This window comes from Canis lupus, chromosome 14 (assembly GCF_048164855.1).
Source record: "Canis lupus baileyi chromosome 14, mCanLup2.hap1, whole genome shotgun sequence".
Lineage (NCBI taxonomy): Eukaryota > Metazoa > Chordata > Mammalia > Carnivora > Canidae > Canis > Canis lupus.
In genome coordinates this window covers 1,669,928-1,730,875 of record NC_132851.1, presented here as the reverse complement: position 1 = coordinate 1,730,875, position 60,948 = coordinate 1,669,928, and the positions used below count along the sequence as shown (strand labels likewise).

At 40.2% G+C, this 60,948-nt stretch overlaps 1 protein-coding gene and 1 pseudogene across 1 annotated transcript; one reads left to right on the top strand and one right to left on the bottom strand.

The window, feature by feature from the left end:
- Positions 1 to 17,418: 17,418 nt before the first annotated feature.
- LOC140603342 (translocon-associated protein subunit gamma pseudogene) lies at positions 17,419 to 18,138 on the bottom strand (annotated as a pseudogene).
- LOC140604339 (transmembrane protein 229A-like) lies at positions 18,074 to 29,901 on the top strand. Its single transcript, XM_072775691.1, has 3 exons — positions 18,074 to 18,139; positions 27,119 to 27,598; positions 27,680 to 29,901. The coding sequence occupies exons 1-3, from the start codon at positions 18,074 to 18,076 to the stop codon at positions 28,850 to 28,852; spliced, it is 1,719 nt and encodes a 572-aa protein (XP_072631792.1). The 3' UTR covers positions 28,853 to 29,901.
- Positions 29,902 to 60,948: the final 31,047 nt, after the last annotated feature.

Sequence of the window (60,948 nt, the reverse complement as noted above, 5' to 3'; positions counted from 1 at the left end):
CCACTTGTTAATTTCCCAACAGCTCACACCTTTCATCTGAAACTCCTATATTTTTTTAGCTTTTAAAAGTTTCACAATGTATTCACAATGTAGATTTCTGTGACTTAAGTGACTCATACTGAAGTCTAAGAAGCAGTTGCCCAGAAAATAAATTCAGAAACGTGCCCTACCCTGTCTTGCCCCAACCCCTTTCTTTTTTTTTTTTTTTTATATTGCCCCAACCCCTTTCTTAAACCCACTCACAAAACCATGCTCAAGTTAAGTAAAGAATACAAATTAGAAAAGTAATAAAGCCAGCAATTATGTTTTTGTTTTGTGGATTGGTTAGTTGGTTTCTATTTCAGAAATAACCTGGTGTAGAGTTAAGAATATCAGAGCAGGCACCAGTACTGGTTGTCACACTAGCATCTATTGGGCATTACCAGGCACTAGAGAAATAGTCTGTGAGGCTCTGGAGATACATCAGCAAAGAGAACAGTTTTTGCCTTTGAAGAGCTCATTCTCTAGTAGGAGGGAGAGATTTGCATATAACCAACTGAAGCACAAGGTGATAAGCATCATACTGGCAGCATCTGGTGCCATCAAGAGCTGAGAAGGGAGAGCGAAGTTCTGCTAGGTTGGGGGAGGCGAGCTGCTGGTAGAAAGGAAGTGATGTTGGAGCTTTGCTTTGAAGAATAAGCAGCTTTCTTTTTCCAGGCAGGCAAGGGGTGAAGAGCATCTCAGACAGAATTATGAAACAGTAAGTCACTTATGGGCTGTGGCATGGATAAGACCAGGCATATGAAATTCCCAGCATACTAACTATATGTATCTTTCTTTCCCCCACTGAAGAATGGTAATGAAATGAAAGTGAGAAGTTATTATTAGCAGTAATACCCTCTGCCTTACCAAAAACAAACAAATAAATCTGCAAAGCAGTACTTTATTTTTTGAAAGACTTAAGTTGTGACTTTGGTATTTGAAAACACTTCCAACCAGTCTCTAAGATCACTCCATCTCCACCATATTAAGATTCAGATGAGAGAAGAATGTGTTGTTTTGTGTCATTTCAACCTCTTTCCACCCCCACCTCTCACCTCCTACTCCTCTCTTTTTATGTGTCCTGAAGATACAAGGAAAGTGATGGTAAGAATCTCCCTGTTTTTCACCAGGTAACACTAACACTGTGACTTAAGATCTAAAAGAAGTGCTAAGAACTTTGGCAGGTCAATGAATTACCATGATCTCCTCACCAGAGACTAAAGCCTGGTGCTTATGGTACACACAGATCCCCAGGGCTTGACATACCAGAAAGAAGGTAAAATATTCCATCTTGTATGCAAATGGTATTCATTAGCCACAAGCACCTGGCCAAGTGGATCTGTTGTTATAAAATCTCAATAGCAGTATTGTCAAGGAGTGGTCCTGGTAAAAGGCACTTAGCTTCAGCATGGAGAAATGGATTGCTGGCCACAGATTCCCCTAGCCTGATCCAACTTGCTTATATCTCCAAAAGAAATGGAGGGAAAGAATGTAAACAACTCTGAACAGCATATTTTCACACTAGCAAAATGATTCAGAGGTTATACCAACAACTCAATGATTCATTCATAATTTGAATGGGAAAAGAAATTTGTCAATAGGAATGTGTTTGGTGTGGAGTAAAGAATCCTGGCAATGTTAGCCCCAGGATGAAGTTATTATAGTATTGTCTTCTTCTCTTCATGGTCCCAAAGATGAATGTATTTAACAACTTAATTTTAATAATACACTGATGAGAAGGACAAGCAGGAAGGATAGTATAGGAATATGTTACTTCTCATGAAACAGTTTCCTTATTTTCTTTGTTTCTGGAGAATGTATTGTATTTCTTAATAACTGAAACCTAGATGAATCATCGGTCTCCTAAATACCTTGTAAGCTAGTCTACCACTCCGTCTACATGACTACACCTGTTCCCCAGCTCACCCTCATCAACTTCCCAAGGAAATGTACTTGGACATGACATTGAATCAGCATTTCTAAAGTCCTATAGTAGAGAATGACATGACATATCACTTCAAATAAGCAGTAGCTGAAAACAGTCCTATAACCTGGGGCTAAGAGAACCAGGATTATTGTTTTTTTTCCCCATACTCTCACTCATCAGATTCACAGTCTCAGGTATTCAAGTCCAAAGGATTTGTTCTGGGGGGAAATTATACCAAGATAGATTTTTATATATTCATATATCATATAATATGTGTAATTTTATACTATATTATAAAACCATTTCATGTATATAGATAGCTGTATAGAAGAATGAAGACAGTGAATTTTACCAAAAAATAAAGCCTTCCACTTGCATACCAACAACTTGTTAAAGCATGTATACTGATTTTTTAATGGAATTCTTTCTAAAAGAAATTACATCTTGTCCTTATTAAGCAGTAGTTCATGGATATCATTTAAATTTTTCTTGCTGATTTGGAGTCTTAATTAACTATCAATCTCATTAAGAATGTATGCATATGAAATCTGTCTCCTTTTTTATCAACTCTTCTTGCCTTCCTTTGAGTTTGTTGTTCTCAATGTTCTATTCACAGAGAAAATAGATACATTTTTTAATACTTTCACACACACACACAAGATGAAAAGTCGATAAGCTCAGTTTTGTAGAATCAGTAACTGCAAAGGACATGGATTTAGTGCAGAGATTTTGTAAAAATTGTCTAGAGAACTTAAAAGCCTTTATCACCTAATTACAATTCAGAGATCTGGCCCAGAAGGTTTTGGTACTGGCAAGGTGTTGCTGTAATTTTATACTAAATATAAAAGACTTTAAAAAATTTTTGGTACACCTACAAAATAAAATAAAATAAAAGGTAAGTGGCATTTTTTCTTAACTTGGTAAGGCTTCCTTCTCCACATACCAATCAAAGATGCTTTAAATGAAAATGTCACATGAAATATTATAATATTTCTGGCTCCGTAGTGGACTGAAAATATACTACAGAAACTTGAAAATATTTGGTTTCCTATTCAACAAGATTTAAATTTAGGAATTATCAACAGAACCTATATTATTCCATCTGTAGGTTCATAAGCAAAAGATAAGTTCTAAATTATCACTCCCAAGGATCATTCTGATGTAGTCTAATTTTGAATAATATTTGAATAATCTTATTTTTAATATACTTGAATATATGAATTTTTAGGTAAATAAAATAAGCATCAGTTTCAGTAATCATTTGTAGTTTTTCTGATATGAATCCATATCTAATCAGAAATATTACTTGCTTACTTATACTTAACCATGTTTCTAAATTATTTCCCTATTTGCTGTACAAAAATACAGTAACAAGGGTGCCTGGGTGGCATGGTCAGTTGAGCATCTGACTCTTGGTTTCAGCTCAGATCATAGTCTCAAGGTCGTGAGATCTAGCCCTGCTTCCTGCTCTGCACTCAGCGCAGAGTCTGCCTAAGTCTCCCTCTGCCTCTACCCTTCCCACCTCAACCATGCTCTCTCTCAAATAAATACATCTTTAAAAAACTACAGTAACAATATTTAATAAGCAAACATGTGAATGCTTATCAGAAACAAACATTGAACAACCTTAACTAATCATCTTCATTTTAATTTTATCTAGCTCTCTTTGAAGCAATGGTGGTGCTGAAAAATTCACAACTCAGTTCACAGACCCAGTGCCAAATATTTGAGTATTCTAGCTTTGAGAATTCTGAACTTCATTATATTTTGTTTCTTTTTTTTTAAATAATAAATTTATTTTTTATTGGTGTTCACTTTGCCAACATACAGAATAACACCCAGTGCTCATCCCGTCAAGTGCCCCCCTCAGTGCCCATCACCCAGTCACCCCCACCCCCCGCCCTCCTCCCCTTCCACCACCCCTAGTTCATTTCCCAGAGTTAGGAGTCTTTATGTTCTGTCTCCCTTTCTGATATTTCCCACGCATTTCCTCTCCCTTCCCTTATATGCCCTTTCACTATTATTTATATTCCCCAAATGAATGAGAACATACACTATTTGTCCTTCTCCGATTGACTTACTTCACTCAGCATAATACCCTCCAGTTCCATCCACGTTTCATATGCTTACAGATGGTTAAGTTTGATCTGAGAAGATGCTCTCAGGAAGAGACTAAAACCTCATCTTGTTGCATAAATAGAGTGACCGTATATTCCATTTGTCCAGGACAGCCCCTATTTATGCTAGTCATCACAATCTAATTTCAATAGGGCCCCCATGTCCCTCAAAATGTCCCATTTTAAGCTATAAATTACAAGGTCATCCTATCTATTAGGTTAATTCAGAGACAATGGAATGATTTTGCTTCTTCAACTAAAACTTGAGCACCTTGGATTCTTAGGAGAAGGTAGAAGAGTCAAGAAAGACAAGAGAAGACAAGATGTTGGGGAAGATTCTTTGGTTTCCCATTTGTAAAAAGAAAGTGAACATCAAGTTGGAAGACTATATTATCATTCAACATGTCTTATGCCTGCTTCTAACCTGGCAGTTCAGTAATATCTGGTGTATTTTCCAAAAATTGAAATAACATATAGGGTTAGAAGATATTTAGAACTAGGTGACTTTGAGACACACATTTTTGAGGATCTCTGAGTTAAATTCTTTTTTTGTCAAGATTTCATTTATTCATTCATTAGAGACACACACAGAGAGAGAGAGAGGCAGAGACACAGGCAGAGGGAGAAGCAGGCTCCACGCAGGGAGCCCGACGTGGGACTCGATCCCGGGCCTCCAGGATCACGTCCTGGGCCGAAGGCAGCGCTAAACTGCTGAGCCACCCGAGCTGACCTCTGAGTTAAATTCTTGAAGTGATATTCCACACTCATCATTTTGGATAGTGCCATTTCCTTTATAATATGCTGCCTTCTAATCCATGGATATATGAAATAAAAAAAGATAATTACTTAATTTTGTCCTGGGGTTCTTAAAGCTTTAATAACCTACCTGCACTTTTACTGGCAATTTTTGATAACAAGGACCCTGCAAGGGCCAAGCCTTAATGGCTGCTGCCACTGCTAGCGAGCCCAGTGGTCCTATAAAGACTGATTTCCTGTCATACAGCGGGGCAGATAGCCAGACACACATTTGGGGAAAGTGACCAGGAATAACCTCCAGAGACTCGGAGTTAAACTATGCCATTTGCTAGTTTTGTAAACCTGAACAAAATCAAAATCAGATCATAGCAAACTGAGGTTTTCTACAATTTTATTTGTAAACAGAGAGCTAGACCTCTAAGATAAGATCCAGCTCAAACAACTTGGAAATACCTTGAACTTTGTTTTAATGGCTTAAGCAAAATACATATATTCTCTGACTCTGAGGAAGATTAGCAATCAGATCCTCTTCATATCCAGCATGTCAACCTCCAAATTGCAGAGTTTCCTATGGGCCTCTCTCCTAAAAACAATTACACTATGTAGTATTTTCCTACCAGGAGTTGAGTTTTGTTTGATTATTTGTTTTCCACTCGTTCCTTTTTTCTTCATTGAAATTCTAGAGTGAATCCAACTTCTTTGTTTCCAATTGTCTGTTCCATATTATGTCACTAAGGTATCGGTTAGTTATTATCTGTGATATTTTCTTTCCAATCTCCTTCCTGACCTTTGATCTGTCTCCATCTCAAATTTAAATTTTGGTTTTCTGAGGCAGAAACTCTATCTAAAGCTCAGTATTTAGTCAACACTATGCTTTCTCTGAAAATGTAGCTTCCTCTGACATTTTTTTAAAATATAAGATTGATTCCTTTATTTATTTCCAGGTCCACTTCAGTATCATAACTTTTCATAGTGTCTTGTAAGTTATATTAGCTGAACTAATTAATTAATTCTTTTTTAACTTGTGGGTTTTTTTAAAAGTAACATAAAATTTACCTTCTTCGTTGTTTTAAAGTGTGCAGTTTGCAGTATTAAGTATATTTACAGTGTTGTACAACAGATCTCCACAGCCTTTTCATCTTGCAAAACTGAAATTCTGTAACCCATTAAAAAGCAGCTCCCCATCTCTTTCTCCCTAAGGTCCTGGCAGCCACCTTCCTACTTTCTATTCCTATGAATTTGACTACTTTAGATAGCTCATATAAGTGGCATTTTAAACACAATCTGATCTATATTTTTATTACATATACAGTCACAAGAGCCATGGCAATATGATTTTATATGTTAGTATATTAGCACGTTAATTGTTTCAAAGAGCTTGCATTGATATTAAGTCCCCCTTTATTCAGTACTTTCTCTCCTGTCACCCTCTTTCTCAGACTTCCCACTCTTCGAACCCTTTTCATCATGGCCTTCAAAACTCAATCCCACTGTAAGCAAGCATTCTGTACTCTTAGTCTTAACTGAAACCTCAATTTCCCTGGAGAATCTTTTCTCTCTCCAAACCTATAATGAAGGCTCTTTGTTCTCTTATAACTCACACAGTCCAAGGCCATGGTGATGGGGTATAGGAAGGAGTATATAAGTTAATAGCTAATAGTCTTATGGTTAGTAGTAATAGAGACTCAGACTAATATCTAGCATAACCTTAAAAAATTATGGACCTATATAACTGAAGAGAGGTATTCTCAAAGATGCAAACAAATATCAGAAATATTATTATTCCAACTTTCAGCCATTATTTCTACTTGTCTCTGCTCAAAATAATTTTCTCAGGATTCTATGGCCATCTTCTAGGCAGTGGGCAAGATGGCTGCTGATAACAAGGTCACATCATCTTTACCCTCATCTTGAAGAGTACATCTACAATTCAGAAGTACTGTAGTTGAATAGCTTGGGTAATAAAGCTATTCTTTGATCCAGTTACTTTCTGTGCAAACACTTTCCATAACTTTCTATTGGTCCAGCCTGGGACATAAGTCCACTAATTTGTGAGGCTGAACACCAAAATAGATAGCTCCTCCAAAATCACATGAAGTTCATATCTTCAAAGAAAAACATAACAGGCTATCTACTAGAGAAGAAGTGGCATTCTTTAGCACCTCGTGTTAGTTTTAAATCATTTCTTCTTTATCTTCCTCTAATAAAAGCTAACAAACCTCTCCTCCTTTGAGACATGTTACCCAGCTCCTATTCTCAGCCATCTACTGTCATTGGTCAATACTTAACTTAGATGGGTTTGGCACAAGTTTTTCAAAATATTTATCATCATAGTGTACTACTTCCATGTCCATTTGGATGACTTCTCCAATAGCCTAAAGTCTTAAGTTCATAGTTCCTTGGTCCCCTAAAATCTAGTCTTCTTAATTTTCTTTTTTCTAAATCTTATCAACCATGGAAATCTTCTTTTTAAAAAACCTTAAGATTCTAGTGTTAATCTCTCTGACCACAAATTCTGACTTTCTCCCACTGTGTCCACATGGACATCTAACAGAAACAGCAAGCCTGATATGTCTAATTGATAAATCATGGTAGACTGTATTAAGATTGTGCCCCAGGCACTGCTACAGTTCATACACCTTGTCTCTGACCTGCTTGCCCACCTGACAAAGAGCAGCTACCCATCAGCAGTGATTCCAGCTCTGACCAGATCTCCTCCTTTGGGTTTTCTGAGTACCAATCAATCTAGGTGTACATGCAATAACATGTAAAAGGCACCAGCTTTAATCTCAGGTCATCCAGATGTTGTGAGCATCAAACAAGTTCCCTCTGGCCACATGAGTTCCAGTTTGTTTCCTCAGGTTCCACTCTGTCCCTATGGACCTCAGCTTGCATTTTCCTTTCCTATGTGTCCTGCTGACCTACCCTAACTGCAAGCCCACCATCATATGCAGAGGGGACTTAAAGATATTGTTTCTCCAGATTCCCTTCATGATGATTAGCAACTTTTCTCTGATCTTCCAACATCACTGTTAAGATTTCTGTGCCTCCAGGTTCTTGTACACTTTGTACGATCTAATCCCTACAATAAATCTATTTCATATCACTCATAGGGGTACTCCTTCCCTAGTCAAGCTGTAACTGAGACACCTGATTGGAGGTTATTGCACAAAACTGTAACAAGTATCTATAGAAAAATAAAAGTCCTTAAGAAGCAAAAGAATTCACATCAAATGGGAATTTATATTCTTAGATGTGTTTGAAAAGTTCTGTATGATTGGAAATGAGAGGAATAGCAGGACTGAAAAACACTCATAAATTTTATGTCTCAAATCACTTAGGATGCTATTTCTATGTAACCTCATCCCTTTTTCCATTCCACATAAAATCAAGAATCATTAACAATTTTTTACTAACTGGTCCTATGCTTTTCCCCACCAACCTCAACCAAACATTTTATGTTACATTTTAGTACAAAATGGTAGATTCAAAAAAAAAAAAAAAAAAGGTAGATTCAGCCTATTTTCCACTTTTCTTCTTCTGTATACCCCATAAGATTATAATAAGGATTATCTAAAATTATAAAAACACAATAACTAAAATAAAATAGTGGAAGCATACAAAAACAAGTACTTTAACATATTTCTGGAATATGGAAATTGAGAAAGAATACCTCTTGTCCTTTAGCCCAAAATAAGAGAGAAGGAGGCTTCAGCAGATATGGGAAACACCTTGTCCAGCAGAAATCAAGATGCTTCAGAATAGAGACTATAGGTAGAAGAAAGGTCAGGAGAAAGTGGACATGAAAACGAGATTAAATGAAGACCTGTATAAGACATAGACACCTGTCTTCTCACGCAGAATGACTTGTAGTTAGGCATTTCACTGGTGCCAGAAAGCAAAGCCCCTCTCCTTCTAGTATTAGTTAAAAGAAAAGGCAGCTGGCTCACTTCCCTCTAACTATAATGTAAAGCTTCTAGCCACCAAACTTCTTCACATACAGAACACACCATAACCTTTTAATTCCCTCAGTTTGAAATAGAAATGGGCAACAAATGACTACCAGAAAACTGAGAGAAGGTTGCAGTGTAACAGAAAGACCAAGATAAATAACAAAATTTTCCCCTAAACAAAAAGAATATCCAGGAAACAGCAGAAGAAAGCCTTAAGTAAAACTTTAGTGTCCTTACACAGAAAATACTAAAGAAAACAAAATTGAGAATCAATATAAAGTCTAGTTATTAAGAATTCTAAAGAGATGAGAGCAATTTATCAAAGAATTAAAATAAGATAATTCTCCGGAGATGAAAGGAGGACCTGTCTCCAATCTGGTAGGGTCTACTTGCAACCAATGGTATGAATTTAAAAAGAACCACACTTGGGCACATTATTATAAAACTTCAAAACTCCAAAAGTTAAAAGATATTAAAAAGCTTCCACAGAGGGCTGGGAAAGACAATTGTGTACACAGAAATTAGAATCAGAAGCATTGATTCCTGGGATTCCTGGGTGGCTTGGTGGTGGAGTGTCTGCCTTTGGTTCATTCTGAGGCCTGGGATAGAGTCCAGCATCAGGCTCCCCGCAGGGAGCCTGTTTCTCCCTCTGCCTGTGTCTCTGCCTCTCTCTGTGGGCTCTCATGAATAAATAAATAAAATCTTAAAAAAAAAAGCATTGATTCCTTTTTGTTTTATTAGCGACACCACATAGTACAGCAATATTTTTAAGGTTCTGTGGGAAGCTTTTTTCCAACTTAGCATTCTCTATGCAGCCAAACCATTAATCAAGTGGGAGAGAATGAAAAAGAACTTTTTGGTCTGAAAGCACTGATAGATTTGTCTCCATACCCCCTTCCTTGGGAAGTTCCATGAGGAGTGGTGACAGGTATGAGAGTTGTGTGAGGTAAACCCTCATAACTCATAGCAGGATGACACTAGGAAGTGTCAAAGTTGATAAGTCAAGAAATCGCAGTATACATGATTTATTGGAGACATGGAGTTAACCACCAGAATAACAAAACAAAACAAAAAAAAAATGAAGTTGTAAAAGTAGCGACTTCTAAAGAAGGACTTAGGTGGTAGGGTATGTACAACTTTAACCATGTACATATATTAACCTGAAGTAATTTTTAAATGTACTACCAGAGCTCCAATTAAAATTCTTTGTCTAATGTTTTATAATATTAACTACATGGACTGTGGTGAGCAGAATGATGCCCACAACAGGACCACATCTTGTGAATATGTTATCTTATGTAGCAGGAAGGGACTTTGCAGATATGATTAAGGTTCAGGATCCTGAGATGGGGAGATTAGCATAAATTAACTAGGTGGGCCTGACATAATCACAAGGTCCTTAAAAGAGAAGAGGAGGGCAGCCCCGGTGGCTCAGCTGTTTAATACTGCCTTCAGCCTGGGGTGTGATCCTAGAGACCCGGGATCGAGTCCCACATTGGGCTCCCTGCACAGAGCCTGCTTCTCCCTCTGCTTGTCTCTCTCTCTCTCTCTCTCTGTCATGAATAAATAAATAAAGTCTTTAAAAAAAAGTAGATGAGGAAAGCAGAAGGGAGTCAGAGGAGATGTGACTAGGAAGAGTAGGTGGAGAGGTGTAACTTTGCTGGCTTTAGAGATGGAAGAAGATGCCAAAAATGTAGGCAGTCTCTGGAAACTGGAAAGGCAAAGACATTGATTCACCCCCGGAGACTCCAGAAGGGAATACAGTCCTGTTGACCCCTCAATTTTATTTCAGGAAGATCCATGGCATGCTTCTAACCTGCCAAAGTATAAGAAAGATTTTTGTTTTATATTACCATGTTTGTGGTCATTTGTTACAGCAACAATAGAAGACTAATACATGGACTTACATGACTGGAATTAACTCCTTTTGATGTTTTCCCATCTTAGACTATTATTTTCCTTTCAGCTATTACATTATGATCAGGTTTTCCATTTTAAAGGGCAGCAAAACAGACCCTTTGCTTTTCCTATTTTATAGGTACTGGCTTTTTTGATTAGTATTTCAGGCAGTTTACTACCATAGTATCAAATCTTCCTTGGTATCAATTTTGGATCCATTATAATGTGTCTATTTTCAGTGAAGCCATGATGGAACATTTTTTGATGATCTTCTTTCCTAGAAACCTGAATAATTTCATCTGATTGCCCATGTCTTTTTTCAAGAGCTTCAACATCCAGAAACCACACTTCTTTCAGAAACAAAAAAGAAAGCGATTAAGTGAAAGAAAAAATGATTCTGTTTTTTTCTGACACAATTAGTTTTATTTCTCTGTATCAAGTCTTCTAGACATAACTTCAGGTGTCACAGCAAGGTCAGAAGCTTTTGCTAAACACTCCACTTAATAATCATGTATTTTCATTTAATTATACCTTAAAGTAATTTTATGGTTGTCATTATATATGTACTAATCTTCACTTTCTCTAAACTGAAATTCTCTTTGCCTCTTTGTGGGGAAAACATGGACTTTGAGCTAAATATATCTAGATTCCATACCTGGCTCTCTCATTTACAGTCTACATAACCTTGGGCAAGTTATTTAACCTCTCTGAGCTTTCTCCAACCATAAATACAGAGGTTGTAATGCTTTATACTGCCTACCTCACCTCTGCACTACTGACATTTTTTTAAATAATAAATTTATTTTTTATTGGTGTTCAATTTGCCAACATACAGAATAACCCCCAGTGCCCGTCACCCACTCACTCCCACCCCCCGCCCTCCTCCCCTTCCACCACCCCTAGTTCGTTTCCCAGAGTTAGGAGTCTTCATGTTCTGTCTTCCTTTCTGATATTTCCTACCCATTTCTTCTCCTTTCCCTTCTATTCCCTTTCACTATTATTTATATTCCCCAAATGATTGAGACCATATAATGTTTGTCCTTCTCCAATTGACTTATTTCACTCAGCATAATACCCTCCAGTTCCATCCACATCGAAGCAAATGGTGGGTACCTGTCATTTCTAATGGCTGAGGAATATTCCATTGTATACATAAACCACATCTTCTTTCTCCATTCATCTTTCGATGGACGCTGTTTGTTGTAAGGAGCTGTCCTCGTGTTTTTCAGCAGCCCTGGTCTCTCTATTCGTTAGATGTGAGTACATCCCCCACTCCTTGTTACAATCAAAATTTTTTCCAGACATTGTCAAATGCCCCCCTGGGACAACGATTACTTGTTTGTTGAGTGGGTTAAATGAAATTCTGTGAGTCATTTAGCACATTTTGACGCATAATAGGTACACAATAAATGTAATTTTTGTATTATTGGTAGACCTGGGTTCTCAATAATGACAACAACCACATTGTATTGCATAAAAACAAAGAATGAGAAATCAGAGAATGAAAATTTTTAAGTTATTATTATCAGGGTAAGATTGGCTATAATTCAGAAAGGAAATAATTCAGTATTAGTTCGATTAGGATTATAGGAGTTTGGTTGTGCCTATTCTGAGGGAAGGAGAGGAGGGAACCTGAGTAAGTTAAAGCATTTGTGAATTTGACAGATACCAATTTCAACACTAGCTGACATTTTTTTCTTCTTTTAGTCCCCTGAGAAAAACACAGCCATTGGAATTATTTTTTTAATAATAAATTTATTTTTTATTGGTGTTCTATTTGCCAACATACAGAATAACACCCAGTGCTCATCCCGTCAAGTGACCCCCCCAGTGCCCGCCACCCAGTAACCCCCACCCCCCGCCCTCCTCCCCTTCCACCACCCCTAGTTCGTTTCCCAGAGTTAGGAGTCTTTATGTTCTGTCTCCCTTTCTGATATTTCCTACCCATTTCTTCTCCCTTCCCTTATATTCCCTTTCACTATTATTTATATTCCCCAAATGAATGAGACCATATGTTTGTCCTTCTCTGATTGACTTATTTCACTCAGCATAATACCCTCCAGTTCCATCCACGTTGAAGCAAATGGTGGGTATTTGTCATTTCTAATGGCTGAGGAATATTCCATTGTATACATAAACCACATCTTCATTATCCACTCATCTTTCAATGGACACTGAGGCTCCTTCCACAGTTTCAGCCATTGGAATTTCAAATTAAATTCAAGCCTTATTTCCAACTGTCTGATAATGTAGAAAGAGTTCAGCATTGAGAAACAGGCAGGAAAATGTCTAACCATTCTGAGCCTATTTCCCTATCTGCAATATAAGGAGCAATAATATTATTACTTGATAGTGTTTTGTGAATATTCTGTATTTCATCTGGCAACCTACAATAGAAATCAAGGATTAAGCACCTGAGACCCTACCATTTATTGGTACCTCCTATGAACCAGGCATTGTCGAAGAGCTTGGCATATATTAACTCACTTAATCTTTAAAACAAAGACAAGAACTCCAAGAGCAGGACAGCACTAATCTACCCCTTTTTTTTAGAAAGGCACCAAGGTGCTAAGGCACTTGCCAAAGGTCACATGACCAGGGGGTGATGGAGCTAGAATCACAACCTTCCAACTCCAGAGTCTAAACTTATAACAAGTAACATTTCCTAACTCTTATCCTCGCCTAGTTAGATATATATAGCTGGAGTCTGCATAAGGTCCCTTACTTAGGTTGATGGAAATGCCTTTTCACTTTGTTTTAAAGAATCTGGGGTTAATAAAGAAGACAGATGTGATAATTCAGATTCCAAACTCTGGATTCAAAGTCTTGTATAAATTTGGATCACAGTGAAGGACAAGAGCCTGAACATTTAACAAACCAGAAAGGAGAGTGATTAAAGACTTACAGTGACCAAATAGCTAGGGATTAATTGCTTACAAAGCAAGTTTATTTTTATTACAAGAGGTTAATTCATTTATGGATCATGTGCAAATTTTTTACAAAGTATGGGGAGAAGTTGGAGCAGAAGCAGATATCTCTGAAATGTTCTCACCTTCCTGAGAGTCTATAGGTTTTAGAGAGAAGATGTACATGAAGAGAAAATAAATGAAAAGAATATACATGGTTTGGGGTTTTTTGCTTTTTGGGTTTTTTTCTGGGTAACTGTTTTACTTGTTGAGACACATATTAGAGATGCCCCATTAGGAAAAGTCCTTCTGATATTACATTCACTGCAGTATTTAAAACTAAATGCTTATGCAAATTTTTTATCACAATCTTTGTTAAAAAATAAATCCTATATTAAAGAAATATTTTGTTCAAAATTTGCCTAAAACAAGAAAAATACAAATATTTGCTTTTTTTTTTTTAACACAAATTGTGAAAAGCGTGTTGGGTTGAATAATAAATTAGAGTCAGACTAGGAAGGGTCCTCAAAGCCATTCTAAAGAGTTGTGAAGGTAAACTAGTGAATAATGAGGGTAGAAAAAAGAAACTGTATCTGAGGGACATCTCCCAAGGAGAGTGGATAGGTCCGCAAAACTGATTAGATTTAAGGAGCGAAGCAAAAGGCGGAGCAGAGAAAGACTCCAAGGTAGATAAGTGGTGAAGCCATTAGCCAAGACTAGGCAAGGCATCCCCTATCCCCTGAGAGGAGAAACAGCGGAAGAAAGGGAATAACAAGCAATAGAACGACTTCAGTTTTAGAAATGTTGAGATGGTGCTTAATACACAGGTGTAAATAGCTGATGTGATACTGGGTATATGAATCTGAGTTTGCAATGATTACAACCATAAGAATTTTTATTTATTGCTAGACTCTACGCTAAGCATTTCGTACTCTGTAGCAGAAGCTGCTATTTCTAAATATATGTGCTCCCTCAATAACTATATTCACCTTTATTGATATTAAGAGAACCCATGATTTGTGGCTAAGTACATAGCTACTTGGAAAGAGACTGTGTGTCCTAATCTTCCTTGGCTAGGTGTCATCATGCAACTAAATTCTGACCAATGGCCTGGAAGTGGAAGTGTTCTCAAAGAAGCCCTTCCTTATCCTTCTTAATGCAAGAATGCAAACAATGACATGGCTAGGATAGACAGATACTTAGATATGGAAATCATCCATAGTACAGCAACCACACAAACCAGTACCTGCATACCAGGAGCACCACGTCAGAGCCCTAGGCACCTAGTGAGAATTATTTGTAAGACAAAAGTAATTTGTCTCTTGTTTAGACTACTAATATTTGGATGTTCTGCTTTTTAAAACAAAACCAAATCTTAACTAGGTCATGTACATCATCTCATATAATCCTCATAACAACACTATCATTATACCTAATTTAAAAGTGAGGAATGAGGGGTGACTGGGTGGTTCAGTGGTTGCGCATCTGCCTTTGGCTCAGGTCATGATCCTGGGGTCCTGGGATTGAGTCCTAGATGGGGCTCCCAGCAGGGAACCTGGTTCTCCCTTTGCCTATGTCTCTGCCTCTGTGTGTGTGTGTGTGTGTGTGTCTTATAAATAGATGAATAAAATTAAAAAAAAAAAAAAGAAGGGAGGGATGAGCCTAAGAGAAATGAAGAGAGAGATTTGTCCAAGGTCATCCAAACAGGAGAAAGTAGAGCTAGAATTTAATCCAAGAAATCCAATGGCAGAGGCCATACTCATTATCACTAAGCTTTATGAAACCATCTACTCTTTGATTTATAAAGGCATCCCACCCAGATAAAAATCAGTCGTTTCATTTTTTAACTTTTTCTTAAACTATAATATATGTAGAGAAAAGAACACGTCCGTATTTTTTAAATGAAGAGCATATTCAAAGTGTTATCTGGTTTCTAACCTATACTCTTCCTCCTCATTCATGTGCTCATTTTCCCTTGTCCCCAGATGACTATGTAAGCATCATTCTTTCCATGTTTATTTTATGACCCAGAAACACATTATTAAAGGACTCTGGAGACTTCTCTTTTGTAGGCTAGAAAACCACAGGTCCTTATGCTTTTATTTATAGATTTAATTTTCCAACTACTTGAATTATTCCCACTGTAAATCTTTAAGCATTCTTTTTTTTTTTTTTTTTTTTTTTTTATGATAGTCACAGAGTGAGAGAGAGAGAGGCAGAGACACAGGCAGAGGGAGAAGCAGGCTCCATGCACCGGGAGCCCGATGTGGGATTCGATCCCGGGTCTCCAGGATCGCGCCCTGGGCCAAAGGCAGGCGCCAAACCGCTGTGCCACCCAGGGATCCCCCTTTAAGCATTCTTTAATCCCTCTCAATCTTTTACCTAAGTACCCTTCATGGTGGCAAACTGAGCAGCATATATGGCTTGAAAATGGGTTTTTCACAGCACTTCCTTTGTGCCAGGCCAGGATTCATGCATTATCCCACCCATCATATTGAGTAGATTTAAATACTTGGTGAGTTAAGAAGTTCTTTCTGTTTTTTGGAGACAAAGAGGGCTTTGTGTCATTGCTGAAAAGCCACATAAATAACTTGAAAACAAAGAGTTTGTCAATTACAATCTGTTCTTTATATTTTCAGGATTTGAATTTGGCTAGCCATAATCCACTAAAAGTCATCTGTAGACAGGAAGGCATGGGAAAAGTGGTGCAATAGTTTCTTTCTGGGACAGACCCAGGGGGTCAGCAAATAGGGAGAGGTACACCATGCTCGAGAGGTAAATTTAGAGCAGGACAATTTCCATGGGTTAGGACATTGTCATGAGGAGGAATAAGCTCAAGAAATACAACTTGCTGTCACACACTCCCAGAAAAATCCAGGTGCCCAAATAGCTTAGATTCAAAAGAAAGATCTATGCCACTGTGAAATTCTAAAATTTAGAAGTCTAGAAGTTAATTTGTTTCCAGATATTTGGGTAAAAAAATTTAGAAAAGAAACATGCCTTTTGCTAAGAAGGAGTACTCAGAGGTAAGATTAGAATCTCAGAAGGTTCTCTAAAGATGCTCAGAAATATGGAAAATTGAAAGTTGAAATTCATCAACACTGTAAATTAATTACAGAGATGAAATAATCTTACAGGAAAGAAACAAAAGGAGTATCATTACAAGCAAATAGATAAATAATGTGAAAGACTTGCAAGTTCTGGAGATACTATCATTAAAATGATTTTTATTATTTTAGTATAATGATAGGAACATGAAATTTAGATCCAAAAGTCATGTGCATCACACAAAGAATGGATTTCTCTAATATATGAAAACTGCTGTTAATAAATTTTAAAAAGACCTATCACCCCAATGAAAAGGGACATGAAAAGATAGTTTACAGAAGAAAGACAAATAGTTCTTCTATATTTGACATAATGCTCCACTGTACTCATAATATGACAATTAAAAATTAAAACTACCAATGAAATACTTTTCATCTCTCAAACTGGCAAGCATCAAAAAGTGTAATAAAGCATTATTTGCAAGACTGTGTAACATAGACCCTTTCATAATTGCTGGCAGGAGTGAAAATTGATCCAATTTCTTAGGAGAACAATTTGGCAATATCTATCAAAATTACAAAGGTATACATCCTCTCACCCAAAAGCTTTGCACCTACATCCTTAAGTCATCTACTCCCACATCTTGAAATGACTTGTGTTCAAGGCCTTTATATTGTAGCATTTTAAAAACCCGAGTATAGCTGACACACATTGTCACATTAGTTTCAAGTGTACAACATAGTGATTAAAAATGTTTATACATTATGCTATGTTCACCACAAGTACAGCTATTTTTTTCCTTTAAATTCATTTAATTTCAACAATCTGTCAAAAAAGAGCCAATAAACAAATACTGAATTACATTTTGTTGGGTTTTTCAAACCCTCCAACTGCAGACTATATAAACATCTTGTGTGTCTCTCATTCTGACCACCCTGTTACTTTTCCATATACCACAGGCCACCCATAGATACAAAGCCAGGGGCCAAAGCCGGTACAGTCTACTTGGAGCCAGTAGACAGAAGGGGATGAGGCCTGATGAAGCACTTATGGACAAAATATAGTTCACCGTTGGGTTGAAGTTCTTCAATATAAAGAAGGAGGCAACAATGACCAAGACCAGGAATAGGGTGTTGTTATAGAAGATGGAAAATGTTGTAGCTTCATAATCAGCAACTTCATTCTTCTTCCACAAAATTCTTTCATCTTTTTCCTTTCAAGACATCTTTCTGTTATCAGCTTCAGAGAGTTTTCGAGTCACTTCTTTGGAAACAGCATCCTCCCTCTTCTATGCTACTTTGTGTTTGAGAACAAATTTCACGTTTTTGTATGCGAAAGCCACCAGGTTAAGTGCTTACGAGGGTCATCACACTGTAGAGCATGGCCAACTGAATGAGATCCATATGCCATATTCGCCAATACAGCCAGATGGGGATGGCTGACACGATGAAGGCGTTCCCGAAGAAGAGCGCGGAGGACTTGGCTGACAGGTTGCCACACAAGGCTATTGCAGTATCATGGACTATATTCCTTATGCTGTGCCTTTTATTCCTCTGACTTATTCATTCCCTAACTGCAAACCTGTATCTCCCACTCCCTGCACCTCGCCCCCACCTCCTCTCTGTCAACCATCAGTTTGTTCTTTGTATTTATAGTCCCGATTCTGCATTTTTTTGTTTGTTTATTCTTTTTTTGTAGTTTTCTTTTGGATTCCACATGTGAGTGAAACCATGGTATTTGTCTTTATCAGTCTACCTTATTTCACTCAGCATAATACCTGCTAGGTCCATTCTTCTTGTCTCTGAAGGCATGATCTTATCCTTTTTATGGCTGCATAATATTCCTCTGTGTGTGTGTGTGTGTGTGTGTGTGTGTGTGTGATATCTTCCTTCTTTCTTATCTTTTGATAAGTGTCCTATTGATGGACACTTAGGTTGCTTCCATATCTTGACTATTGTAAATAATGCTGCAGGAAACATAGCGATGCATATATATCTTTTCAAATTAGTGTTTACATTTCCTTTGGGGTAAATATCTAATAGTGGAATTATTGGATCGTATGATATTTCCATCTTAATTTTTTGAGGAAGCTCTGTACTATTTTCCACAGTGGCTGTCCCAGTTTATATTCCCACCAACAGTATACAAGTGTTCCTTTTTATCCACATCCTTATCAACACTTGTTTTCTTGTCTTTTTAATTTTAGCCATTCTGATACATGTAAGGTGATATCTCATTATGGTTTTGATTTGCATTTCCCAGATGAATGATGTTGAACAACTTTTCATGTAGTCTGTTGGCTACATGAAACAGACAACATGAATGTTTGTATATATTGTAACATTTTTACCATGATGAAAGATTTTAAACTATTTAAATCCTCACTGGTAAGGGCCTCGTTTGATCAATAGTGAATCACTCAATCAATGCACTACTTAGTTGTTTCAAATAAAAATTGAAGATGAATTCTTTATGCATAGATCTGGAATGATTTATGTGCAGAGTTAATAGGTGAAACAAGTAAGGTACAGAATAAAACGTATAGTATATTAGCATCAGCATAAAAAATGGTAGAGGAGACTTCTATTCACTAGTATATGCATAGAATATCTCTGCATAGATAGCCAACTAACTAACACTAACCTAATGATATTGCCCCAGAAGGAAAATGGGTGGGTGGAGGACAAATGTCAGAGGGAAATTTTCTCTGCATAACTTTCTGTATCTTATAAATATTGACCATAAGAAAGTAGTAGTTCTTTTTTATCTAAGAATAGTTCACATACAATGTGAATTGTTTTTAAATTAAATAAAAGCTAGATTAAAAAATGATCTAGGCTTGGGCTCCGCCTCTCCAAGAGTTATTTTAACCTATTTTGAAATACAATTTACTATTTTGGAATTTCCCTAGCAATAAATGGTACTTCTTGCCTATCACACATTATTTCAGAGAACCAATGAGAAAACAAGCATGAGAGCACTTTGTAGACTATAAAGTACTATGCAAAGGCAAAAAAAAAAAAATGTGTCTATATAACAGTATTGAATGAGCCTAGATCCTTACTATAAAATAAATAATATTCTAATAGTTTTGTTGAAACTCAGTTTAAGAATATCATACAAATTCTAACCCATTTATTTGCAAATTGTTTATTCTGGCTCCAAAAAATGATTTTTTTAGCCTTAAACACAAAAAAGAACTCACCTCGTGTCATGTAATATTAAAAAATAGTCATGTGTAACTCAAAGAATAACACATTAATGTACTAGGAAAGGGAACACCTGGGTGGCTCAGTCCAGTAAGAGTCTGCCTTCAGCTCTGGTCATGATCCTAGGGTCCTGAGATGGAGCCCGACATTGGGATCTCTGCTGAGCAGGGAGCCTGCTTCTCCCTCTACCTTCTCCCTCTGCACCCCCTTCCTGTTCATACTCTCTCTCTGAAATAAATAAATAGTTTTTTAAATGTTCTAGGAAATTGATCTCAAAAAATCCTACTGTGAGGATTTGCTTACCAGGAAGAGAACTTTTAAAGAATAAACAATTACCCCAAACATGAGAACATATGTATATAAATGCAAATTATCATATATCTAATTTACCCCAGAAAGAGATAAATGCCCCATGTACATTCTAGAATGAGAATGCCATGTATGATTCATTTTCTTGCCAACTTCTGTTGATTGATGATATCTTCTTGTATCATTCTGTTGAATGAGATTCCAAGGCAAACTCTGGACTTAATGGGAAAACATGCAGCAATAATTATGTCTGCCATGTATGTGAGAGTAAGGAACAGTTGGAAGGCCAGACACAGTCACAACTGCTCCCTACATTTGCATATGTTTCCCCTTTCTTCTTCCTTTCTGCCCTTCAGCACCATAATTTTCTACAAAAAGATTACTAGGAAAGAGGTTCAGGATAGGATTTAGGCAGACTGGTAGTAAGAAAGAAGGAAGTGTTCTCCTCCCTAGACTTCCTAAGCAAGAGGAAAGGATGAAGAGATGGAAGAAAAACTTGTTTGGAGCTCAGTTAGTTTTTCGCTCTGGTTATTATCACGACTAGTTCATATCAATACTACTAGATTTCATTTATATACAATGTAATCAATGAAGGTCAAGAATGTCCAAACAATAGCTCATTTAAATCAACATTAGAATCCACAGAAGCTGAATGATCTCCTTTTTGTGTATGTCTCCTTTTTTTTGTTTTGAGGTTTTTATTTATATGAAAGAGAAAGAGAGAGAGCGCCAAAGCCTTAAAATGTATATAACTTTGATTCTCTATTTAAACTTTAAGGGTATGTGGTCTAGGTAAATAAACATGGCTACATGAAGAAGATAATTAAGGAAATGCTTGTCGCATAAAAGTTTATAGCAGCAAAACTTTTGAAACAACCTAACCAGCTAAAAATTGGGGATTGGTTAAACAAATTATGGGATATCTCTACAAAGGAATCTATTGTCGTCATACCCATGATGTAGCAGATTATCAAATCAAAAGATGCTCCCTAATCACCAATAAGTGACAAGAACAATTATAAATTATAAAAGGAATGCATAATATAGTCTTCTTTTTGGTGATACTAGAATATTGTTGAAAGCCTACATACCAAAATATTAACAGTGGTTATCTATGGGTGGTGGTATCACGGGGGATGTGTACTTCTTTTACTTTCTACATATATTTATTTCCAATGCATTCAATAGACAAGCATATCCTTTGTAGTAAGCTATACTTGAAACTTCAAGAGGAGTAGACTTTGTTATATTCATTGTTTATGTCCAAGATATAGCACAAAATATTGCACATAAGTGTTCCATAACTGTGTGTCGAAGAAAAATATATTTAAACATATATTTATATTTAGTTATTATAAATAAAATTCATATAGGATATAAATATAAGAAATATATATTCTCTAAAGCAAGAGTTGTGGCAGTCGTAATCTCAGAGGAAAGCAATATGTCACCAACATGACCATTCACAGAAGAAACAGTCACACAGGTCAGGCCAAATAACTACAGTTAAAGGAAGAAAACCACTAAGTAATCACCAGGTGGCAGGAGATAGAACCAGCAACTTAGCTAAGGAAGCCAATGAGTATAGTGAGTTCTAGAAACGGCATCCTCCACAGAGGGCCTAAGAAATCCAGGCTCTTGGCCAACAGGACTGACTCAGGCCTCCTTCACTTCCTTCTGGAATTCAAGTGAAAATAACTCCTCTCTTCTGAGCCTTGATCAGTAAGCTTGTTTCACACAGCTAGGGTGGGTGCTTAGAACCCTCCAGTGGGCTGGAGACATTTTGTAAGATAGGGAGTGTAGTCTGGAAGAAGGAATTTTTGGATTTTAAATGAGAAACAACTCTGCCATTATCAGCGTGTGAGTTTTGCCAAGTTGCATTTTTGTTTTACTTGTTAAGTATGAATTAGAAAAATAGCTGTTTGTCACAAGATTGAGGACAAAATGGATAATGACTGAAAAAAAATTAAGAAGTACCATAACTAGGTGTTAAACTATAAAACATATTACCTTTACTACCTTAGAAAGAGAGAAATGCCCCATGTACATTCTAGAATGAGAATGCCATGTATGATTCATACGGAAGATGCTGAAATATAATATGTACTTAGGTTTTGGAGACCAGATACAAGTGGACTTGGGTGGCAGCCCGGGTGGCTCAGAGGTTTAGTGCCACCTTCCGCCTGGGGTGTGATCCTGGGGACCCGGGATCGAGTCCCACGTCAGGCTCCCTGCGTGGAACATGCTTCTCCCTCTCCCTGTGTCTCTGTCTCTGTCTCTCTCTCTGTGTCTCTCATGAATAAGTAAAATCTTCAAGAAAATGAGTGGACTTGGGTAACTAGATGAACACATGCAAATCTATTGGTTAAGTCTCTGCACGGAAGCATTCCTAGGTTTTTAGGTTAGGTTTTAGCCACAAATAGAGGTGTTAACTGGAATAGCAGGGTGTGATTTTGCTGATTTTGCTGAACTTCGATATCTAGAGACATGTCCCAACAGCACACAGGAATACATTTGCATTCCATACTTATTTTCCTATTATCTGAGCTCTATCTTCTATTCCACACCAAACAGCAAGCCCTTCCAGACAGCCCCATTTGTACAAATAAAGAGCCATTACTAATTTGTCATGAAACGCAGAAGGGGGAAAGTGCAGCACAATAAATAAGTGTACTGAACAGTAACAACAAAAGGATGTGAAAGATTGCATAGGTTAATGATTAAAATGATAGCCAAAGGGATGGAGTAGCTGGGGAGGGGTTAGGGATTCTTAAAGGAAAGCCCATTAGAACTATAAACAGAATGATCTTTTTTATTAAATCTGCAACTTCAACTCATTCAAGGTGGCTTTAATACAAGAACATAAGAGACAACACAGTGTGTGGCAAATGAGCTGTGATGTCAAGTAGAAATGACTTCATTGTTGGCATTGGACTTATTAGCTAAGACCTTGAGCAAGTAACTTTTCTGAGCCCCAGTTTCAATATCTGTTCAAAAAAATAAGAGAACGTTGTAGGAATTACTGATAATCTATGTGAAGTGCGGGATCCCTGGGTAGCGCAGCGGTTTGGCGCCTGCCTTTGGCCCAGGGCGCGATCCTGGAGACCCGGGATCGAATCCCACATCGGGCTCCCGGAGCATGGAGCCTGCTTCTCCCTCTGCCTGTGTCTCTGCCTCTCTCTCTCTCTCTCTCTCTCTGTGACTATCATAAATAGATGGAAATTTAAAAAAAAAAAAATCTATGTGAAGTGCACAGCTGACATGTAGGTGCGCATTAAGTAGTATCCATTGACAGTGATGACCTCTCACCCATAAACCTCAACCAAGTAGTTTTATTCAAAATAAACTCCTTCCTCTGAAAACATAATGGAATTAACTAGGGAGGGGAAATCCTCTCCTTGCGCACTGAAGGTGAGTCACTGGCAGGCAGGCAGAAATTGCACAAAGGGAGTGTTTCTGATTTGAATATTGCTCAAAGTGAAAATTTTAAGCAAGATTTTCCAAAATAGCTTGGTGCTCTTTTGGTTTTTCTTTAAGTGTTGTGAATTTAAAGAATTTATTCAAAATCTGTTCCTTAGGGCGCCTCGGTGGCTCAGTCAGTTAAGTGTCTGCCTCCGGCTCAGGGACCCTGGGATGGAGCTCCACATCAGGCTCCCTGCTCCATGCGGACCCTGCTTCTCTCTCTCCTGCTACCCACCACCCCCACCCCCACTTGTGCTCTCACTCCCTCTCTCTCTCTCTCTTTTTTTTATCTCTGTCAAATAAATAAATAAAATTTTTTAAAAAGAAAAAGAAGAGTATAGGTAAAGTAAATGAAACTGTAGACATATGCAGACAAATATTTTACACGGCTGTTTTTATGGAACTGTCAATCAATCTCTCTCTCCCTTCCCCTGCCCTCCACACACACTAAGGATGAGCATCATTTTAGCTAAACTCAATGTCAGCCTTGCTTCTTTGTTACCTTTACCTGTCCTTACTCAAATTATTCTCCTCAGATTCCAAACTGGTCCTCACTATCCGATTGTGTGAATCCAAGATCAGACATCTCTAAAGCTTATTGTCTACGTGGCCATGACATTATTGTTTGGCTGTCTTCATCAACATGACTTCTATTGTCTTCATCAACACAACTTTTTTATTCTAGGAAGCTCTGGAGCAGAGAGATAAATGTTTATCGATTCTCAATGCTTTTTGAAACACTCACCTCAAGACACTCATCTTATGTCCACCAATCCAAAACTAGTTTATCATAATCATTAGCTAATTCTAATCAAGCCCTTGTATTGAAAGACCCATTTTAAACTCAAACCCCAAAACCACTTAAATAGTCCAACATTGTCCTTCCTGCTCCAAGATGCTATTAAAACTTTGCCAAGGAAGAAAGCTTACTTACCATGGTAAGCAACAAACTCAGTTTTGCCTTAGCAACAGGCTGTTTTGGTAGTATTTTTAGGGAGCTAGCATTCAGCAATTGCAAGCCTTGGAGCGGGTGTTCTTAGTTTGATGATTATAGTATATAGGAGGGGGGTGTATGGGTATAATTTGATCTATAATAAGAAAGTTTTTATATCTAGTGTTAATGTGGCTGCTGCCTTTTACTGTTTTCTTCTGTCATTACATTCATGCTTTACCCTAGTGAAATTCCCTTAAGCTTTCTTCTAAATGCTGTACTCTCCCCTCACTTTCCTTTGTTCTTCTGGTGTGCAATGAAAGGTCTCAGGCATTCCGCACATATAAAAGACTATAACCATGACCCCATATTCACTAGACAACAACTCACTGAAGATTATCATAATCCTCCAGAGGACCCTTCTCCTAATTAGCAGATCTCTCCCTGGTCACACTAGCTACACAGCTCAACCTGGCCAGTCCAGAATTGTTACATCTCTACAGGTGGTTACTGAGACAGCTTCACAGCTTCTGAGGACAAAGAAGACTGTCTTTTCCATGGAAGAACAATGCTTCAAAACATCCTTTGAATGGCTACTTTCTAACCTAGGGAGTCTCAACTCATGTTATTTTATTGCAGATTCCTGTTTCCTATTTTTAAATTCCCCTCACCCTTATGACCACCAACTCCCAGCAAGTTGCTGCTTTAAAACAGGTGGATCTTTGCAACCTAATGTTTGTAGTAGTCAAGACCAACACAGAAATGCTTTTAAGCATTTTATGATCATGGAGATTCTGATGCAACCATTGTAAATTATAAAATCATCATGGATCAGCAAAGCCGTGCTTCAGTTTTCCATTTGGAAACCCAGCAATGAAGTGTTTAAAACAAAAGAACAATGTGAAGATAAGGCAGAAACAAAGATTGGTATCATTGGTGGGCTAGCTTTTCAGAATGGTAGAAGATATTCACTTTTTTTAAAATGAGGCAATGAGTGTAAATAATTAATAATAGCAAGTTATATAATGAATAGCTTCCTTGCCCCTTGTTTCATGCCTTTTTAAAAACTTTTCCTTTTATCCTTTTGGTCTACTTTTTAAAAAAGTTAGTGTTTCATACATTTTGAAGTGGCATAACTAAGGCGAGGCCACAACAAAAATATAAAAAGAAATATAGAATAACAGGTAATAGCTGCTTTTTCTGCTACGGACTTATAACTGTTTTTTTTTTTTTAATTTTTATTTATTTATGATAGTTACAGAGAGAGAGAGAGGCAGAGACACAGGCAGAGGGAGAAGCAGGCTCCATGCACCGGGAGCCCGATGTGGGATTCGATCCTGGGTCTCCAGGATCACGCCCTGGGCCAAAGGCAGGCGCCAAACCGCTGCGCCACCCAGGGATCCCCAGACTTATAACTGTTAATTTCTATTTTGCATTACTTCTCCCGGAATAAATGAGAAACAGATTCAAAAAAAGGACCTAGAACATTGAGATTTTTAGTAATCTAACCCACTCCCCACTTAGCAGAGCAATACATTGACAGCAGTGGTGAGACACAAGCTTTTTATTATACATTCCCTAATTTTAAAAAATTAGCGTGTTTAGAACATGCATGTACTATACATGCATAAATTTTATACATGTCTTATTATACCAATATAATTCATAAGACATGTATGGTACACAAAATTGAAATTTTGTTAAGTGTGGAGGCTAAAAATACAGAAATAGAAGATACCAATTTTTGTGTTTAATCCAAAAGATTTTCCTACATTCCCTGAGATGAACTAGTCTGAACTATCAAATTAGATCTTTCAAGGTTTTCCTTGCATCTTTAAGAAAGTTTATAATAGGGCAGCTCCGGTGGCTCAGCAGTTTAGTGCTGCCTTCAGCCCAGGGCCTGATCCTGGAGACCTGGGATCGAGTCCCACGTCAGGCTCCCTGCATGGAGCCTGCTTCTCCCTCTGCCTGTGTCTCTACCCCTCTGTCTGTCTCTCATGAATAAATAAAATCTTAAAAAGAAGCGCAGCCCCCAACACACCAAAGTTCTAGATTCTCTCATTTTACCTTAAATAGATTAATTAATTAATTAATTAATTAATTAAAAAATCTCACTCTCAGTCTTCATCTCTGGGATGATCTAGTTCTGCAAGGAGAAAAAGCAGCACTGGGGTGTAAGAGGCAGAGACACAGGCAGAGGAGAAGCAGGCTCCATGCAGGGAGCCCGACGCAGGACTCGATCCCGGGACCCCAGGATCATGCCCTGGGCTGAAGGCAGGCGCCAAACCGCTGAGCCACCCAGGGATCCCTCAAGGGTGCTATTCCTGACAAGAGCCTCCGCGGCAGCCAGAGCAACGTCCAACCCAACTGGCCTCAGATCATTTCATAATTCGGGGGTGGGAGGTGGGGGGTGGGGAGCTTTGAATCTCTGTCTTGGCCCCTAGCAGACTAACCTAGGAAAACAGGCTTGTCGGGGAGAGAGAGTGAAAAAGTGAACCAGGGGACATTTCGGATGCTGGGGTGCGGCACGGAGTCTCGTGTTTATTCTTCGTGCCTGGGACACGGCCGGCTTTGAATCAGAACATTAAATACACAGCACCGCAGCCTGGGCCCGGCCCGGCCTCTGGCGTGTGGCGCGAGGCCCTCCGCCTCGCCAGCGGGCCGGGCCCTGGTTCCGCGCTCCCGGGAGTGCCGGGCCCCCGCGCAGCCGGCGCAGCTCGGGTCACCCCTGGTGGGGGTTTCTCCGCTCCTGCCTCCCCCGCCGACGCCGTCCCAGGAGGAGGGCGGAGAGGCGCGGCCGGGCTTCCTCGCCGGGACCCCGCGGGCCTCTGCGCGGAGGGCGGAGCGGGAGGGGGGCCCGGCGAAGGCGGGAGAGGGCGAGCCGGAGGGGAGCACGGGGAGGCCGGGAAGGGCGTCACTGCTCGCTCTCCGCTTCAGGAGCCGGCGGCAGAGGCGGCGGGGCGGGGCGGCGGCGGCGACGGGGTTCGCAGCGGTCCTCGCCTCCACTCCTCCGTGGGCCGCGCGGAGGGAGCGCGGGCGCGGCCGGCTGCACCCACCCGGGCCGGAGGGCAGGGCGCGGGGGGGGGGGCGCTGCGCGGGGGGCTCCGCGGGCTGGGCGGCCGCGCGTCTCCCGGACACTAGGGCTCCGGCTGCCATCGGGCCGCGGCCGGGACGGAGCTCCCTGCGCTCCCCCGGGGGCCTCGGCGGCGCGGCCCCGCAGCTCCACGCACGCGGCGATGCGGGCGCGGAGGGGCGGGCGGGCGGGGGCGCGAGGCTGCCGCCAGCCGCCCGGAGCCGCTGTCCACTGCTGAAGCGCCGGCCGCCGGCGCCGCGCTGCCCGCCTGGAGCGACTCTGCTAGTACGGGACGCACGGGATGCCCGGGACGCCTCGCTCGCAGCCCGGACCTCCGCAGGCTGGGGTTCTCCTCGCCCGCCGCCGCCTGCTGCACTCGCTCACCCGCTTCGCTCCGGAGAAGGTCTGCCTGCCGGCCGCGCTGCCCCAGCGCCTCCGTCTTCAGTTCTCCGGCCTCCCCGTCGGCCCGCGTGGCGCTGCAGACCCCGGCGGCCAGGCGCTGCGGCTCGGCCTGCGCGGCGGACCGGGCGCGGCGGTGCGGGGCCGCTGCGCTGGGGCTGCGGGACTGCAGGACGTGCTGGCGCTCTCCCGCGGCCCAGTGCTCCCGAAGCGCTTCCTGCGCCTGCGGCACCGGGGCCGCCCGAGCAGCGGCCCCAGCCTTGGCCGCGCGCGCCCCCGCCGCTCCGGGCGCAGGTGGCCGGCGACGACCGCCGAGGCACCGGGGGCGTCGGGGAGCCCCGCTCGGGGGCTGCCGGACCCGCTCCGCTTTCTCTTCTTCGGAACGCACGGCTTTTGGGATGAGATCCTCTTCACTTTCTTGGGCAGGCAGACGGGCCGACCAGCGGCCACACGTCGCTCTGGTCCTCCTTTCTGTAGGGCAGCTGCAGCTTCGTGGTGGAGAAACTCTACTTCCACCTGCACTGGAGCCGCGGCTGGAGCACCTGGAAGCGGTGCCCGTCTACGTGACCTTCCTCTACGCGTGGGAGCTGTGCCGGGGCCTGGGCCTCCGCTCGTGCGGCGCTTGCTCCTGGGACTATTCTCACTACCCACTCAATTTCATGGGCCTCATCACCCTGATGTATTTACCTGGTTGGATATTCCTTAGTGTGTACCAGGACCTACTTGGTGTTGTGCCGGGTTCAGTACATACCAACTATCTAAAAGAAAAAAAAAAAGTCATTCGAGTCCCGCGAACCAATTCGATTTATTTTTACACGTTTAAAACGGAGTGGTTTTTTTAGCCTTTTAATTTTTATACGGTTTCCTAAGCTCTTCTAATATGTTTTATTCGACTTTTCGGTTTTTCTGACACTTTGGAACCTATGCATAATACAACATTTTGAAATTTTACTCGAAACATAACTCAAAGTACTTGTCAATATTTAAAATCCCTTACAAGCCCAAACAGCAAAACCATGATACCTTAACATCAGAAGCTGTAGTATATTCACTTATTTGGGCATGGGTGGGTGATAACTACTAGGTTTTTGTTGTTGTTGTTGTTGTTTAAGAATGAAGTTATTCAAATCAGAAATTAATGATCTACAAGATTTGGTGAAATTTTCTAATTCAGTGATTTTTTTTACTTTCTTTTTAATCCAATTTCATTTTAATTCCCTGCCCTATTTACCAATCACTGCTGAAACTCAGTGTCTTTTATTCCTAGAATGACAGTTAATAACTCTTAAAGTGCCTCCCTCTAGCGCGCAAGTGGAAAGAAACTGACAAATGTGAAAACACATCCTATGGATCGATTTTTAAATAAATCTTTTCTAGCAACTCAGACAGGTGACACTGTGTTAAGATTTTTGATCTTCATCCTGGAGATGATTGTTTTTCCAATGTGGATTAGCCTTAAACGCCAAGTGTGTTGACATTGATCAGATGCTGTGTTATCTATAGTTGTAAACTTTTGTTGTAAAATGTTCACCTTATATGCCCAAAGGCCAAGCAAAATTTTATCACCCACAATAGCATTCTAACCCTAAGGACTCTTTCTACACGGAGCTTCAAGAACAGAAACAGTTCCTTGGAATAAAATGAACCTGAATGTTCATTATCCTCGCATTAGACCTAATTGCTTACCGTGAATACAGATAGGCGTTTTCAGAGTATTTCTGCCACGGCTCACTTGTAATCGTCTTTCTTTTTCCTTCTGGACCCACAGAGTTCTTGGGCCAAACCTGATGTGCTAATGTGCAGTATAAATCAATGATAGCTTTTTGGTGACTCATTATTGTCTGGAAGCTCCAAAGTTCAATGAGATGATAAAAACCGCTTTAAGAAATCATGTCTAATCAATAATAATGTACTTTAAGGTTGTTTGTTGTTTTATTATATTTAGAAAAGATGTAGAATTGAGTATAGCTCAGCCAAGGATGACTAACACTTTCTCAGTTTTCGTTATGAAAATTATGAGGAAAACTTACAGTTTGTACAAATGAATTGTTTCCGCTTCAAATTATTAGCTTGTCTATGCTATGAAAGGGGACTTCTTTCTGGTTTCAAAAAATATTTGCTATGGCAGTGAAAACAAATATGTATTTAGATGATTGTTGGGAATAATTTTGAGAATGTTATTTTAATTCACTATCTGAGGTTGTGAGCTAAATTATAAATAATGCAATATAATCAACCCCACCTGTGGAATGGATCGTGTCAAACTGATTATTTTAGCTAGTCAAAGCTGAGTAGCAAACCAAATGTTTGCAGAAAGTTAAAGTGTCACTTTATGAAACTTGGTCATAGGTAAAGGATTTCTGAAAACACTGGCCAGAGAAAAGTAGAAGTATAGACACTAAAGTTAGTCAGATGCTAAGCAAATATTTGTAATATGAATGTGACCCATTGCACAGGAATCTGAGTTAGGTGTGGCACCACACCACACATTCCTGTGAATGCTTAACCAAATCCTTGACTTCTAGGATACTTGCTAAATGTACATGTTTGCACTTACATCCTTCATATACGGCTCCTCATCCCTGCTTACCTGCTTACCAACGTTCCTAGGTTCAGAAATCTGTCAGGAAGTAGGAAAGCCTGCTACTTTTTGTTTGTTTGTTTTTGCTTTTAATGTTAATCCTATTTTAAAGAAAAAAACAAGTTTTCCATCCATTCAGTTCATTCAAGAAATAATTACTGTGCACCCATTATTTGCAAGGCATTTGCCTAAATTCTGCAGATACAGCAATGACCCAACACAAACAAAATCTGTCCTTATGAAGCTCAGGTATTAGTGTTTTGGAAGTTATACTTAACTCGGAAAGCTACTGTTTTAGCACTAGGCAACGAGAGGCAGTTGCTAGGAGGGTCCTCATCAGGCTGGATATTCATCAGAATAAACATCAATCCATCATCTCTAAAACAAAAGTCCATTAACAGCCCCTCTTCTAGTTCTACAAAGACTTCATCCGTATGTATTCCGGAAGTGATTATCCTGTCTATGAACTCAGCACCTTGCTCTAAGACTTCTTGTTATGTGTTTACTCAATTTCTTAATTGACATTTTGCTATAACTGAAACTTGAAAGAAAAAACATGGCAAGAATCATCAGATCAATCAATTTTGTTAACTCATTAGCAGTTCAGACATAGAAGTGACAAGCCAATATAATAGTTAATATTTAAGGAACACCACCTGACAAAAATGAGCCTCTATTACATACATAAAATCTGAAGTGAATATATGTATATATCCACGTATATGTTTTAAATGAGTAACATTTATACATCTTAAGTAGATGTATATAATCTTAATATATATCCATATACAAAGTAATGCATATAAAATATGATCTATATCTCTTAATTGTAGATATATATACATATGTATACAGATACATACAGACACAAACCCACAGATTTTACTTAAACCTCTAGCAACCCTCCTTTTACAACCAAGACAATGAAACTGAAGCCGGAAGAGGTTAAGTAACTGCTCAAGTCATACAGCTATTGAATATTTAGACTTGAATCCAAGTACTCTGTACTCCAGGGTCTGTTTTTAACAGCAACACTGTCATGCCTCTGTCTACTGACCGCAACGATTTTGGATCTTCTACGGATTTCGCCTTGCAGTTTGTATTGCTCTTCCCTTTCACTATCACAAATGCAAGTGTAGATGTCTAATAACCAGGCACTAGTAACAAAAACACTCTATTCCATGGGAAATAACAACGATTTATTAATACCAGGATACATAACTGAAAATCAGCCTAGTACTAATTCCTCAGGTAATAGTCTTATATTTAAGCAGAGCTCTGAAGTGGAGTTCTTCATTTGAAGTCAGGCAATCTTGATCGAAGAATAATACACCAAGAAGCATGATACCTTATATCACAAGCTAGGAAAAATACATAATTATTGCTACATATTTAACATAGCATTTGGAAGGATCATCATTGTGAGAGCTAAATGCTCCAAAAGTTAAAATTAAATTTTTTGCACCAACATTTATTGGATTGTGGAGTTGGATTAAATACCTTAAAGTCTAAGGAGTCCTGAACAGAAAACATGGAAGAAAAGTAACAAGTATGATTTTTGCTCCATGTTTAACTTCAACAACACTGAAATTTTCTTCTAAAGGTGCTTTAAATTTTAAATCAATTCTATCTGGGCACTGTATCTACAGAGAAATATGATCTTTCAAATTTCTCATGTTAACAAGGACATTTTTAGGTTCTGCAAAGACTCCAAAAGGTTGATAATCTATATCAATATTTCAGATATTTCGGTGTACCTAACTTTGAATATTTTATCAATATTTGACATTTCATGTTTCGACTCAGCAAAACACAACTTAGAAAAGTATGACCTGTCCTTTGTTATTTAAAAAATGTTTCTAATTGGTTAATCCTATCCTTTTGAAAGACTAATTTTCCCATACTCTTTTGAAATAGACTCCATTGACATAATGGACCTGGTTCTTTTTAAGAGGGCTGGAGAAGAATTTTGGTAGACTGTTTTGGTTCTTTTTCCACTTCCACAATACAGTTAAAAATCAATATACTTGGAAAGGAAGTTATTGTCATGCTACAGACTTGGAGTGATAAATAAATCATTGTATTGTAATATCTGAAAGCATTTTAATAAAATCATTTTTTGTTTATATTAAAAGGCATTAAAAACACTTTAGATTTTAAATTAATTTTAAATATACTATCTCCAATATGTTTTCCAACATTGTTTAATGGAACTAAGCTCCTTTACTGAGGGGAAATAAAAGAAACACTCTTTCCCTCCCTCCATCAAACACATGCTTCAGTTTATGCTGAAGAGAAAGATGGCTGTAAAAGATGATGTTGTTGTGTTGCCAGGTTTTTTTTTTTTCTTTCTATTCTTAGACTTGGTACCAGAGGAACCAACAAAAGCAGCAATTGTTTGTGCGGACTTCTATTCACTAGAATTTGCCTCATTCTGATTTTTAACATTGAGGTATGAAACCATCACAGAGGCAGTGGCTTCTAGACACTAGCAACCCAATTGTAAATTAAACTGGGATGAGTGTAGCGAATTTTTCCCTAGAGACTTTTTCTCTTAATATAAAGAGAACATAAATTTAGAGACTTTTCCCCTTAATTCTTAAATTCTCTTTGCAGAAATGGTCTTTCTTTCTCTTTTCCCCTTAGAGGGAAAGAGAAAGAAAGAAAGGGTGGGAGTGAGGGACTGGTCTTTGACATACAGAAAGACTTGATTTTCATCTTTTAATGATTCCATTAGAATCCAAACATCACATGGACCAACTTTCCCATTTGGAAAAAATGAATTTTTACCATTATTAAGGAGAGTCAAGGTTTGAAAGAAAGCTGGTTAAACTGGTTAACATCCAGTTCCATCCCAGGCAGGAATTACTTACATGACATCTCTGACAGATGGTTTCTCAACTCAGCTTGGACTATTCAAGGCAGTATTAATTATGTTTTTCATGCAAAGACTGAATGAAGGGAAAGCTATCAACAGCTGAGCTGATAAAACCCACTCTCTGTCAGTGAAGGAAAAGGCTTTTCAAGGCTTTCAGGAGCTAACATATCCTGTGTGTTGCACATTGCTAATGTATTGCTTAATACATTGCTTGTGTATTGCAATGAAACGTTTTATAAGACACTCTTTTCTTGTCATTAAAAAATCAGTGTTTCATTCTTTTATCATGATATGTATGGTCTTACATCTTTCCAAATGATGCCTTCATTCACTGAGTCTAAGCAACAAGGCTTTGAGAACTTTGAGAGTAATTGACATTACTTCGGAGAAAGAGGAAAAAAGAAACATTGGCTGTAGATAGAGGAGTTGAAGGTTAAATGGTAGGGACCCTGCTTGGGTTGCTGGAGTCTCAATGTGGCTGGATCCAGGAAAAGCTTTTGGTTGCTTCTCAGGGCTACCTACAGAATGTCAACTGGGGGACTTTCCTGATAGTTTCCTCTGGCAGGCCTAAACAGCTGCATTAAGAAAGGAATTGAGAGGCCACAGGTGTCACAGAAGCAAGTAGCTAGCCAGGAAGGATGAAAGATGCCAATCGGAAAAAGAGAATTATATATTAAAGGGAAAGCTAGCTCCACTTTTGATGGGATTCCAACAGACAGTTAGGTTATATCTGAGATACTTTATTAACATATTATTAAGATCCATGATGAAAATAAGACTTGTTTCACAGGATCTCAGATTCAGAACTTTAAATATTTGAAAGGTAGTTGTTGTTGGAGAAAAATGGTATTGAGAAGAATATGTAGAAAGTTTACATCATCTCATTTTGATTACCCACTAACTTTTGGATACTAAAGCAAAATTAAATATGCTGTTGTACATTTCTGAGGGAGAACTATTTTAGTCTTAACCTTTTATTAGAAACAATGAATGGACAGGAAGATAAAATAAATAAGAAAATTCCCTGGAGTACATCAGAGCAAGTACTCAGATCCTAAGTACTCAAAAGCAAATATTTAACAAAATTTATCATTGTTCTTACTTGTAATGAGGATATTTTCAACAAACAAAACAGAAACAAAAGAATAATAAAGGCATTAATAGGAGATATAATGAAAAGGATAGTATTCAGTAGCTTTAGAGAGCCCATGGATTATCTTTCTATGTAAAATAATTCAGATTATGAATGCTTTTCTAAGTCTTTATATCATGTAAGATTTGAATTAAAAGAAAATGTTGAGTTCATGAAATGCTGTACACCCTTAGTTTGGTGAGGTATCAAAATGTGTACTTTATTATGTTAACATTTATTCAGCAAATTTTCTGAGGTTTTTTTTTTTTTTTTTGCATGTGTAATGATGTGATTGGACATACTATAAAAGTTTTAATAATGTGCTTTTAAAGTCTCTACAAATGTACAAGTAAACAGTCCACAACTTACTAAAACCTAAAATTATGGTATTTCAGGGGCACCCGGCTGGCTTAGTTGGTAGAGCATGTGACTCTTGATCTGGGGTTGTAAGTTCGAGCCCCACATTGGGTAGAGATTAATTTTTAAAAAAATTAAATCTTAGGGAAATAAAAATAAATAAAACCATGGAGTTTCAGAATTTGAGGAGAGAACTAAAGGTCATCTAATTTAACTTCCAGACAGTAGAATAATTCTTTCTAGATCCTCTTTTACAGGTGTCATCCACTCTCTTCTTGATCACATCCAATGAGATTATGATACTTACTCAGCTCTCGCAGGCCAAGAGAGCTGAGTCAGTATCATTTCTTTGTTCTATTGTTTTAGTTGCTAGAAAGTTCTTAACAGTAAGGGATATCTATAATTTTCACACATTTTCCAAGTTTTCACCCATCGAAAGAGGACCAAAGGTTTGAAGAAAGTTTCCAAGTGTGTCTTAATTGTTTTACTCCAGGTGAAATATCCAAGATCTTTCAGCAATAGATAATAAAGTGTACAATTAGAAAATTATTATCTACTTCAATCAGGGCACTTTATTTCTGCAAATGGGAACAACATTAAGCACTATTACCTTCTTTAGCAGCTCTGACCACTTGATTGTTTATTTTCTTTTTTTTTTTAAGGAGATTTATTTATTTGAGAGTGGGAGCAAGCTTGGGGGTAGGGGAGGGGCAGAGGGAGAGGAAGAGAGAGTCCTAAGCAAACTCTGCACTGAGCATGGAGCCAGGCTTGTGATCTCAAGATTCTGAGATCACCACCTGAACTGAAACCAAGAGTCTGACTGATGTTCAACTGACTGTGCACCCCAGGTTCCCCCCCCACTTCAATTGTTTCAATTGAACTTTTATTTCTCCAAACACTCCAAGTCTCTTGTAAACTGCTGTTAAGCCCGTGATCACTTTGTGTATATGCACATTCATATAAAAATAATTGGCATGGATCTGTTCTATTCCCATACTCCATGAATTGGCTTGAAGTGAATGATAGAGAAATGAAGGCAAGTTGAGTGAAGAACAGAGAATCGACCATTGAATTCACTCTTCATTTCCTTCATTCCTGTGATTTTCCTACTCTCATTTTGAGAATGAGCATTTGTCATTCTTTATGTTTTCTCCACAGTTAGGAAAGAACCTAGCACAGAGCCGTACTCAAATTTTGTTGCTGATGATGAACTTATCTGAGCTTTCATGTCAGACAATTCAATAGTGGAAGCAGGAATTAGGAATGTGCCACATGGCTACATGGCCACACAGGACATTAATTTATGGAACATACACGAGACTCACCACATGCCTAGAATTAGGTGGAATTTGCTTAGTCTCTCCTCTCCTTCCCTCATCTGTTCAGCAACTTCTTTTGTCAGGTGCAGAACTCTATAAGAGATTTTAGCTACATTATAGATTAAAATTTATAAGCTATTTATAGAACCTAAATACCCTTTGAAATGTTATTTTGGAAATATGAATTTTAAAAAACCGACGTGCAAATGAACTAGTTGGTGGTGTAAGTATTACTACATGTCACTTCCCTAAAGACTGTCTTGCTCAGTTTGCAGCTTACTGATACCTGTCTTGATTTTTGTTGGTTTTTTTGCTGATGACTTTCTGGATTTTGGCAATTTTTGAATAAAAAAGAAAAACAAAATTCAAAATTAGTTATATTTAGAAAATTGCTGCTAGTGACAGGTGGTAAACATTTATGTTTATTATCTATGTATCTGATCACTTCTTGGTATATTTCCAACTCCAAATATTATTGACAGATTGTATTAGTCAGGATTCTTCAGAGAAACAGAACCAATAGGAGATATATATGTATAGGTAGACAGATATTGTGATAGATAGATACAGAGATAGATAGAGATATACAAAGAGAGAGGCTTATTATAAGGAATTGGCTCATACAATTATGGAAGCTGACAAGTCCTGAGACCTGTGGGGTGAGTCTACAAGCTGGAGACCCAGCAGGGCCAATGGTGCAAGTTCTAGTCTGAGCCCAAAGACCTAAGAACCATGAGAAACAATAGTGCACCTTCAATTCAAGACTGGCAGTCTCAAGACAGGAAGAGCTGATGCTTCAATTGGAGTCTGAAGGCAAGAAAATACCAATGTCCCAGCTAGAAGGCAATAAGGCAGGAAGAATTTCTTTTTATTCAGAGATGGTCAGTCTTTTTGTTCTCTTCAGGACTTCAGCGATTGCATGAGGCCCACCCACATTAGGAAGGACAATCTGTTTTACCTCATCTATTGATTTAAATATTAAACTCGGGGCACTTGGGTGGCTCAGTCACTGAGCATCTGCTCAGATCATGATCCCGGGATCCTGGAATCGAGTTCTGCATCAGGCTCCCTGCAGGGGGGAGCTTCTCCCTCTGCCTATGTCTTTGTCTCTCTGTGAGTCTCTCAGGAATAAAATAAAATCTTTAAATATATATGTTTATATACTATATGTCAGCCAGAAATATCTTCACTGAAATATTCAGAACATTTGATGAAATATTCAGGCATCCTTGGCTCCATCCAGTTAAGACATAAAATTTACCGTCATACAGAGCAAAACATTTGAACCAAAGGATTAAAAATGAGCATAAGGAAAATTGAGGAGGGTTTATTCACTCACCTGTTCAACAAATATTTAAATGTGTATTATGTGTTAAAAGCCAAAGGAGACATAGATAATTCTTCTTCTCATGGAGCAAAGATACAGATTTTAAAACAAAATTTTATGTCAGAGAAAGGTGCTATTGGAGGAGAAATAACAGACCGCCACCTAGACTGAAGAACATGGTGGCAAAATTCTACAAAGAGGGTCCAGGATGCTAAAGGTCCTGGCAAGAGTGAGTATCAGACACTGAGTAACTCAAAGCCCATGGAGTGTAGATTAAGAGAGAGTAGTATAGAAGGGTGAGTGAGCAGGTCCTGCAGCCTTCCTGGCACATTAGAGTAGGAGAACCATTTCCTAATGGTGTTGACAAGTTACTTAGAGAGTTCAAACAGACAAAGGACTGATCCTCTTTGCATTTTTGAAAGGAAACCGAGAGAGGACAAGATGAGAAATAGAAAAAGCCAGCTATGGGGCTATTATACAAAAAAAGTGAGGGGCACCTGGGTGGCTCAGTGGTTGAGCATCTGCCTTTGGCTCAGGTTGTGATCCCGGGGTCCCTGGATCAAGTCCCACATCGGGTTCGCTGCAGGGAGCCTATTTCCCCCTCTGCCTGTGTCTCTGCCTCTCTCTGTATGTTTCTCATGAATGAATGAATGAATGAATGAATGAATGAATGAATCTTTAAAAAAAGTGAGAGATGGATGCTGGGCTGGGCCAGGATTGATGGTGGAAATGGACTAGCATATTACATCTGAGAGACACGTAAGAGACCCAGCAGACAGTGTGTGGTGATTAGATGCAAGGAGAAGGAGAGAAGCAGATGCAGTTGGCTGAGAAGTGACTGTAGACTCAGAGCCTTGAGGACCTCCCAGAGCAAGTGATAAGAGGAAGTCTGCAAGAGATGCAGGGATAAATGGTCAGATAAGCAGGTGGTCCAGAGAATGTGGTTTGGCAGACAACAGAAGAGAGAGAAGGAGGATGTGTTCAGTATCATTAAATTCAACTTGAAATGAAAGCAAATTAAGAACAGAATCAATGACCATTGTATTCCAAGATATTCAGGAAGAGGAAGCGTAGGCAAGGATCTGAGATGTGAAACTGAAATATACTGAGGGTTGCAACTTGGGAAAATGATGATGGTGGCATATGTGACTGGTCTGAAAAGTGGCTGTGGGGGCACCTGGGTGGCTCTGTCCACTAAGCCTCTGGCTCCTGGTTTCGGCTCAAGTCATGATCTCCTGGGAGGGGAGGGTGGGGAGATTGAGCCCCATGTGGAACATCACAGAGGACTCCCTGCTGAGTGGAAGTCTGTCCCACTCCCCTGTCCTCTGCCCCTTCTTCCCCCCCCATCCACATGTCTTTCTCTCTCTCTCAAATAAATAAATCTTTAAAAAAATATAAAAGTAGAGGGAAAGGACTGGCCTGTAGGCAAAGAGAGGTAAAGGGTCAAGGGAGAATTTTTTATCTTCTAAATCGGGAGATTTGTTCATATATAAATGTTGCTGGGAAGGAGCCAGTATAGAGGTTGAAGGTACAAAAGGAAGGAGAAATTAGATCTTTGGTTAAAGTAGGTTTAAGAATAATTGATAACTATGAGTGATGAGAGCTCACTATTTGTTTTCTAAGCATGACATGTATCAGTTTAATTCCCACAGCAACCTCCTCATAGGTACTATAATTATCTCCATTTTTACACATGCTGTTATTGGCACATGGGGTAGTTAACCACCTTGCCTAAGGCCACGAGAGGTAGAGCCAGGACTTGGGCCCAGGCAGTCTGGATCCCAAGCTGCATTCTCTGAACACCTACATAGTCAAATGGAGGAAAAACGTAAAGGGGCAGATAGAAAGGGAAGAAGAACCTGGGATTGGCTCTACACTGAATGTCCATGCTGCCCATATACAATCTAATAAACAAGCCAGAGAATGCATCTGAAACCAGTTCTACTCAAAGAGAATTCAGATGCTTATCTGTTGACTAACTTTTGTATTTTGGATTCAATTATAGATTTGTTTATTCAGTAAAGACTTTTTGAGCACCTACTCTGTAATAGGCACTGAAAATGCCCTGGGATTACAAAATGAGCAAATCTAGGAATGCCTGGGTGACTCGGTCAGTTAAACATCTCCCTCTGGTTCAGACACGATCTCTGGGTCCTGGGATCGAGCCCTGAGTCCATGGAGTCTGTGTCTCCCTCTCCCTCTGAACCTCCCCCCTTTCTTGTGCTCTTCCTTGCTCTCTCTCAAATGAATGGATAGAAAAAATCTTTTAAAAAATATGAGCAAGTCTAACATGGACCCTACCCTTGATACCCTAACTTTTTGTATTACTCAGCTCAGGCCGCAGACCGGTGCTGTGAGCAGCAGAAACTTATTTTCTCTGTTCTGGAGGCTGGAAGTCCAGGATCAAGGTCCAGCAGGATGGTATCTTCCCGGCTTGCTGATGGCTGTCTTCTCACTTGTCCTCATATGGCAGAGAGAGAGCAAGGTCTCTGGTGTCTCTTCCTATAAGGACTAATCCTATCAAGATCAGAGTTTTACCCTTATGATCACATTTAAACATTACCTCCATAAAGGCCCTGTCTCCAGATATAGTGACATTGGGTGTTAGGGCTTCAACATATTCATTAGGGAGGGGAGGAGGGGAGATAAAATTCAGTTCATAGTATATATTCTTTCTTAATTCCCCCAATGACCCTGTATGGTGGTGGTTGTTGTTATTTTTTTATTATGGTTATTAATTTACAGTTCACAGATGAAGTGATTGAAACCTATCTGCCACACAGCTAGTAAGGGACAGGAATGAGACTCCATTTCAGCATTCTTTTTAGGCAACACATCAGTCTCTTAGAAAGTCCAGGGTGGTATTATTAGTCAAGAGGAAAAGACTATAAAAAAGAAGGAGCATCCTGTTAGTCTTAACCCTCTATAGTTATATAAACCAATCATCATTGGTTTTTATTCTCTCTAGAGATAAATTCTATTTTGTCCATGCCTAATTTTAACCTTTCTTAGTAATTATTCACAGATTTCTAAGTGAGCCCCTCCCCATTTTTATTTTATTTTTTCTCCAGAGTCTATTTGTTACCCAGAAAATTAGCTCTCTGGAAACATCGGATCACAGACACTATGTCTCCAGGACTTTCTGCAAGCTAACACAGAGGTTTAAAGGGCAACTACACTCAGAGTCAATTCGCTTCAATTTCATACAATATATCTTGAGATTAGTGTTTAATATAGTTGCCCAGTGTTATATTTCCGATGTATTATAACTTTTACTGGGTAATCACATTTCCATTAAGTTTATAGGGTATTTATTTCCATTTCAGAAGCATGAATTCCTAATATTATTTCTAGATGATCTATAAATAACTGTAGATATGCTTGCCAGTGTGTTGCTTTGCCTTTGATGGTATAAAATGGAAAACATAAATAACAAAGTATTTTGTTTTCTTACCCAAAGGAAAGAATATCTTTTTTAAATCCATAAAACTGTATATTACTTTGGAAGCTGTATGCAAATCAGACAATTTAGACGCAATATCAGAAGGAAAGGTGGTCTCCTAGGAAACTCTTGGCAGTTTAAATGTTTGGTAGGTTCCTTCCTCAATTAAAGCAGAGTACAGTAAAGGGACATATCCCTTGAGTCACCCCATGTATTAGAAGTCATCAGCCTTCCCAAAACACTAGAGGTAGTCTGAGTGAAAACTTGTTGTTGGAGCAACTGGGTGAAATCCTGGAGCATAAATAAATTCCAGATTTTAACTTCACCACACAAATCACATTTTGGGGGATAATATGTTTAATTTCATGGTAAGAAATTCTGTCGAGGGTCAACTTGCTGTCCCCAAATAGTTGAAGTATGTCAATGGAAACTTCTCAAAAATGGTAAAGGTCAGTGAATGGCCTTTCTACAAAAATACTTTTCCAATACTAGACTTTCTTGAATAGGCTCATTCACTAAATCAGATAAATGTTAATAAATAATTTGATAGTCAACTTTACACCAGGATGAACCAATAGAACACTTGTTTTGTTTTGTGCTTTGGCCTTTTATAAAACACAGTTGGGAAAGGGTTGCCCTAAATGGATCAACTAACATTCAGCCTATGCCATGACTCACTCTGATCTTCTTACTGTTGGTAACTCTACAACAAAAGCACTCCTTTTGCCCAGGATTTAAACGTATTAAAAAAGTTTCTCAAAATTTAAGAGTAGTTGAGATTCCTCCTTTTTACATACCTTACATGCAGCCAGGAACCCAGAATCTCCTCTGATATATCATTTACGTTAATTTCTTTCCATTCCCTCAGCCTCCAGAGCAAACAGAAATCAACTACAATCTCATACATTACCTCCCTCACCCAAATTTCTGTACAGTTCAATGTTTAAACTAATCTTAGAGGACAGTATCAGGAGCTACATCTTCTACTGTATACCTAATACCTGTAGTTGACTTTTAGCAAAGCAACTTCATCCATCATATTAAACAGTTTATTTTTTATGTTATTGCTTTATATTAATATATAGATGCATTTCAGTTTTATCTTCATGTAGAGCCATGAATATAAGGTTTCATCCCCATTTCTGTTTATTCATTAAATATCCCTGATAATTTTTTCTCCCTCAAGGACATTTCTGTAAGTTTCTTTCATGTAAGTGCCAGAAACATACTTTCTGCAATTTCCAGTTTTCATATACTGTTTTGTAGAAGAGCTTGGTACTTCAAATTGTGGCATTTTTTAAGGTTTTTATTTATTTATTCATAAGAAACATACAGAGAGAGAGACAGAGACATAGGCAAAGGGAGAAATAGGCTCCCTGCAGGGAGCTTGATGTGGGACTCCATCCCTGGACCCTGGGATCACAACCTGAGCCAAAGGCAGATATATGCTCAAACACTGAGCCACCCAGGTGCCCCAAAATAACAGAATTTAAAGACTGGTGCTGGCAAGTTCCAGGACTTGGGGTAAGCAAATAAGCAGAAGCCACACTTCCAAGCAAGGTACACTGTCTGCTTCTCATCCTCTGTTATCACCCCTCAGGCTGCCACAGGCCAAGTTTTGGAGTGTACATTTTTAGTAGAAGTAAGACAGCCCTCTTAATTGCAGCTTGCAAGAAAGCACTAAGACCAGAACTATGTCAAGGACACTTTCCCAGGAGGGCACAGATGTTCTGGGTGAAGCTCAGGTCTAATAGTTATGAATCCTTCAGTGGATCCATATTTTTTTATTCCAGAAAGTGTGTGTATGATCTGATTCTGAGCCTATGTACAGACGTACATGGGAGATCTAACAAGGGAAAGTCCTGTTACCTGACCTATTTCCACATTGTCTAAACCAAAAGTGAAAAATCCATTTAGCCATAGGCTATAGAAATACAAATAAGAAAGAAAGATTTACAAGTAGAATATCTCTGACTTGATTTATGATTGTATAAAACAGTATGTTTTTCTACCTGTTTTTCTTGTTATCTGAGAGTTGAAAGCTATCCACTTTAAAACAAATACAGCATCATAGAAAAATAACTTATTACATTACCTAATAAATGACAAATGTAAACATAATACTTATAAATATATATTAATAACTTTCTTGTATTAGTCTGGGGCTTCTTTTGATTACCTTGCATAGTATATTAAGTGATTCATACAGTTGAACTCTTTTACATGTTTTAGAAGACGAGCATATCTTAAAGTAATATGCTTAACGTTTTCAAACAGAAATTTGCAAGTCTTTCATCTTTTAAAGTGCCCTTGCTTTCTTTTTTGAATGTATTTATCATTCAGTGGCCCATAAGAAATGGTTACATTAGCACATTATAGTAGCATGTTGTTATAAATTTGTTGAGTATGGATATGGTTTAACTTAAGGAATATTAATTTGGAATAAAAATGATTTATGTATTTTTATCATTCAAATATTAATGTAGTCTAAGAGCAAGATACTTTAATACACAGAGTTACTATTGAAAGATATGTATTTAGTGTCAGCATACCTATTCAGTCCCTGTTTTTGTGGATTGTTCCCTTGAACTTCCTCTATTACAGAATTCCCCTTAGTACTTCTTGCACAGCTGGCTTCGTGGTCACATATTCTTTCAGTTTCTGCCTATCTTGGAAGCTCTTTATCTCTCCTTCTATTCTGAATGAGAGCCTTGCTGGATACAGTATTCTTGGCTGCATATTCTTCTCATTTAGGACCCTGAATATATCCTGCAAGCCCTTTCTGGCCTGCCAGGACCCTTGGAGGGGTCTACTGTTATGCTAATACTTCTCCCCATAAAATTTAGAGATTACTTTTCTCTTGCTGCTTTAAGGAAATTCTCTTTATCTATTTTTTTTTTTTTTAAAAAGATTTTTAATTTATTTATTCATGAGAGAGAGAGAGAGAGAGAGAGAGGCAGAGACACAGGCAGAGGGAGAAGCAGGCTCCATGCACCGGGAGCCTGACGTGGGATTCGATCCCGGGTCTCCAGGATCGCGCCCTGGGCCAAAGGCAGGCGCTAAACCGCTGCGCCACCCAGGGATCCCTCTTTATCTATTAAATTTACAAGTTTCACTATTAAATGTCCAGGTGTAGAGCGGTTTTTATTGATATTGGGGTTGGATCTATCTATTTCCTGGATCTGAATGCATGTTTCCCTCCCCAAATTAGGGAAGTTTTCAGCTATGATTTGTTCAAATACATATTCTGGACCTCTGTCCCTTTTGGTACCCTCGGTAACACTAGATAAACGTAGATTTTTCTTTCTGAGGCTGTTATTTTTTCCCTTACCCTATCCTCATGACCTTTTAGTCGTTTTCTCTTTTTTCCCAGTTACCCTCCTTGCCGTCAACTTGTGCTCTATGTCACTCACTGTTCTTGTACCTCGTTAACCCTCATCGTTAGGACCTCTAGTTTGGATTGCGTCTCATTTAATTGATTTTTAATTTTGGCCTGATTAGATCTAAATTTGTTGTGCCCAAGATCGCGAATCCGAGAAACCACGGAGGAGCCAACACTGATGCAAACACAGGAGGGTTTATTTACAAGCTAGAGCTTGGGTCCAGGAATACCCGACACAGCAGAGCAGGGACTTGGACCCCGAGGTGGGTTTCAGATTAGTTTTTATAGGCTGGTCTAGGGGATCTTCAGAAGGGCTAGAGGAATTTCTCAAGTTCTGTTTACATTTTGATATGGGACTTTCAAGGGCATTGAGCTCTGTTCTTATTCTAATAGGGGCTTCCTGCCCTTGTCTTGGGCTCTGTTCTCTTTCTAATAGGGGCTTTCTAGGACGTTAAACTGTAAGCTGTTTTCTTCCTGTAACTGAAGTAAGGTAAAGTTCAGCTCTTATTCACAGGGGCCTGGGATGGCTGCACTTGTGATAACGCTGAACTCAAAGTGGAATGGCCTTAATTTTCTCAGCCTCCACATTTCCCCCTCTCAGAGGAGCCTAAGGAAGGACCCAATCATGGGTCCAGGTTGCTCTCAGAGTGAGCCAGGGGGAATGATTAAACCAGGATTCTAACCAACCTTGTTGCTATTCTCGCTCCCATTTACATTCCAGGGAAGAAGCAACATCTTACGTTTAAGGCAGCACATAACCACCCCCCCCCACACACACACACTCTTTGTTGTAAGAAGACTAAGTCTAATCCCCTTCTATTTTGAAAGACAACCTCAGACTAGGGAGTCTTGGAGGTGGGAAATAAGTGAGAATGGCACAGTCTTAGCTTTAGGGGATTGTTCTTGTCCGGTTGGCTTTTCCATTCTGGAACAAAGTCCTTGAGAACGGCGTGTGGGTCAGCTGGCCGGACGTGGGCCTAGTGGACCCAGGGAGTAATCCCGTCGACCTTGAGAGCGGTGAGAGTGGTCAGGATCATGATGTAAGGTCCCTTCCAGCGAGGTTGAAGTGTCCGGTGTTGGTATCTCTGCACGTACACTCAGTCACCTGGCCGATATCAATGGGGGTCTGGGGGTGGCCCAGTCTCATAGAGGGCCCTCAGCTTAGGCCACACCTGCTCATGGGTTCATTGTAACATTTGGAAGTAGAAAAGAAGTTGGTGATCATCAAATTCAGCAAGCCCCTCAGGTTTTAAATTGGGGATAACGGGTGGAGGAAGACCGAACATGATCTCGTAGGGAGTCAGTCCCATCTTATATGGGGAGTTAGTTCCTCACCCTATATAGGGTGAAGGGGAGGAGAGTCAACCAGTCCCCTCCAGTCTCCAGGGCTAATTTAGTTAAGGTCTCCTTTAATGTTCTGTTCATCCTCTCTACCTGTCCTGAGCTCTGGGGCCTATATGCACAATGTCATTTCCAATCTGCCCCAAGTACTAGGGCCACTCCCGTGTTACCTTAGAGATGAATCCTGGGCTGTTGTCTGACCCAATCTTAACAGGAAAACCATACCTCGGTAAGATGTCTTCCAGCAGTTTCTTGGTCACGGTCTGTGCCGTTTCATGTTTGGTGTGAAATGCCACTCTCCATCCTGAAAGAGTATCTACAAACACTAATAAATACCTGTATCCGTATTTTCCAGGTTTTACCTCAGTGAAGTCCACTTCCCAGTAGGCTCCTGGGCGGTCCCCCCAGAGCCAGGTGCCTGGGTTAGATCCATGGGCGGTGCCATTAGTTAACTGGCATGCGCAGCAGCTCACCACAATCTGTTCGATCTTTGCTCGAGAGTCTTTAATAGTGATCTTTGCATGTCGTATGAGGTCTTCCATCTTCCTTGTTCCCGTGTGAGTACTCCGATGCGTTTTGGATAGGACTCGCCGTCCCAGTTCCTCTGGCAAGATGATGCTGGAGTCTGTGGCCCTCCACCAGCCACACAATCACTGGGTCATAGGCAAGTGTTTGATCCAGTGTAAGTCAGCATCACTATAGTTGGGGGTGTCCGGCAGGTTCCGTTCCCCCGGATCAGGTAGCGTGGTTGCTAAGACCTGGGTCACCAAAAGGGACGCCTCCTTTGCTTTTAAATCGGCTAGCCGGTTTCCCCTGGCTACTGGTGTGTCTGCCTTTTGGTGCCCCGGACAGTGGATGATGGCTAGGGCCTTGGGCATCCTCAGGAGTTCAAGAATCTCCGTTTTGTTTTTAACAGTCTTTGTCTCTGCTGTCAGAAGCTCTCTCTCTCTCTGTAAAGGGCTCTGTGAATGGGAGCGGTGGCAAAGGCGTACCTGCTGTCGGTGTAGATGTTTATTCGTTTACCTTCCTCCATGGTCAGTGCCTTGGCCTATGGGATCAGTTCTGCCCATTGAGCCAACATTCAGGCTGTCAATGGCTCCGCCCAGACGGTCTCTGTCTCCGTGGTTATGGTATGGCTGCCCCCGCAAATCGGACCCCTTCTCGGACAAAACTGCTGCCGTCCGTGTACCAGGTGGCATCGGCGTTCGGCAGTGGCTGGTCCTGGAGATCAGCGCTGATTCCGTACACCTGTGCCAAAATTTCTTGACAGTCATGCAGAGGGGGGTCCCAGTCTGGGTTAGGGAGTCGAGAGGCATGGGGTATTGGTGGACCCTGACAGGGTCTGCCCCCGGCTTTAGTTCTATGTATATGGCCGGTCAGTGCCGGCCCGGTTTCTGCCCATGCTTGGGGAATTCCTGAAGCCAATGGTCAATGTCAGTCATTGGGGTTGAGGGCATTTAGTGGGGACGATAGAGACGATATTCGTCTTCTAAACTCAGGACAAGCACCTGAATAGGGTGCCCCTTCTTGTTTAGGACTTTTGCCCCTTCGGGGTGGAAGCAAATTTGTGCCCCCATCTTGGTGAGCAAATCCCAACCTAACAACGGGTAGGGACACTCAGGGATGACCATGAAGGAGTGGGATACCCGGCCCGTGCCAAAATCCACAGTTCTTCGGGTAGTCCATGAGTATTGTTTGGTGCCAACAACACCCGGTGTTGTTTTGGGGACCGGGCAGGTCCCCAAAAACATTGGTGTTTTTTTGTTTTTTTGGTTTTTTGTTTTTTGTTTTTTTGTTTTTTTTTTTTTTTTTGCAGCTTCATGGTTGGTTTTGGCCAAACTTTTTATTCAGTATTCTGTAGTTGCTTAACACACATTTAAATGGTCTTATTGGGTGAGGGGATAGGGGAGGTTCTTGTAGATTCCCAAGGAAATGTCAGAAAGGCAAAATATGGCCAGCATTATCCATTTGCTTTTTTGGATTTACTGGGTGAATAGCACTTTCCTTACATAAGCATCTGATCTCAGGTTTTTCATTACTGAGAACATTGAGATTTCAGTTTGAAGACACTCTGAAATCCTAAGAGTGGCATACCCCGACCACCCTCTAATAGCTAGCTTGTTTGTATAGGCAGAAGGATTCACCTCTCCATTTTAGAAGGCTAGATGTTTGTGGAAGGTCTTAGAATTGCTTTGCCTCATTTACTGGGAAAAATAAGATATAGGAAGTGGCCTTTAGGGACACTTTTAACTTGAAAAATTACAACACTAGTACACAAGTTAAGTCTTAACACATTTAACATTTGCTTATTGAAAGCAATGTCATAAAGTCAAATAAGATTAAACAGGTTTTACTTTTTTCCCTCACAAGAACATAAAAATTATGAAAGGGGAACTTAACAGGAAATTTTAAAAAGGTAACACAATTTTTCCTTTTAGTAGTCCTTGGGTAGTTATGACAGAAAAGGTTCCACTTTTTTGTTTGTTTTCTTTGAACGGGGATTTTGGTCCAAAATCCCACTTCACCCATGAAGTTTTGTTTGCCAATTTCCCTTGGGGTTGTAATAAAGCCAAATGTTGTGCCCCAGTGTCCACTAGGAATTCAAGTGTCCACTAGTTGCCCCTCCACTTTAAGAGTTATCCTGGGCTCGGGGAGGGGTGCCAAACCCCAACTCCCCTAATCGGCCAGGTCCTCCATTTTCAAGACCTTGGCAGGGGCCTTAGATCTTTTGTTAGGGCAGCTTTTCACCCAGTGGCCCTCTTCTTTGCAATAAGCACATTGGTTTTTGTTCAGCTTAGGGCGCTCCCGATGGGGACCAGGGCCATCCTCCATACCTGTCCCTAAAGCCAGCTTCTTGAGGTGCCTTCGTCTTTCCTCTGGGTCATCCATGGGTTGTGGCCAGCAGGATCTTGGTCAGGTTTCGGGTCTGCCAGTCACTTAGTTTAGTTTGTTGTTCTTCCGGACTTTCTCTATTATTATAGACTCATTCTGCTACTATCACTAAGTCCTGCAAGCTCTTCTCTCCCAGTCTCTCTACACTTTGCAATTTCTTTTTAATGTCCGGAGCGGCCTGGTTAACAAAAGCCATGATAATTGTGGCCTTTGTTTCCAGGGCTTCTGGGTTCATAGGGGTGTACTGCCTAAAAGCCTCTATGACTCTCTCTAAGAAGGCTGCTGGACTCTCATCCTTACCCTGTCTTACATCATAGACCTTGGCCAGATTGGTAGGCTTGCCTGCAGCAGCCTTGAGACCTGCCATTAGAGTCTGGTGGTAGACCCGGAGTCTCTCCTTACCTTCAGCTGAGTTGTAGTCCCAGGTGGGATGGGATAAAGGGATGCTGAGGGCATCCCCGCCCCTCCTGGGATCCTGCTCCAACTCCTGGGAAGATTGGTGAAACCCCTGCTTCCCCAGGAGGGGGCTTTCCTGTCCTGGGGACACTCGCCCTGGCCTTAGCCCAGGTCTTCATGGGGCCCCTCCCACTTGGATGCCTTTTGTTTCTTTCTTTCTTCCCTGCCCCCTCTTCCTACCGAGATAGAAGCGTGAACTCTTCTCACTGTAGCATTCCAGCTGTTCTCTCTTTAAATCTCAGGCTGAATTTGTAGGTTTTCAGGATGATTTGAAAGTTATTTAGGTAATTTGGTGGGGACAGGGGACTTGGGGACCCTAGTCTTCCACCATTTTGCCCCCTCCTACTCTGTTTTTTGTTTAAAATTGTTTCTAGGGCTAGCATCCAAGATCTATAAAAAACTTATTAAACTCAGCAGCAAAGAAACAAACAATGCAAACAGGAAATGGCCAAAAGGCATGAACAGAAATCTCACAGAGGAAGACATAGACATGGCCAACAAGCACATGAGAAAATGCTCCGCATCCCTGGCCATGAGGGAAATACAAATCAAAATCACAATGAGATACCACCTCACACGTGTGAGAATGGGGAAAATTAACAAGGCAGGAAGCCACAAATGTTGGAGAGGATGCGGAGAAAGGGGAACCCTCTTGCACTGTTGGTGGGAATGTGAACTGGTGCAGCCACTCTGGAAATCTGTGTGGAGGTTCCTCAAAGAATTAAAAATAGATCTGCCCTACGACCCAGCAATTGCACTGCCTGGGATTTACCCCCAAAATACAGATGCAATGAAATGCCAGGACACATGCACCCCAATGTTTATAGCAGCAATGTCCACAGTAGCTAAGGTGTGGAAGGAGCCTTGGTGTCCAACGAGAAATGAATGGATAAAGAAGATACGGTTTATGTATACAATGGAATACTACTCAGTCATTAGAAATGACAAATGCCCACCATTTCCTTCGATGTGGATGGAACTGGAAGGTGTTATTCCGAGTGAATAAGGCAGTCAGAGAACGACCTATGTTATATGGTCTCCTCCATTTGAGGTATAGAAAAAATAGTGAAAGTGAATAAAGGGGAAAGGAGAAAAAATGAGTGGGAAATATCAGAAACTGAGACAGAACATAAGAGACTCCTAACTCTGGGAAACGAACTAGGGGTGGGCAATGGGAGGTGAGTGGGGGGTGGTAACTGGGTGACGGGCACTGGGGGGGCATTTGATGGGATGAGCACTGGGTGTTATTCTATATGTTGGCAAATTGAATACCAGTAGAAAATAAATTTTAAAATTCCCAGCAGTGCAATTGCTGGGTCACAGGGCAGTTCCATTTTTAACATTCTTTGATAAACCTCCACACAGTTTTCCAGAGTGGTTGCACTAGTTCACATTCCATCCAACAGTGCAAGAGGGTTCCCCTTTCTCCACATCCTCTGCAACATTTGTTTCCTGTCTTGTTAATTTTCACCTTTCTCACTGGGGTGAAGATGTATGTCATTGTGGTTTTGATGTGTAAATCCCTGCACATAGCAAACATATAGCGTATCACCCAGAGCTCATCCGGTCAAGTGCCCCCCTCAGCGCCGGTCATCCAGTCACTGCAACCCCCAAAGTACCTCCCATTCCACTACACCTTGATACTTTCCCAGAGTTAGGCGTCTTTCATAGTCTGTCATCGTCAACTGATATTTCCACTCATTTTCTCTCCTTTTTCCTTTATTCCTGTTCACTATTTTTTATATTCTCTAAATGAATGAGACCATGTAATGATTGCCGTTCTCCGATTGACTTATTTCCCTCAGCATAATACCCTCCAGTTCAATCCACATAGAAGGAAATGGACGGTATTTGTCATTTCTCTTCTTTCTTTTTTCTTTTTTAACTTAACAAATATATTCAGAACATTTCTTCTTAAAACAGCAGAAGACACAGTCTTTTTGAGTGCATATTGAACATTCTCCAGAATAGACCACATACCCCATCACAAATCAGCCCTTAACAAGTACAAAAAGATTAAGATTATACCATGCATATTTTCCAACGACAATGGTATGAAATTTAAGGTCATCCACAAAAAAAAAAAAAATGGAAATACTACAAATACATGAGGGTTAAAGAATATCCTCCTGCTAATAATGCATGGGTTAACCAGGAAATTAAAGTATTAACTTAAAAATACATGGAAGGAAATGAAAATGAAAACATGAAGGTAATATTAAAAGATGTCTTGGGATCCCTGGGTGGCACAGCGGTTTGGCGCCTGCCTTTGGCCCAGGGCGTGATCCTGGAGACCCAGGATCGAATCCCACATCGGGCTCCCGGTGCATGGAGCCTGCTTCTCCCTCTGCCTGTGTCTCTGCCTCTCTCTCTCTCTGTAACTATCATAAATAAATAAAAATTAAAAAAAAAAAAAGATGTCTTAAGTGATCCTCTGATTTTCACACATGCTCTTCTTAACCTCCATTGTGGAGCTCATCCAATTTCTCCCAGGTATTTGGGATTAATCCCCCAGCCAGCATAGTAACTTCCTTCCTTGCCTGTTGATTCAGAGGCATGAAGAGCTCAAAGTGGCCAGGCAGCAGTTTCAATTTCCAGATCAGTGGGATTGTTTTTGTGTCTCTCTTTGTAACTGAGACCTCTAGGCCAGCAGAATATAAAATCGTGGGAACAGAGAGTCAACATTTTGCAAATAGATCATGAAGCGTTGTAGTGAGTAGTACCACTCCCAGTTCCAGGCCTTGACTTCTGCAGCTGTGAATGCGCACTATGGGAGAAACAGCATCATATATTAGGAGCAGATTTGGAACATATATAGCCCTATGGAGAACCTTCTCATAGCCTGCAAGGAATTGCCACATAGCTGGCACTACAGCTGAATCTTCTTTTTTAAAATTTTTTTTAAATTTACTTTTATTGGTGTTCAATTTGCCAATATATAGAATAACATCCAGTGGTCATCCCATCATGTGTCCCCTAAGTGCCTGTCTCCCTGTTCCTCCCCCCACCCCGCCCACCTCCCTTTTTACCACCCCTAGTTCATTTCCCAGAGTTAGGAGTCTCTCATGTTCTGACTCCCTTTCTGGTATTTCCCACTCATAATTTCTATGTTCCCCTTTATGCCCTTTCATTATGTTTTATATTCCTAAAATGAAGGAGACCATATAATGTTTGTCCTTCTCTGATTGACTTATTTCACTCAACATAACACCCTCCAGTTCCATCCATGTCAAAACCAAAGGTGGGGGCAGGCCCGGTGGCGCATGGGTTTAGCGCCGCCTGCAGCCCATGGCGTGATCTTGAAGACTCGGGATCGAGTCCAATTTCGGGCTCCCTGCATGGAACCTGCTTCTCCTTCTGCCTGTGTCTCTGCCTCTTTCTCTTGCTCTGTATCTCTCATGAGTAAATAAAATAAAATCTTTAAAAAAAAGGAAACCAAAGTTGGGTATTTGTCGTTTCTAAAGGCAGAGTAATATTCCATTGTATACCTAGACCACAGCTTCTTTATCCATTCATCTTTCGATGGACACAGAGGCTCCTTCCACAGTTTGGCTATTGTGGACATTGCTGCTATAAACATTGGAGGGCAGGTGTTCAGGTGTTTCTCTGCATCTGTATCTTTGGTGTAAATCCCCAGAAGTTCAATTGCTTGTTCATAGGGCAGTTCTATTTTTAACTTTCTTTGACAATCCTCCACAAAGTTTTCCAGAGTGGCTGCACCAATTCACATTTCCTCCAACAGTGCAAGAGGGTTCACCTTTCTCCACATCCTCTCCAACATTTGTTTTTTCCTGTCTTATTATTTTTCACCATTTTCCCTGGGGTGAGGTGGTATTTCATGGTGGTTTTGATGTGTATATCCCTGATGGCAAGTGAAGCAGAGCATTTTATCATGTGCTTGTTGGGCATGTCTATGTCTCCCTCTGTGAAATTTCTGTTCATGTCTTTTGACCATTTCATGATTGGACTGTTTGTTTCTTTGCTCTAGAGTTTAATAAGTTCTTTAGAGATCTTGGATACTAGCCCTTTATTTGATACGTTATTTGCAAATATATTCTCCCATTCTGTAGTTTGTATTTTAGTTTTGTTGACAGTTTCTTTTGATGTGCAGGAGCTTTTTATCTTGAACTATTGGGAATTAGTTCCTTTTTTCTTTTGTTACCCTTGCCTTTCCAGATGTATTTTACAAGAAGCTGCTGTGGCCAAGGTCAAAAATGGTGTTTCCATTTTTGGAATCCATGATGGATTCTAGTCTCACATTTAGATCTTTCATCCATTTTGAGTTTATCTTTGGGCATGGTGTAAGACAATGGTCTAGTTTCCTTCTTCTGCATGTGGATGTGCAATTTTCCCATCACCACTTTTGAACACACTGTCTTTTTTCCAGTGGATAGTCTTTACTGCTTTGTCAAATATCAGTTGACCATAGAGTTGAAGGTCCATTTCTGGATTCTTTATTCTGCTCCATTGATCTATGTGTCTACTTTTGTGCCGGTACCACACTGTCTTGATGACGACCGCTTTGTAGTAAAAGGTGATATCTGGTATTGTGATGCCCCCGGCTCTGTTTTTCATTTTTAATATTCCCTTGATATTTGGGATGTTTTGTGATTCCACACAAATCGTAAGTGATTTGTGCCAACTCTCTGAAGAAAGTCCAAGGTATTTTGATCGGGATTGCATTAAATGTGTAAATTGCCTGGGTAGCATTGACATTTTCACAATATTAATTCTTCCAATCCATGAGCATGGAATATTTTTCCATCTCTTGGGGTCTTCCTCAATTTCTTTCAGAAGTGTCCTGTAGTTTTTAAGGTATAGATCCTTTACCTCTTTGGTTAGGTTTATTCCTATCTATCTCATGCTTCTGGGTGCAACTGTAAATGGGATTGACTCCTTAATTTATCTTTCTTCAGTCTCACTGTTAGTGTATAGAAATGCCACTGACTTCTGGGAATTGATTTTTTTTATCCTGCCACACTGCCAAATGGCTGTATGAGTTCTTACAATCTTGGGGTGGAGTCTCCTGGGTTTTCTAGGTACAGTATGATGTCATCTACCAAGAGGGAGAGTTTGACTTGTTTTTTGTCAATTTGAATGCCCTTCATTTCTTTTTGTTGCCTGATTGCTCAGGCTAGGACTTCTAGTACTCTGTTGCATAACAGTGGTGAGACTGGTCATCCATGTCTTGTTCCTGATCCTAGGGGAAAGGCTCTCAGTGTTTCCCCATTGAGAATATTGCCTGTGGGCTTTTTGTAGATGGCTTTTAAGATGCTGAGGAATGTTCCCTCTATCCCTACACTCTCAAGAGTTTTGGTCAGCAATGGATGAAGTATCTTGTCAAATGCGTTCTCTGCATCTATTGAGACGGTCCGATGGTTCTCATTTTTTTCTCTTGCTGATACGATCAATTAAATTGTTTGTTTTATGAGTGTTGAACCAGCCTTGAATCCCGGGGATAAATCCCACTTGGTCATGGTGAGTAATCTTCTTAATGTATCGTTCGATCCTCCTGGCTAGTATCTTGTTGAGAATTTTTGCATCCGTGTTCATCAGGAATATTGGTCTGTAATTCTCCATTTTGGTGGGGTCTCGTCTGGTTTTGAAATTAAAGTGATGTTGACCTCATAGAACGAGTTTGGAAGTGCTCCATCTCTTATTATCTTTCGGAACATCTTTAGGAGAATCAGTATGGTTTCTTCTTGAAACGTTTGATAGAATGTCCCTGGGAAGCCCTCTGGCCCTGGTTTTTTGTGCCTTCCAAGGTTTTGAGGACTGCTTCAATTTCCTTCCTGGTAAGCAACTTGTTCAGCTTTTCTATTTCTTCCTGTTCCAGTTTTGGTAGTTTGCAGTTTTCCAGAAATGTGTCCATTTCTTGTAAATTGCCTAATTTATTGGCATATATATGCTCATAATAAGTTTTTAAGCCGTTTGTAATTTTTGATGTTGCTGGTGATCTCTCCTTTCTCCTTCATGTTTTTAATAAATTGACTGCTTTCCCTCTACCTTTTAATAAGGCTGGTGAATGATTTATCAATCTTATTAATTCTTTCTTTTTTTTTACCTTTGAAGTTTTATTTATTTATTTATTAAATAATTAATTTATTTTTTATTGGTGTTCAATTTGCCAACATATAGAATAACACCCAGTGCTCATCCCAGCAAGTGCCCCCCTCAGTGCCTGTCACCCAGTCACCCTCACATCCCACCCACTTCCCCTTCCACCACCCCTAGTTCATTTCCCAGAGTTAGGATTCTCTTATGTTCTGTCTCCCTTTCTGATATTTCCCACTCATTTGTTCTCCTTTCCCCTTTATTCCCTTTCACTATTTTTTTACATTCCCCAAATGAATCAGACCATACAATGTTTGTCCTTCTCTGATTGACTTATTTCACTCTGCATACTACCCTCCAGTTCCATCCATGTCGAAGTAAATGGTGGGTATTTGTCGAAGATAAAGGGCTAGTTTCCAAGTTTTATAAAGAACTTATTAAACTCAACACGAAAGAAATAAACAATCCAATCCTGAAATGGGCAAAAGACATGAAGAGAAATCTCACAGAGGAAGACATAGACATGGCCAACAAGCACATGAGGAAATGCTCCGCATCACTTGCCATCAGGGAAATACACATCAAAACCACAATGAGAAACCATTCACACCAGTTAGAATGGGGAAAATTAACAAAGCAGGAAATCACAAATGTTAGAGAGGATTAGGAGAAAGGGGAACTCTCCTGCACTGTTGGTGGGAATGTGAACTGGTGCAGCCACTCTGGAAAACTGTGTGGAGGTTCCCCAAAGAGTGAAAAATAGATCTCTGCTATGACCCAGCAGCTGCACTGCTGGTGATTTACCCCAAAGATACAGATGCAATGTAATGCTCAGACACCTGCACACTGATGTTTATAGATGCAATGTCCACAAAAGCCAAACTGTGGAAGGAGCCTCGGTGTCCTTATAAAATCTTTCAAAGAACCAATTCCTGGCATTGTTCATCTCTTCCACATTTCTTCCGGGCTCTATTTCATTGAGCTCTGACGGAAATTTTATTAACTCTCTTCTTCTGCTAGATGTAGGGTCTATTTGCTGTTTATTTTTTTTTCTCCAGGGCCTTCAGGTGCAAGCTTCACTTTTGTATTTGAGTTCTTTCCAAGACTTGCATGGATGCATGCCTGTATTGCAATGTATTTCCCCCTCAGGACTGCTTTTGCTGTATCCCAAAGATTTTGTGGGGGTTGTTTTGAATAATAAATTTATTTTTTATTGGTGTTCAATTTGCCAACATACAGAATAACACCCAGTGCTCATCCTGTCAAGTGCCCCCCCTCAGTGCCCGTCACCCTGCCCTCCTCCCCTTCCACCACTCCTAGTTCGTTTCCCAGATTTAGGAGTCTTTATGTTCTGTCTCCCTTTCTGATGTTTCCTACCCATTTCTTCTCCTTTCCCTTCTATTCCCTTTCATTATTATTTGTATTCCCCAAATGAATGAGAATATATAATGTTTGTCCTTCTCTGATTGACTTACTTCACTCAGCATAATACCCTCCAGTTCCATCCACATCAAAGGAAATGGTGGGTATTTGTCATTTCTAATGGCTGAGTGATATTCCATTGCATACATAAACCACGTCTTCTTTATTCATTCATCTTTCGATGGACACCGAGGCTCCTTCCACAGTTTAGCTATTGTGGACATTGCTGCTATAAACATCAGGGTGCAGGTGTCCCGGCGTATTGCGATGTATTTCCCCCTGAAGACTGCTTTTGCTGTATCCCAAGGATTTTGAATGTTTGTATCTTCATTCTCATTAGTTTCCATGAATCCTTTCAATTCTTACTTAATTTCCTGGTTGACCCTTTCATCTTTTAGCAGGATGGTCCTTAACCTCCACGTGTTTGAAATCCTTCCAAACTTCTTGTGATTTAGTTCTAATTTCAAAGCATTATGATCTGAAAATATGCAGGGGACAATACCAATCTTTGGGTGTTGGTTTATACCAGATTTGTGATCCAGTATGTTGTCTAATCTGGAGAAAGTTCCATGTGCACTTGAGAAGAATGTGGATTCAATGGTGTTTGGATGGAAAGTTCTGTAAATATCTGTGAAATCCATGTGGTCCAGTGTAACATTTAAAGCTCTTGTTTCTTTGGAGATGTTTTGCTTAGAAAAACCTATTCAATCTCTGTTTTTGTGGATTGTTCCCTTCAACTTCCTCTATTACAGAATTCCTCTCAGTATTTCTACCAGAGCTGGCTTCGTGGTCACATATTCTTTCAGTTTCTGCCTATCTTGGAAGCTCTTTATCTCTCCTTCTATTCTGAATGAGAGCCTTGCTAGATACATTATTCTTGGCTGCATGTTCTTCTTATTTAAGACCATGACTATATCCTGCCAGCCCTTTCTGGCCTGCCAGGTCTCTGTGGAGAAGTCTGCTGTCATGCTAATACTTCTCCCCACAAAATTTAGAGATTTCTTGTCTCTTGCTGCTTTAAGGATCTTCTGATTATGTGGGGAATTTGCAAGTTTTACTATTAAATGTCAAGGTGTTGGGCGGTTTTTATTTATTTTAGGGGGGGGTCTCTCTATTTCCTGGATCTAAGTGCCTGTTTCCCTCTCCAAATTAGGGAAGTTTTCAGCTATGATTTGTTCAAATACATCTTCTGGACCACTGTCCCTTTTGGCACACTCGGGAGCCCCAGGTAAACGTAGATTTTCCCTTCTGAGGCTGTCATTTATTTCCACTAATGTATCCTCATGATCTTTTAGTCATTTTTCTCTTTATTTATCAGTTTCCCTCCTTGCCATCAACAGGTCTTATATGTCACTCATTCGTTCTTCTACCCTGTTAACCCTCATCTGGTTTGGATTGCATCTCATTTAATTGATTTTTAATTTTGGCTTGATTAGATCTAAATTCTCCAGTCATGAAGTCTCTTGAATCCTTCATGCTTTTTTCGAGAGCCACCAGTAGCTTTAGAATAGTGCTTCTGAATTGGCTTTCTGACATTGAAATGTAACCCAAATTTTGTAACACTATGGGAGAGAGGACTGTTTCTGATTCTTTCTTTTGAGGAGAGGTTTTCCTTCTAGTCATTTTGCTCAGTGCAGAGTGGCCAAAAACAAGTTGTACTTGATAGAAGCGTGAACTCTTCTCTGAGTGTAGCATTCCTGCTGTTCTCTCTATAAGTCTCAGGCCAAATTCCTAGGTTTTCAGGATGATTTGAAAGTTATCCAGGTAATTGGGTGGGGACATTTGACTTGGGTACCCTGGTCTTCCATCATCTTGCCCCCTCCTACTCTCTTTTCTGTTTAAGCATGGTTTCTAGGCAACGATATCAGGAGGGTCAATGAGAAAGTCATCTGACATTGGCCACCTGAGATGCATGGTGATTGGCCACTTGAAACAGGCCAACCCGAGAGCCTGCATGATGGGTCACAGCATGGCGGTGACATCACAGAAAGGCATTCTGATGCACCTGGGTTGATAAAAGCATGCAACCCCACAGGCCCCTGTGATGACAGAGAAGGCACTTCAGCCACAGATCTCCCTTCTCTCCCTCAGGTTCTCTGCCCTGTTTTCTGCTCCTGCTCATGGCAAGCCCTTTTTGCACCCCTTCTGACCCAGGCCTCTCGTCAACTCTTTGGGCTCCCCCTGAATATCTCTTCATCCCCCTCTGTGTTCTTGAGAGTCCACAAACCCACAGCAGGCGACTCCTGGTTCCATGTGCAACTGTGAGGTTGGCTTGGCTGTTCATGGACATATTCCCATGTGGCCTGTGGGAGTGGGACACTGGGAATCAATACTCAGGCAGAGGGGACAAGCCTCTCCCACACCTCTGGGGTCAACACTGGGCTCAACAGAGGAAATCTGTGAGCCCCCATCCTGAGGGAACCCATGGCACTCACTGCTTCTCTGGATCTCTCCAACCCAGCTCAGCACAGGGCACATTAATGCCCTAAACCTCCACTCCACCCCCATGTGTACAATGTCTGTAGTGCCTCAAGCACCTGGCAGAGAGGGGATTTTAAGAAACAAGTAAGTCCTGGGAGAAGGTGTCACCACATCACTGGAAATGGTGGGGGACATTGGAACACAGGCCCTCAGACCACGAGCTCCATGCCCCAGCTCAGTAGTGGTCAAATGGATCCTCCAGATCCCTGGCTGACCAGGAGCCACAGACCACAAACCCACGAACACAGCAGGACACTGAGAAATTCAGTCCACAGAACAGGGCACCTACCAGGAGCACTCAGACTGGGAACCCTCTGAACCCACAAGCTCCCGGATATCTGAGTCACCCAGACACGGATGGACAACAAAATCTCATAGCACCAGCTCTCTAGCTGAGTGAAGTATAAGGCAAGGGGGCCATGGGAACACTGGGTTTGCTGAGTGTCTCCAAATCATGATCCCTGCATCCCAGATCATCACTGGGAAAGGAGGCACCTGCACAGTGGGATCAGCATATGCCTTGGACCTGGAGACCAACATCACAGCTCAGCTGTACTCACTTAGGTCCCTGGTAAGTGGGCTCCCCTTGTGATTTGGACTTGGGTTTACACATCCCAGAAATGGCTAGGTGAATCAGGCCCCTGGATCACTATGTGCCATTGGACCCCTGGACTAACAGTATATCTCAGCACTAGGGCAAGCTGGCCTCTGCATAGGAATAATTCATGAGATTGAGAAAACTCTTGTAGGACTTATCAAGGAAAAGATAAAGAATCCAAACAAATAAAATTATAAATGAAAGAGGTGGATCTCAACCAACTCCAAATAAATGCAAACAATTATAAAGAATCTTGTGAGCAATTAATTGCCCCCAAATTAGGCAATCTGGAAAAAAATGGATGCTTTTCTGGAAGTTTATAAACTATGAGAATGGATACAGGAAGAAATTGAAAACCTGAACAGATCCATAACTAGTAAAGTAATTGAAGCAGTCATCAATATCTTCCCAGAAACCAATAGTCCAGGGCTGAATGCCTCCCAGAGAATTCAACCAAACGTTTGAATAAGAAATAATACTTAAGCTATTGAAGCTCTTTCAAATAGAGCAAGGAAATGCAAGGAAAACTTCCAAACTCATTCTATGAAGTCAGCATTACCTTGATCCCAAAGACAAAGATCCCACCAAACAGGAGAACTACAGACCAATATACCTGATGAACATGGATGCCAAAATTATCACCAATATACTAACTAAGGGAATCCAACAGTACATCAAAAGGATTATTCACCATGACCATGTGGGATTGAACCCTGGACTGCAAGGGTGGTTATACATTTGTAAGTCAATCAGGGTGATAGATCACATTAATAAAGGAAAAGGCCTGACTCTTATGATCTTCTCAATTGATGGAGAAAAAAACCTTAGACAAAATGCAGCATCCTTTTCTTGATTAAAAGTCTCCACAGGGTAGTGATTGGGGGAATAGACCTAACAGCATAAAAGCCATCTATGAAACCCATGGTAATATCATTCACAATGGGAAAAACTGACAGCCTTTCCGCTAAGGTGAGGAACACAACAAGAATGCCCACTCTCACCACCATTCTTCAACAGAGTAATAGAATCACTAGCCTCATCAATCAGAAAATAAAAAGAAATAAAAGCCATTCAAACTGGCAAAGAAGAAGTCAAAATCCCACTTGTCTCAGATGACATGACATATTATGTGGAAAACACAAGAGTTTCCAAATTTGCTAGGACATGTACAGTAAATCAGCAATGTGGCAGGATAAAAAAATCAATGAACAGAAATCAGTTGTATTTATAGACACTAAATATGATAGAGAAGAAAGAGAATTTAAGGGTTGATCCT

Coding starts and splice junctions, on each gene's coding strand:
- LOC140604339 (XM_072775691.1), top strand. CDS start 18,074: ATGAAGGCGTTCCCGAAGAAGAGCGCGGAGGACTTGGCTGACAGGTTG. Junction 18,140..27,118: donor TGCCACACAAGGCTATTGCA/GTATCATGGACT, acceptor GCTTTGAATCAG/AACATTAAATACACAGCACC. Junction 27,599..27,679: donor GGCCGGCTGCACCCACCCGG/GCCGGAGGGCAG, acceptor CCCGGACACTAG/GGCTCCGGCTGCCATCGGGC.